Source organism: Momordica charantia (genome assembly GCF_013281855.1).
Source record: "Momordica charantia cultivar OHB3-1 chromosome 11 unlocalized genomic scaffold, Mcharantia_2.0 BLBB01000011.1, whole genome shotgun sequence".
NCBI lineage: Eukaryota > Viridiplantae > Streptophyta > Magnoliopsida > Cucurbitales > Cucurbitaceae > Momordica > Momordica charantia.
In genome coordinates this window covers 23,139,027-23,211,115 of record NW_028275159.1, presented here as the reverse complement: position 1 = coordinate 23,211,115, position 72,089 = coordinate 23,139,027, and the positions used below count along the sequence as shown (strand labels likewise).

The following is a 72,089-nucleotide window of genomic DNA, read 5'->3' as shown; positions in this document are numbered from 1 at the left end:
TACAAATGATTTGAACAACCTTACTGTCAGTAATGAGGTCTCTGATGGGCAGCAAATTCATACCGCTAATGGAGCAGGTTTGTCTATAACACACTCTGGTTATTCCTCCCTTCTTACCCCTACTAAACACATTTTTCACCTACAAAATCTATTGCATGTTCCCTCTGTAACAAAAAACCTACTCAGTGTTAGTCAATTTGCAAAAGACAATCGAGTTTATTTCGAATTTCATCCCAACTTTTGTTTTGTTAAGGACCAAGTCACTGGTAAAATCCTTCTTCAAGGTTCACTCCGTGATGGGCTCTACTCATTCAAGTTACAAGCTACTCCCAAGAATTCTACGGGTCACTCAAATTTCAATCATGTTCTTCATACTACCTCCATATATCCCCCAATCTCTATTCTCCCATAATGCACTTCCCCAATAGACATATGGCACAGAAGGTTAGGGCATCCATCCCCCCTTGTTGTAAATAAAGTTCTAAATGAATGTACTCCCATTCTTACTCAATACAATAAAAAGCCCTCTTTTTGTACTGCTTGTGCGATTGGAAAGAGTCATTCTCTTCCATTTACTCCATCTCAAACTCTATATAATGCTCCTCTTCAACTAATTGTTTCAGACTTATGGGGGCAGCCTATAAACCTTCTAGAAACAACCACAAGTATTATATTACCTTTATTGATGTCTATTCTAAATACACTTGGATCTATTTTTTAGAAACCAAGTCTCAAACTCTACCTGCATTCATTCAATTTAGAACCTTAATAGAAAAACGTCTCAATTCACATATTTTAAGTTTTCAATCTGATGGGGGTGGTGAATTCAAAGCTTTTACTCCCTATCTTAAATCTAATGGGATAGAACACCGCATATCTTGTCCTTATACATCCCAACAGAACGGCATTGCCGAAAGAAAACATCGTCACATTGTAGAACTTGGCCTTGCGCTACTCTCCCACTCATCTATGCCCCTAGAACTCTGGGATGATGCTTTTTCTTCCGCAGTCTTCCTAATTAATTGACTGTCTACCCCAAATCTTGAATGGGTAAGCCCTCTGGAGAGACTTTTCCATCACAAACCCAACTATTCTTTTTTAAAAACCTTCAGATGCCTATGTTTTCCTTGCCTCAGACCTTATAACAACCATAAACTTCAACCACGCTCCACTCCTTGCATATTTCTAGGTTATAGTAATATCCATAAAGGCTATAAATGTCTCTCCACTTCTGGTCGTCTATATATTTCACGGCATGTCACATTCAATGAAACTTATTTTCCTTTTCAACATTCAACTACCACTGCCTTAGCTAAACCATAGCACACAACTACTATTGCAAACTCTCTTTCTGTCATACCTAACTCACCAACTATACCTACTCCATCTCCATCTCCAATCTCTCACCCTAATTCATCCTCTCCTTCAGACCTATCTACTCCTACTTTACCTCAATCACATAATATTCCAACAACCAATCCCTCACTGCCTATTTTACTTCAATCACCTAACATTCCAACAAATAACCCCTCACCTCCTATATCTTCTATTCCTGATAATATTCCAGCTCCCATTTTCACCACTAGTAATCTACCTACAAATTCTGCTCCAAATATCAATTCTAATGTTGTCCATCCACCACCTATTCAAAATACTCACAGTATGGTAACTTGGGCAAAGAATAGTATCTTAAAACATAAAGCTTACCTAGTCGATTACAAAGAAATTGAACCTACATCAGCTAAAGAAGCTTTGAACACAGTCATTGGAAAAAGGCAATGGAAGAAGAGTATTCTGCTCTTATGAGAAATGGGACTTGGGAATTAGTCACTCCTCAAACGAATCAAAAGGTCGTGGGCTGTAAATGGGTATTCAAGATAAAAAGAAATACAGATGGTTCAATATCAAGATACAAAGCGCGCCTTGTAGCAAAAGGTTTTCATCAAACTGCAGATATAGACTATTTAGAAACTTTTAGTCCAGTTGTGAAACCTATTACTATTAGAGTTTTATTTACTCTTGCTCTAGCAAACGAATGGTCTCTACGTCAAATAGACATCAACAATGCCTTCCTCCATGGACTACTACACGAAACAGTACTTATGGATCAACCTATTGGGTTTATTTCACCAAATTCTAAACATCTTGTTTGCAAATTACGAAAGGCTCTCTATGGACTTAAACAGGCTCCACGAGCCTGGTTTGAAAGACTCAGTACCTATCTTAAGTTTCTCGGGTTTAGCGGATCCAAGGCCGACCCCTCTCTATTTTACAGATTTCGTAATAATCACAGATGCTATATACTTATCTATGTGGATGACATAGTTATCACATGAAGTTCTGAGTCTGATATACATGATCTGATTTCTACATTAAATAGCAAATTCTCTCTTAAAGATTTAGGGAAATTGAGCTATTTTTTAGGCATTGAGGTATCTTATCCCACTAAGGATAGCCTTTTCCCATCTCAATCTAAATATGTTACAGATCTCCTACAGAGAGCCAAGATGATTGAGGCTAATGTTATTTCTACGCCTATGGTCAGTGGGTCACTTCTCTCAGCAAGACAAGGAGACCCTTTTACAGATCCTTTCCAGTACAGAAGTATTGTGGGAGCCCTACAGTATGTGACACTTACACGACCAGAGCTTTCTTTTTCAGTCAACAAAGCATGCCAATTTATGCATGCTCCAACCACAACACACTGGCAACTAGTTAAGCGTATCCTTAGATGACTCTCGAAGGATATTCTGATGCCGACTAGGCATCAGATCCAGACGACAGAAAATCCACCTCTGGATTTTGTATCTACCTTGGTGGAAATCCTATTTCATGGGGCTCAAAGAAACAGACAATTATTTCTAGATCTAGTACAGAGGCAGAATACCGTGCTTTAGCCCTCGCTGCTTCTGAGCTAATATGGTTAAAAACCTTGTTCAGTGAACTGCATGTTTCCATTCCTCAGCCACCGATCCTCTGGTGTGATAATCTCAGTTCAGTTCATCTCAGCTCGAATCTCATCCTGCACTCCCGCACAAAACATGTTGAAATAGATATCTATTTCTTACGGGATTTGGTCATCTCCAAGAAAATTAAAGTTCAACACTTACCTTCTGTTGCCCAAATTGCAGATCTCCTCACAAAGCCGTTGTCGCCTCTTCGTTTTCACGATCTTTCTTGCAAGCTCAATGTTCGGATACCCCTCTCCATTGGGTTGAAGGGGGGTGTTAAGGTTAATCATTAAAAACCTAGAACAAATGTAACAAATAGTTTGTTGTAAGCCCAAATTCTATTAAAGGCCCAAAATGTCTATATAAGCCTTTAGCCCACTTTGTAATAAGTGGTGGATTGAAATAACAAACTATAGTCTTTTGAATTCAAGAATTCCACTCGTTTTGACTCTTGATTCCAAAGGCTACAAGTAAATTGGTGATGGTGGAACTTTAACAACTTATGAAGGGAAAAAATTATGCCAACCCTTTATGCCTTTGAGGGGCTCTATAATTCTGGTTATATTAATCGATTTTGGCATATGCATCTTGGGTATACGAGTGAGAATGAGATGATCAAGTTAAACAAATAGGAACTTTTTGGTGGACAGAAAATTAGTAAGGTAGAATTTTGTGACCACTATGTGTTTGGAAAGTAAAAAGGGGAAAGTAAAAACGATTCAAATTCATAAAAGGTATTTATAATACAAAGCAAACATTTAATTATATCTAAAATACATTCTAAAAAAGTGCTGCACACTATATGTTAAGCATTATTGATGACTTGTCTAGAAAAGTTTGCATATCTTTTTAAAGCAAAATAGTGATGTGTTTCTATATTTAAAGATTGGAGAACTGTAGTTTTTATTATTGAGAGAGAAATGAGAAAGTGGGGAAGTGTATGTTTCGTTCAATGATACTACATATTTATACACACTCTAAGTCTAAAAATAGATTCACCTAATTCCACATAAAAGGCAGCTACTCCATTAGCCATAAGAATAGCAACCTACCTAGTTGACTTGACTATAACAAAAAATAACCCTAAAAACTTCCTAGAAACTAGGACTTGGACTAGACAAATTCAAAAACTAAAAGAATCAAACTTGCAATTTGAGTTAACTTACATTCTCCTCCTAACTCAAATACTACAAACACACAACTTGCTCCTAAGAGCTTGGAAACGACCCACACTAAAGGACTTAGTGAAGATATCTACTATTTGCTCTTCTGAGCTGCAATGCACCAACTGAACTTCTCCTTCCTTCTGCATCTCTCTAAGAAGGAAAACCGGATTCAATGAAATAGCTAGAGTGGCTTGATTATCCACAAACACCTTCGCACTCTCTTCTTGCTTTAGATGTAAGTCACACATCAACTTCTTCAACCAAACAGCTTGGTTGACTGTTGTTGTTGCTACAATGAACTCAGCTTCTACAGTTGACTGAGCCACTATATCTTATTTTTTTTAACACTATGAGAAACACCCTGAGCCAAAAGTGAAATAATAGCTAGAGGTGTTCTTCATATCATCTAATGACTTAGCCCAATCACTATCTGAGTAACTCTGCAACTCAAAAATTTCAACTTTACTGTATTTGATACCAAAAGACAGTGTGCCTTAAGATATCTCAAAACCCTCTTTCCAGCAACCATATGATTCTTGTTTGCACAATGAAGAAATCTAGATAAGACACTTACGGTGTACATGATGTCAGGCCTAGTGGATGTGAGATACATGAGACATCTAACCAGACTTCTGTACACATTCTCGTCTGCAGGTTCCTCTCCATCATCCTTCTGCAACTTCTCCTTCTAAATCATCGGAGTGTTCACACTCTTGCACTCCTCCAAATTGAACCTCTTCAATATCTCTCTCATGTACTTCTTCTGACAGAGAAACACTTCATTCTGTCCTTGCTGAACCTCCATGCCAAGGAAGTAATGCATCAGACCTAGATCGGTCATCTCGAACACCTTCATCATTTCTTGCTTGAACAGCTCTATCTGAATATTATCACTTCCTGTCACCAGCAAGTCATCTACATAGAAAGATACAATCACAATAGTAATACCTAATTTCTTCACATAAAGTGTGGATTCACTCAGACTTTTCACAAAACCCAAGCTCAGCACGTGATCATCCATCTTGCTGTACCATGCCCTAGGAGTTTGCTTCAACCCATAGAGAGTCTTCTTCAATTAATAAAACTTTTTGCTCTTGCCTTAGTGTGATGAAGGCGTCTGGTTGCTCAACATAGATCTCTTCTTCTAACACTTCATTTAGGAATGCTGACTACACATCTAGTTGATACACCTTCCATCCATGCTGAGCTGACACAGCCAGTAGTATCCTGATTGTATCCATTCTTGCAACCGGTGCAAGAGTCTCAGAGAAATCAACTCCCCAAACTTGTGCACACCCTTTCACCACTAACCTAGCATTGAGCTTGTTCACAGAGCCATCTGGATTTAATTTAGTCTTGAAAACCCATTTGACTTCAATCACCTTTCAGTCAGTAGGCTTCTCCACTAGCTCTCATGTCTTGTTCTTCTCTATTATTCTCAACTATTCCTTCATTGCCTCCATCTACTTTTGATCTCTTTGAGCTTCTTCAAACCTTGCAGGCTCCAACACAGCTACGCTGCTTCTTTCATATACCTCAGTCGGTATTCTAGTCCCTCTCACTAGTGCATCATTAACTAGTTCATCCGGATCTAGAGAGACTTTACTTCATCTCTACTTCTTCTGTCCAAGCCCACTCCTCATCCTCCAAAAATTAAACGTCTCTACTAATCACCGTCTTCTTTGTGTGAGGTTGATAGATCTTGTAGGCTTTGGACACCATGCTATAGTGCTACAAAGATTCCTGGTTCCGCCTTCTCACTTAACTTGTCTCTCTTTACCTGTGGAACATGAAAAAAACCACAAACAACCGAACACCTTCAAATTTATCAGTTTTGATTTAGTATCAAACCAAGCTTCATAGAGTGTCTTCTTCTCCAAGACCCTTGTAGGCAGTCTATTCAATAGAAAGACTGCTGTGTTTGCTGCATCAACCCAAAACTCCTTTGGCAAAGTCTTCTTATGCAACAAGCACCTTGTCATCTCCATAATACACATGTTCTTCCTTTCACTATCTCCATTTTGTTGTGGAGAATATGAAGCAGTGAGCTGATGTTCTATCTCAGCTTCTTCATAGAAAGAATTAAACCTTTGTGATGGATATTCAGTCCCATTGTCGGTCCTCACCGCCTGAATCTTACAGCCACTTTGATTCTCAACCTATCTTTTAAACTTTAGAAACACTCCAGTTTCTTCAGATTTCTACTTCATGAAATATATCCAACACATCCGAGTATAATCATCAATAAAGATAATGAAATACCTTCTACCATTCAGTGGGAGAGTTGGTTGAGGTCCACACAAATTAGTGTGGATGGGCTGTAGCTTCTCGGTTGCTTTCCAAACTGACTTCTTGAATGGCAATCTTGTTTACTTCCTTGTTAGACAAGCTCTGCAATTTATTTTCAGCTCCTCCAAAACTCGTACTCTTATTACCATCTCATTTTTCTACAGATACTGCAACCTCTTCTGATGAAAATGCCCCAACATCTTGTGCCATAACTCAGTGTCATTCACTTGACACTTGAAAGCTATTTGCTCCTTCTCGAATGGATCTAATGAAAAGCTCTTGTGCTGCATCTTTATTTTGAACAACTCATTCCCACTGGAATCAGAAACGAGGCACTTCCCGTCTTCAAACAACACTTTAAATCCCTTATCTACCAGTTGACCAACACTTAACAGGTTTTGATCAATCTCAGGGACAAACAACGCTTCACTAATCAACTTGGTTCCAGCACAGCTCTCTATTGACACTGTGTCCTTCCCTTTCACTTCTAGATACTCACCATTTCTTATCTTCACTATTGACTTGAATGACTTGTCAAGGTCCTTGAACAACTCTTTGTCACTTCTCATATGATTGGTACACCACTATCAACCAACCAACTATCACATTGAGTGGCTGATGAGAAACAGGTAACCACAAAGAGTTGATCTTCTTCTTGTTGTACTGCAACATGTGCTCCTTCTTGTTGTTGAGTCTTGGCACCTTTACAAAACCGTTCGATGTGTCCTAATAAATTACACCTTCTACACTTCACATCTAGCTTTCTCCAGCATCTGAAGTGTGGATGGTTGTGCTTACCGCAGTGCTTGCATGCACTACCAACATCATTTGCATCAAATTTTGAGCTACTGCTGCCACTCGCCTTCTTTCATTTCCACTTCTTCTCTCTTCCACCTTCTCCCTGCTGCATCCTAGCTTTCAGAGCCCCCTCAATGCTTCCTTCTTACCTCATCTACCTCCTCTACTCATGTGCTTGCAAAGCACTAATAACTTCTATCACTTTGAGTTTGAAGAGGTCTTTAGTATTCTCTAAGGAAGCAATGGTTGCTTCATATCTCTCAGGTACTGAAACCAGAATCTTATGAATCAATCTATTTTCAGATAGATCAGTTCCTAATGCTCTTGCCTTGTTAGCAATCCCAATCAACTTGTCTGAGTACTCTTTGATGAACTTAGAATCCTTCATCTGCATTCTCTCGAATTCTCTCATCAAGTTCAACACCTTCATGCCTTTAATCCTCTCATCACCTCCATACTAACTTTTGAGGAACTCCCAGATCTCCTTTTCTGACTTCAAGGCCATAATTCTGTTGAATATGGCGGGAGACACAGCTGCATATAGGCAAGCTCAAGCTTTTGCCTTCCTAGTGACCCTCTCCTTGTGAGTCTCCATCTGATGCATTGTTGGATTATTAGAAAGTGGAGCAATTTCATAATCTTGCTCAATTGCTTCCCAATAATCACAACCCTCCATGTAGGCTTGTATTCTGATTGTCCATGCTTGGTAGTTTTCACCATCAAACACAGGTGGAGCCAGTGAGGAAAGATTGTTTGATCCTAACTCCATTGGACACAACTCTCACAGGTGTATCACTCAGTTTCTCTCGGGAATATTTCACTAATACTCACTCACAGATCCCTTAAGAATTTAATGCTCTGATACCACTGTAGTTCTTATTATTGAGAGAGATGTGAGAAAGTGGGGAAGTGTATGTTTCATTCAATAATGCTACATATTTATACACACTCTAAATCTAAAAATAGACTCAACTAATTCCACATAAAAGGCAACTACTCCGCTAGCCATAAGAATAACAACCTACCTAGTTGACTTGACTATAACAAAAAATAACCCTAGCAACTTCCTAGAAACTAGGACTTGGACTAGCCAAATTCAAAAACTAAAAGAATCAAACTTGCAATTTTAGTTAACTTACATTTGAGTTAACTTACAAAAACCATGATTGAAAAACAGATGAAAAGATAGGTAAAATGTCTTTATATAGATAATTGCTTGGCATTATGTTATAATAAGTTTAATTTTTTTTTTTAGTATTGGAGAGGATTGTTCGACACTTAATAGTTCGTCATACTCTACATCAAAACGGAGTATTAGAGAGAATATATCAAACTTTGATTGGTAAGGTGTATTGTATGTCATCAAATGAAGGCTTACCAATATCTTTTTGGGCCAATGTTGTTGCTTTAGCTTGACATTTTTTCAATCGCTCTCCTTATATATCTCTTTAGAAAAAGACACCATAAGAAGTATGCTCATGTGAATAACGTAAAAAATGAATCAATATCTTTGAAATGTATCTTTATTGGTTATAAGTTTGGTGTTAAGAGATACAGTTATGATGCCTTAAAACTAACAAGGTGACTGTTAGTAGAGAGGTTATATTTGATGAACCATCCATGTTGAATAAGCAATTTGATTAAGAATAGTCTTTAGATAAAATTCAATAGGATTCACTCTTATAGGTGGAGTTTGAGTTAAATTCATTTTCCAAGTCAATCAAGATGGTGTTTCTACTTTAGGTACTTCTTTGAGACTCCTTCTGGCAGGAACACTTCATCTTCACAAGCACTGCCTCAATATAATATTGCTAAAGACGAACCTAGAAGATAAATTAGACCTCTACAAAGATATGCAGAGGTTGATTTAGTTACTTATGTCTTAAATGTTGCTGAAGACATTGACTCCAGTGAAGAATCGTCTACGTTTGTAGAGGCGTAAATACTAACAACTCTGGTAGGTAGATAATTACAATGCAAGAAAATATAGAGTCCCCTCAAAAGAATGATACATGAGATCTTGTGAAACTTCTAGGTAAGAAATTTGTGTCTAGAATTAGAGAAAACAAGATATAAAGCAAGCTAATTAAATCTTTGGTGTTGAATTTGTTAAGAGCTACAGTCAAGTCTTTGGTGTTGATTTTCTTTCAGATGTGAAACATATCTCAATTTGTGCACTATTTGGTATTGTAGCTAAGGATCGCATTTCTACATGTAGAGCGTCAGGAAGATATGTATATGTATCATGTAACAACCCGTATTTTCTAATACGGTCATTCTGACAAAATGCGGAAACGTAACTTTCAAGAAACCTTAAGAACTAAAATTATTCAGCGGAAGCAATTTCTTTACAGAATTTTTCTAAACTAACTTAACTAAATAGGAGGATGACTTTCAAACTCATGTCAGTATGCTAAACTTCACCTTCTACCAGAACGATCATTCAATCCTTCATCTGAAAAATATTTAGGAAAACAAAGACGAGTACAAAAATACTCAATAAGCAATTTTCATATCGAATTTCAAAATTCATTTTCCTTTCAAAACATTCTTAAAAAAAAATACAAACAGATCAAAACTTTTAAAGTCCTTTAAAATATTTAATACAATTTTCAAAACTTTCAAAACAAACTAAATTTTCAGAAACAAAGTCTTCAAATAAGGTAAAATTTTCAGTCAATCAAAACAAACTTTCATTTTTCAAAACAAACTTTCATTCATTCAAAACGAACTTTCATTTGATCAAACTCAAAATCCTTCAAAACAAACTTTCTTCCAATCAAAACCTTCAAAATTCCTTCTAAAACATTTGGTACAACTTTCAAACTTTCGAACAACTAAATCATTCAAACATTCAAAACAATCTTACATTCATTCATACTTTCAAAATCAGAGTGGAATGTTGCATTATTTGGGTAGCCTATAAAACATATGTGGTTACCCGTCGATAACACCAAATCAATCAGAAGCTTCTATCAGAGTTGTCAAATTAATATCGACCAGAACAGAGTTGTTGAAATAATATCGACCAGAACAGAGTTACTTAAGTGTGAGGTCATATGAGTGAATAACACACACATGAATCTTCATTCCCAAGGAATGTCAAACCACAAAAGTGTCTTCCCACAAATAAGCCAGAACAGAAATTCATCAATTCCAAATTAGGCTACTACCCCAAATAAGCAAAACGTTCCTCAAAACAAAATCATGGCATATCCGGATAGCCCTATGAAATCAATCAAAATATCTTTCAAATAAAATGCAAAACAAATACTTACTTTCAATATTAAATTAATTCAAAACATTGAAATAATTTAAAACAAACTTTATCAATCATCCAAAAACATGATTTCAAATATTTCACAAATAAACAAAATATCAATTGCAAACCTTTAAATACATTTAAACAAAACTTTATCAAATCATTTAAGAATACTTCAAATACTTTGCAAATAAACATAATTTCATTTGACAAATTAGTTTTCAAATCTATAATAAAACTTCAATTTCATATGCAAGATATCAATTTCAAATCTTCCTATCAAATCCAAAATACATTTTAGTTTTTGAAATACGACAAATCACTTACAACACTTTTCGAAGGGATATGGTAAATTACTTACAATACTTTTTCGAAGGGATATAACAAATTACTTACCTCTTTCAGAAATCCTAAGAATCTAATTAACTTCTTCCTTGGTAGATGTCAACTTAGAGGCCTAGAAACAACCAATATTCAAAATGAATTCTTAAATCCTATCCAAAGATTTAAAATTCAACCAATTACTAACTCAAATCCTATTTACCCAATTTGCCCATTCAAAACACTTTTCTATGTAAAATAATTAGGAAAGTATGGATTTGGGGCTACAAAACCAGATCTGAAAACTAGGTTAAAAAGCCTCTAAATTCAACAATAACAAATTTTAAAACTAGAAGAATCGATATAAATCAATACGAACAAAATTTACAAAAAGTTTCTCAATAAAACCAGCTTAAAAACCTTCTAAACAATTGAAAATTTGGGAATTTTAAATCTGAAAAATTTTCTGTTTTATAAAATAAAACTTCCAAGAATTTTCCATAAAACAATTAACAATTTATTGATTTTTATAGAAAAATCAGATCTGAAAACTTTATAGAAAACCTTTAAAATTTGGTAAAAACATATATTATTCATGTAAAAATCATAACAACAGACTATAATTTATAGGATACAAATAGATAAACTTTTTATGCAAAAAAAAGTCTCAAAATAACCCAAAAACGGTCTCATAAACAAAAAGATTCAAACCAAAAATTCTGGAAAATTTTTAGGATAAAAAGTCCTTAAAATCTTTTATTCTAAAAAACAAAGACCTCAAAACTTTTCCCAATAAACTGAATTAAAGAACTACAAATCAAGAAAAATAAAACTAAAACAATGAGAAGAAAATCTTACCGATCTTTGAGAGAAAATACCAAACTCTTCTTCTTTTCTTTTCTTTTTTCTCTTTGAGAGAAAACTAGGTCTAACAGTTTAAGAAAATAAAACCTATGGTTTAAGGGCTTTTATAACAAATCCTAATGAATCCTTATTTAAAAAGGATAATAAAAAGATAAAGATTTAATAAAACTCTTTCTTTTTATTTTTTTTCAAATTCTAAGAACAAATTATCTTTCAAAAATAATTTCTAAACCAAAAAGGTTTATCTTTGAGAAAATAAAAGTAAACAACTAAAAAATAATAATAATTTAAATATATATATTTATATTTTTTTCGGTTGTTACATATCAGCACGAGGATTTTGTAATTTCAAGAAAGAAAACTGTCTGTTTGTTAAAAAGAAAAAAAAAACTTTTTATGGCTTGAAAGAGTCACCAAGACAGTGGTAGTATAAGAAATTTGACTCCTATATGACTATTCATGATTTCAAGAGAAGCATGATAGTTTTGATCTTGAAGCTGCAAAAGGATCGATGAAATTTTTTATTAACGTAAAAAGAGTGGTTGATCAGTTTGGTTCTCACCTGCAAAAGAGTCGACGTAATAAAATACCCAAGGAATTTGGGGAAGAGAAGTAGGAATTTTGAAACCAGTATAAAATATATAGTGTCATTCATTTTCCCTTAGTCTCTATAATTTTTGTATTTTTTTTATAAGAAAAATTGCATTTTTCATTAAGATAAATGAAAAAGAGAACGAAAAGACAAACATACAAAAACAAAAGCTCAACAAGGGGAGCCCCGACTAAAGAAGGGCTTCTAATCCAAAAGAATATAATCTAACTATTGGCTTTACGAGCTTCAATCATACCATATGTTTTGATGATAACAAACTTAATATAATGATGATTTTAATGTTTCAAAGTGTCCATGGAGCAAAGCTTAAAAAGACAAATCCAATGCAATTTGAGTCGTTTAAATCGGGGTTCAAACAAAGAAGTTATGATCGAAACAAGTCGAAAGGAAAATACCCAAGAGGATTGCGTGGACGAATCAGTCGTGAGAATGAATTTTTTTATATTATATTATATTATAATATAATGTAATCGTTACTTTTCAAATTAAATCTCAACCCTCCATTCTCAATCATTAAGATCTAAAGGTCCAATTTGATTTTAGTTTCAAAATATTTTTTAAATATTTTCCCCTCCTATTTAAATCTCTCTCCTCTCCCAAATGGAATACACCAATTTTTCAAATTCTGCATAATTCCTTATTTCTCTCTCCAAGCTCTCAATTTTACTCCCATTTTAATTCTTGTGAGAGATTTTTTGTTGTGAGAATTTAGTTATTTGTGAGCTCGAACTTGTAAATCTACTCTACTAGAGAGTTTTTAGTGTGTGAAAAATTCTTATTTTCACACTTAGTTGAGTTTCGTTCTTGAGCCCGGTAAAAAGAATAGAGTGTGAGTTTTGATCTTGTCTCAGGAAAAAGATTAGGTTTAGTTCTAGATCTCGTAAAAAGAGCGGTTTGGGCTTGATCCCGAAAAATGACCGGGTTTCTGATCTTAAACCTGTAAAAATGATCGTGTTTAGTGGATAATCTCGAGAGGTGTTTGGGGGTTCGGGAGTGGAGTAGGTCGGGGGTTGGCCGAACCACTATAAATCTCTTGCGTAACGTTGTCTCTATCCCTAAAATTTTTATTTCTTGCAATTTATCTTTCAAGTATATTTTCTTTTATTGCAAATAATTGGTGTGTTCATCTTGAATGTTTATTTTGAGTTGCTATAAATTGTGCATAAATTGTTTTTGCTTAAAAAAGTTTACTTTTATAGTTATTTGATTTGTGCTTAAAATTGAGAAGATTTAGTAAATTAATCTTCAACACTATTCACCCACCTCTAGTGTTGCCATACCGATCCAACACTGACTGATAATTACAAAACAACTTCGAGACAGATCCTCATAAAGAATCATTAAATATAATGAGATCCCAAACTGCCTTGTTATCTCTTTCCACCCCCTAAAAATTCTGTTATTCCTTTCCAACCAAATTCCCCACAAAATCTCAAAGAAATAAGCTTGCTACAAAAACCTCTCTTTCTTAGGAAAAGGAGAAGATAACATCACTTCCTCCACCATAGCCTCCAAATCTCTATAACAGATCCCAAAAACTTCGAAAATCTCAAAGAAAAGTTGTAGTGCCATAAGATGTGATCGAGATGAGTCTTGTTTGCAAAGAATACATCATTGTGGCCCCAAACAGGAAGAATAATACTTTTGAATATGATCCAGGGTATTTATTTTACCAAGCAAGACATGCCACACGAAAAACTTAATCTTCTTTGAAATTTTCACTTTCCAAAGCGAGGCGAACACAGGGACAGCTGTGGAAGGATTTGGGGAGCATAAAATTTTAAAGAATGAACTACAAGAGAAACCCCTAGAAGGATCAGGGGACCAAACATGGACATCCTACCTATCTCAAAGAAAGGGACATCAGAGAGGAGGTGGATCCAACTCACCTGCTTCCCGAGACTCCCTGTCAGTTAAAGATCAATTGAGACCTAAGGAAATAAACAGCTCTTCCTCCCCAAAATCCAACATCGAGGCCACCCAATGCAACCTCTTATCCGATCAAAGAAAAAGACGAGGAAATAAAAAAACAAAGAGACTTTTCTCCCACCCAAAGGTCCTCCCAGAGGTAGGAAGAAAAGCAATTAAATACAAAAGTTAACTGGCTTTTCTCCCGAAAACCCAATTAATTTTTTATTTAACTCACATTAGATTTTTTACAATTGCTTGTTATTCTTCTTCTTTTTTTTTTTCTTTTTTTTTAACTCAAAAGTTGATAATCAATTCTATTTATTCCCTCTAGTGTTGTCATACAATCCTACAAATGATATATTTCATATTAGGTATATCAGCTTAGGCTTAATATTATGTATATCAATTATCTAACTAGTTTACCTAATCTTATAATGAAGATATAGTTCATCTTAGTTATATCAATAATATACCTAAAATTAAGAGTATCACTGATATATACTTATATATCAACAAAAAAACCTGAAATATTACTTAAACCAAAACATTCAACCGTTGAAAAGATTTATGTTAGTGCTATGCCTAATGTGAAGTATATCGTTCATATATTTAGTGTGAAAGTATACTTCATACTAGGTATATCCGTTATATTAGTATTTTATATATTGATTGTATAACTAATATACTTAAAATAAAGTGTATCCCTAATATATATACTTGACATATTAATGAGAAACTAGAAATGTTACTTAAAAACCAAAATTTTAAATGTGAAGAATAGATAGTGGTGATATACCTAGTATAATTGTTTCTCTTGCTTGCTTGAGAATATTTTTGCTATTTACTTGTTTGAGTCTCTCAATCTGCGACATGGTAGATTAATTAACTCAGATCATATACTTTGAGTATAACAATTAACTTGGATCATATACTTTTCCTTTCTCTCGAGTCTAAACATAAGTGTGAGACTTGTATTGAAGCCAAGGGTGCATTTGGTTGATAATCTGAAATTTGAAAAACAAGGGATTCAATAAAAAATAGAGCTGTATTTCATGTCTTTTTAGTGTTTTTGAATATGTGATTGTAGTAGATTTGGAAATTGAATTTCAAATTTAAAAATTGTTCAAGTTGTTTTTAGTAATATATCTATCAAGTAGCGGTACTTACCAACTAAATATTTAGTTCAATCTAAAATATTAATTTATTAACATATATGTTATAAAATTTGTATAACTATTATTTTACAATATTATATAATTTATTATATATTATGTTTGACATATTTTAATTTCAACAAAAATGAAATGAATTTATAACATGCAATAGTATATTTATAAAAAAAATGGGTAAATTGCAAAAACCACCCCTAAACTATAATAGTTGTTGCAAATACACCCACAAACTTTTAATGGCAAAAATTAAACCCTCCAACCTTAGTTAGGTTAACCTTCCGTTAAGTTTCCTTTAAAAAAACAAACCAATGTTTTAAAACATAAAAAGAAAAATAAAATAAAGCCTTTAATTAAGTTACAGAATCATGCTTAACAAACAAAAATTTTTCTTGGAGAGGGGGAGAAAACGAAGAGTTTTCAAGAGTTCTAGAAGAAGGCAAAGACAAAATCAAATTTAAACAAAATCACACTTGGATTTCAGTTTCGATCATAATATATATGCTCGGCTCGATAGTGTTCAATGGTAAGTAATACAAAATCGAGTATTATCAAACGTAAAACAGAAAAAATAAATTTTTTATTGGTTAATAATTTCTCTCACCCATTTAGGATATAAAATCATCACATATAAATACAATTAATATGTATAACTAACTATCTAACTAACAAGAGTTAATAACAAATAACAAACTAGTGTTAACTAATCAGAGTTAACTCTAACACTCCCCCTCACAGTGGAGCGTAAATATCAAAAACACCCATCCAGGCACAGCAATAATGTCAGTAGAAACATCAGTAGGCAAAGCAACTTGTGTACTGTCATCATGAATAGTCGAAGGAAAGGATGAAACATAATCATCAACAACAGGTGGTGTACGTTCATCAGGAATAGCTGGTGGGACAGCAGCAGGTGGACGGACCAATGGAGAATGCAAAGGACCCAATGGACAATGACCAGTGGATTCATCAAAAAATGCAATGGGTAGGACAACCATAACAGGGTCAGCAGTAGAAACCAACGAATGAAACGGAAAGATATCTTCAAAGAAAACCACATCACGGGAAACAAACAACTGCTTGTAATGTCATATAATTGATAGCTCTTTATTCCAGCCGGATACCCCAAAAAAATACAAGGTCGTGCACAAGGATCAAACTTGGTGCGATGAAGAGGTAACGTAGAGGCATATGCAAGACAAACAAAAACTCTAAGGGAAGAGTAACCAAATGCATGCCCAAATAAGACTTCATAAGGGGATAGATTAGAAAGCATTAATATAGGTGTATGATTAATCAAATAAGCAGCAGTGAGTACACAATAGCCCAAAAAATACAAAGGAACTCTAGACTGAAAGAAGAGAGCTCTAGCAACATTGAGAAGATGCTGATGCTTACATTCAACAACAGAGTTTTGTTGAGGATTGCTGACACATGAAAATTGATGCAAAGTGCTAGTGGAAGCAAAAAAATCAGTAAAGCGAAGTTCAGGGGCATTATAAAATCTAAACACCTTAATAACCTTCGAAAATTGTGTCTCAATCATCTTAAAGAAACGAGGTATTATTAACAATGCACCAGATTTACGCCGCATAAGATATATCCATGTGAAACGAGAACAATCATCCACTAAAGTCAAAAAATAGGTAGAACCAGCTGAAATGGGGGTACTAAAAGGTCCCCAAACATCACAATGAATTAAATCAAATGTGGAATCTGAAACATGATTATTTGAAGAAAGTGAAAGACGTCGTTGTTTAGCCAACAGACAAATACGACAAATACTAGAACGGCAGCCATCAAAAAGACATAAAGGTTGTTTTAAAACATGAAGTCTAGCAGAAGAAGGGTGTTCCAAATGTTGGTGTCAAACATCAGCAGAAAGACGGCAAGCAAGTGCAGGAACATTAAAATTTAGCGGCAGAACGAGGGAATAAAGTCCGTTGATGCAATCAACCTTGCCAATCATCCTCAATAGTGATATGTCCCGAAGGAAGCAAAAATTACCATGAAATTCAAGTTCAAAATCATTATATTTTACTAAAGCACTCACAAAGAGTAAATGATATGTAAATTGTGGGACGTATAACACATCATGAAGAACAAGATCAGCTGATAAAGAAACCGTGCCAATAAACTCAAATGAAATCTAGGAGTGAGTTGGTAAAACAACATTGATATTAGAAGTAGGATAAATATCCAAGAAAAGGGAACGTTGATGGCAGACATGGCTATCAGCACTAGAATCGATAATCCAAGTTTGCGAACAAGAATTATCAATGGAAGATAATATCGAAAAAGAAGTACCTGCAAGGTGTGATGCCATAGGTGCATGAGTATCTGATTTCGCCACTTGAAGATGAGACTGAAGCATCTCCATTAACTGAGAATATTGAGTAGAACTCAGGCTGTTAAAAAATTTAGGAGAAGTATATGATGTTGTATGAACAATTGGTGCTGTAGCAGATTCAGCAGCCTTCTCCGAGACTGAGACTTGATTAACAGCACTAACGGGAGCGGTCGAATTAATGCTTCCATGGCTATAACGAGGAGTAGCTGAATTAGTTGTGCGATATCCAGGTGGATATCCATGAAGTTTATAGCACTTATCAATGACATGACCTCAGAGTCAACAATGTGTGCAAAAAGATCAATTATCCTTTCGACGATATTGAGCATGATGCTTCTTCGAATTTTCTGTAGCAGCAGCCATAGCCATAGGTTCAAGAGATGAACTTACAATTCTGATTACGAGTTGACACCTCTTGAATGAGTAAAGAAAAAACCTTATTGATAGGAGGAATTGGATCCATAAGTCAAATTTGAGCCCGAACAGTAGCATAAGACTCATGAAGTCCCATAAGAAAAATAATCACATATTTAGATTAAAGATATTCTATGAGAGATTTTAATCCATCACAAGAACAAGTTACCTGGGTCGATATTCAATGAGTTCTTGCCAGATTGTCTTTAATTTTGTGTAATATGCCTCAATTGACATAGATCCATGCACTGTAGTGACCAATTCTTTCCGAAGTTGAAATATGTGTGGGCCATTGCTTTGCTGAAATCGTTCTTTGAGCTCATCCCAAATTTCTTTTGTAGATCCGGTGTAATCAATGCTTGCAGCAATTTCTTTGGATACTAAATTGATAATCCAAGATGTAACAATATCATTATTACACTTCCAATCCGCTACCAGGTTTCCTTTTGGTTTTTGAATGGTTTCGTCGATAAAACCAGCCTTATTTTTCGTTTTGGTTTGTAATTACTTGCTCCAATCAACGGTTGAGAAACCAGTACCGTGGTTGGTGCTATGTAATGATGAATCAAGAAGGGATTGAGTTGAGATTCGCTGTGGTGTCTTGTGCTATAGCATTCTATGCAATTGGATCTTCTACAACTTTGTCTGCCATGGGAATTGGAGAAGATTGCTACAGATCTTGAAAAATAATGGCTGGAGATCGCAAATGGCGAAAGAAAAAAACGACGAAAAGAAAATAGGGTTTTACGTGATAGTTATTCGCTTTTATACCATATTAAGAATGAATAAACATCACTCAACCCAAAAGCTTAAAGCTTAAGCTGCTGGGTTGGGTAAATTTAATTTCCATATTGGATATCTAATACTCCCCCTCACTTGTGGGCTTGAAAAACAACATCAAGACCCAACAAGTGGAAATCATAATAAATGGGGAGGAAACAACAATACAGGAGTTTGAACACAGGACCTCCGCTCTGATAAGCGTAAAACACTCACCCATCTGTGATATAAAATCATCACATATAAATACAATTAATATGTGTAACTAACTATCTAACTAACAAGAGTTAATAAAAAATAACAAACTAGTGTTAACTAATCAGAGTTAACTCTAATAAGTATCATCTTGTTAAATTTTCTCCTTTTCATAAGTTTGGCGGTATAGTTTTGAACGCGGCCGAGTTTTGATCTTTTCCTTCTCAATTTTATTATTAAGTCACTTGATATTATAGCAAAAATAGAGATGAAAGGTTGTTGAAATTTTTGTGTTGTTCACTTATGGAGGTTGATATGTGGAAGTAGATGAAACCACTACTTTTTCTGGTATAGAAGAAAAACCTCACGTAACAATAATTAATGAATGTGTTATTTTTTATATGTTAGGTCCTCCATAACCGATGAAGTTCTTAAAAGAAGACCAAGGCATACGAACAAAGGTATTTACTCCCCCTCAACTTTAGTGGAAAAAAGTTCTTTTTTTTATGATTTTGGTTATTTAGATGATTTTTTTAGCATGCTGGTTATATTAACAATATGTAATATATGCAGATGGGAGAATATCTATTTACATCATGGAGGTTGATTTATTTACAATGACAGAACATCATATATAGGAGGGTCGATACATAAATTTGAAATCGTAGTTCTAATATGATGTCCATCCTTGAAATTAAAGAAAGGCTGAGAGAGGTAAATGCATTAGATGGGAATAAAATATACTTTTTAATTTCATATATGGATTTTGATGGAGGATTAAGACTTTTGTGGTCTGATAAGAATATTTTGGACATGTTAAATTGTGTGCTATTAAGAAAATACTACATACATATGTAGAGCACCGTAGCAATATTTTTGATGAAGGAGAAAGCTTTGTGGATGTTGAAGTGATTGCAAAAACACCTATTGCCATAAAAGAGGCATATAATAGTATAGAATTAGACGATATTTTTTGTAGTAGCGATAGAAGAATGCACATAGAAGAGCTACTAAACCTTGATTATGATGGAGAAGATGATGACGAATTGTTTAATGAAAAGTTTGCTGGTGTGTGGTTAAACTTGGGGGATGGTGGTGTAGGTTTATATTTAGAGGATGAAGAACGTGTAATTCTATGGTTCATTTAGTCACCTAAACTCAGTCATTCAATCTAATGATGATGTTGTCGAGGGATCACAAAAGTATGTTAAGTTTCATCCTTCTATGTTGAAGGATAACATAGAATTTACATTAGAGATGAAATTTGGAACATTATCTGAATTGGGAGATGCAATAAGAGAATACTCTGTCCATTCTTGACATGAATTGATTTACCAGTAAAATGAACCTTGAAGGGTTATAGTGAGATGTTAAGATGGGTGCAGTTGGAGGTTGCATGCCTCTAACAGACAAGATAAATGTACGTACCAAATTAAGTCATTATATAGTACACACTGTTGTGCTAGAAAGACAACCAATAAGCATGCAATGGCTAGTTGGCTTGCTGAGCACTACTTTGACAGATTTAGGGTTCAACTAAACATGGATTGGAAAGCAATTGTAGATCTTGTGAGGAAGGACTTTAATATTAACATCACAAGGCATCCAGCATATAGAGCAAAGAAGATTGCAATGCGTAAGCTTGAAGGCACAATTGAGATGCAATGTGCCAATCTATGGGATTACTGTGAGGAATTGATGAGATATAATCCAGATAGTTCTTGTTTACTAAGTGTGGATAGACCTCAAATTCAGCATGTAAAAATGGGTTCTTACAAGGCTGTAAACCAACTGTTGAGTAAAGTTCGTTTTTACTGCTGAATGCTCATGAATATTTGATCAACATGCATGGGTTGCTAGTATTTTATTGTTTGGAAAAATGTAAAAATACATGTCTAACTTTACTTTGTTTTAGATATATATTCCTATATAGAGCGTAAACATTTATGGATAAAATTAACCTAGAGACGTCTAGAAAACTGCTTTTACTGTTTCTTGGAGCAACGGAAGTTGTAGGAAAGAAAATCTAGATGTTCCGCAAAAAAAACTAAGTGTATCTGATTATAGTAGATTTCAATGGTGGAGCATAGCCGCAAAGCAAAAGATTCTGTTTATTTCCCTAAATCTTTTATTGTGGATTGTTCTGGATTTATTTTTATCATTTCATGTTTCTCATCATTCTTTCCATACGATTCTGTTTATATTAAGAGTAGTTCAATTTAGAAGCAAAAGTATATTTGTTTGGGCTAATTCAATCTCCACAAAGACAATTTTTATTACTTGCTACAACCTCACTTCCGCATTTGGTGGGACAAGATGAGGTCCATCTAAAAATCGATGAGAGAATTAGAAGATAACTCGAAGATAAGAAATCGGTGGATTTTATACCCAAGCTAATAGGTTGTGTTTGTGGTTACTGGGTCCCACTCCCAAGAAGATATTTTTGAGGCGAAGGAAAATATTTGTTTTGCACGCACTGCAAATTGAGTAGAGAGAATGGGGTTGGCCTCCGCGGGAGCAGCGCAGATGATTTCCCTCCATATCGGGACGCCTTTTCCTTCTCCTCTTCATCTAGTACGTCTCTTTTCACTCTCTTCTTCTGTACCTCAAATCTAATTTCCCAATCCGTTCCCCGTATAAAATTCCACTCGGTTCATTTTCAGAGAAAATGCAACATGGGCGTTTGGAAATGGAAGGTCAAGAGAGAGAAAAAAGGTGGTCAAGTTTGTAGTAGCCATAGGCTAGAGGGCGAGATAGATGAGGGTTGTGAACTTGTGAGCGGAATGGAGCTTTCAATTGGTGAACAACCCGATCGTACAGTCCCAGCTCATCTGTTTAAGGCAGTCAAGAACAATAATGGAACTGCCATTCTCCTCTTGTCTGATCTCTTTGCATTCCAAGATTCTTCCATTACAGACTTTGCCTATCGTGTCGCTTGCAACGGCTTCAAGTATGCTTCTGCTATTCCACTTTCTCATTCAACAACTTTCTTTTCAAAAAACAATTTTTCTTGTCAACATCTTTGGCAATTTGTTCTTCAATGTTTTATACTTTTATCTTTAACCTCTGGTAATAATTGGAGATTTCTTCCTTATTTGGATGTTTTGTTTCTTTTCACTCCCTCCACCTTTGAACATTTTTCTACCTTTTTAACTATCCATGAAAATTTTACTTATCATCAGCTAAGCTTTCAAATGTGCTTTAAAGAAAATAAATAACAATATAAAGAAACTATTAATAAACTATCTATTAGAACCAAATTTATTTTCAAACAGGGATTAAAAAAATTTTAATCCTAAAAGTTCTTCAAAGCATGCCTGTGATGTTTGCTGAAGTTGAACTGCAGTGTGTTACTTCCAGATGTATTTCATGGAGATCCATGGAAGAAGAAACAGCCAGTGGAACAAACTGCAAAGCAAGACATGCAGAGGGTTGCAGAAGACATAGGAACAGCAACAAAATGGTTGGTGGAGGAGTTTTCAGCCGCAGGCATCTCAACAAAGCTCGGGATCATGGGATTTGGTTATGGAGGTGGGCAAGTGATAGACGTTCTAGCTCGAGACCAGGGTGCCTGTTTTGCCATTGGTGCCTCCTTCTATGGTACTAACATAGATCCATCTCTTGGTTCCCAAGTCAAGGTTCCTGTATTACTCATCTCAGGGGACAATGACCCGCTTTGTCCAGTAAGTGTCATGAAGGATTTGGAGAAAGGGATTGGTAAAGGTTCCAAGTTGGTGATATTTGGGGGAAGAGGCCATGGCTTTTTTCACAAACCTGGATCTCCAGAAGAAGATGAAGATGCCGAGCGGGCTTTTCTTATGCTAAGAAATTGGCTGCATGATGGCTTGGTTGTAACTAACATTTAGCCAAGTGCAGTACAAATTTCGTAACCCAATTCTAATGCCACGCTTTTATGCATTTCAGCAATATGACAGATACACAATCAGTTGGTGGAATCCCCATGTGATATTATTTTTCAGGCTAAAAAAGGATCCGTCCAAATTTCTATGTTTCATATCAGACAAGGTATAACTGAAATGGTTAAGAAAGGCAGGCCTAAAGTTCATCAACCAGTGTCTATAATGTAGCAAGATTTCCTCTATTTGAAGCCATCAAACTGCCAAGCGTATGATATAAAAGCTGGTATCAAAGCATAAACTAAATAAATGATGTGAGGATTGCAAGAAGAGTACTTATTGATTTTCTTTTTCCTCTTCTGCTAACTAAACTCGGTATTAGCGACTGGAAAAGGTTACAGATGCCCACAAAAATATGCAGTGTGCATGGAGATGAATTATAATGTCTATAAGGAAAAATGTTTGTATTACACAAGGGAAACCAAACATGGGAAACGGAAGCTTGAACAATCTCAAGTAAATTACGGTTTTACATCCATTCAACCTCAAGACAGCTTGCTTCTCACACCATTTGTGCCTAATCTTGACCCTCCTGGACAAAACCCAAATGTCAACTAGATATCAATTTAACAAATATAATGTGGATAAATCAACATCTGTTTCAAAAACTTCATATTTTTTTTCTCAAGTCGACAACTAATCTATCTAAAAACAGCAAATGGTTTCTACTTCATTACAAAGATATAATGGAAAAATTAACACGAGATTGATTTCCACATGCCAAGAAATTAAAATACACGTTAAAATTTAAAAAACAAAGGTCTCAGCTAAAAGGCTGCACATTCCTAGCTATCACAACATTAGCAAGTATTATGAGTATAAACAGCATCAAAGCAACCATAATACGAGTGAACTCTGAGTTGAATATAAAGATCCACCAGCATGTTATTGTTCCCTCGAGCTTAAACTATTGTCTTGTTTTCAAATTTATCTTCTCCAGTAACATAGCAGACCTAATGAAATTATTACTAATATTATTTTGATAAGAAAACATTAATCTTATTATTTTGATAACAAACAAAACTTTTCATCACCATATTCCCCGGATTATACTCTGTGCAACTACAAATAATCCTCAATTAAGGATATACTTGGACCACCTCTGAAAGTTGGGACCTTCAATTTTGCAGACCATTTAAGGATCAAAAAGAAAAAAAAAAAAAGAAGAATGAGCCACATTAAACAATTTGCTCTCCACGGTCATCCAGCAGAAACAACACATAGGTGGCTTGGCGAAAATTTTGACGGGGAATTTAGCCTTGTGACACTTTGGGCTTTGGACCCAACCAAACAGCTCATGATTCGTTTCCACTTCCAGCTCTATTAAGTTAATTAACAGGCAAGACCTCCTCTCACACCTCTATGACAAGATATGGCGCAGCAAATACCCTAAGGAGGGCAAACTCTTTTATTGGGAACTTAGCCTGAAAGCATTATTACACATAATGTGATCCAAAAAAGGTTCATCCTTGATCTCTCCCCCAATTGGTGGGTTATGTGCATGTAGAATTCAGGGTCCCAAGGCCACCTTTTTGTTGTTTATTTGATAACAGATTCTGGGCGGGCTCTATTATTAATAACTTTCAATTGCAATGTAGCCCTTCCAAACATCATAAAGGCCCTCCTTTCCTCGGATTTAGCTGGTCATCCCTTCAAGAAAGATTAGTGATATCTTTGGCTTCAAGTTACTACAGCTTTCTTTTGGTTCTTTTTTTTTTTTTTTAATTTTGATAATTGGAAGTTAAGAGCTTTCTCACTTATATCCACGGGCACCCAGGCCCGCCACATGGCCAGCGTTCTTTTGGTTGTTATGGCTACATCCATAACAAATTCCTCTCCTTTGGGAGTTTCACAAATTCAGTTCTAGTTCAAACATTTTCATGGTGCAAATGATACCATTCAGCTGGGAAAGGGAGTTGACAACTCTTTTATGGAAATACTCTATTCCAAAGAAAGCTAAAATCTTACCTTAGCAAACAGGACTGTTAATACATCAGAGGCTCCAGAAAAGATATCCAAACTGGGCTCTTTCTCCATCTCTGTGTGTTATGTGTAATCAAAATGAAGAGTCTATGGATCATATTTTCATTCATTGCCAGTTTGCGCAGAACGGGTGGTCTTTTCTGTTCCAAATCTTCGGTATCTCATTTTGTTTCCCAAAAATATTGATGGTTGGCTTCATGAAGTCCTACGAGGGTGGCACCTTGAGAGGAAAGCAAAGATTTTGTGAAATTGTGCAGCTAGAGCTCTTCTGCGGAATATTTGGGTGGAAAGAAACAACAGAATCTTCGAGGATAAGTCGTCTACTTTTGAAACTTTTTGTAATACGTTTCAATTACACTCTTCTTTGTGGTGCTATAGGCATAGAAAATTCTTTTGTAATTATGGTCTCTCATCGTTACTTCAAGATTGGAGAGCTATCCTTCACTAGCTTTTGGGTGGGGGATATCTCTTCCCCGACCCTTAGCTGTTTTTTTGTAACTATGCTTCTTATATGAAAGTGCTTTGATGTTTCTTATCAAAAAAAAAAAAATTACAATTCAAAATGATCCTTTGGCCTTTTTTCCCAAGAAGAAACAGATGATCTTTTAGGTAATTGGAAGGTGCTTTTCTATTAGCTTGGGGTTGTTCTCCTCCCTACTTTTGTTTTGTTATGTTTGTTTCCTATCAAAAAAGTAATAACAAAATAATAATAAATAATTTTTTTCACAAGATACAAACTTCTCAATGATTAATGAAACAAAAAATAAGAAATTGGTTTAAAAAAAATAAAATAAACGGAACTTTTAATTGATGGTGTTAAAAATACATATAGGCAACCAAAGGAGATTACAATTGTTGTTAATGATAAAAAAATAATAATTTGAAAACAGAGCAGAAAGGATACACCATGTGGAAGTGTTAAAAGTGAGTCATGTCTCAAGTCTCCTCCCCATCCTTCCTCCTCTGGTAAAAAAAAATTCTAGAATTCCTCACTCCAAATTAACCAAAGGACTGAGAGGAACCCAATCTTGAGATTGAAATAAGAATAAAATTGTGCAATTTTTTTTTTCCTTTGAACAAGATACAAACTTTTCATTTATGTATTAAAAGATATAAGAAAAAGTTCAAAGATACAAACACTCAGAAGTGAAAGTGAAAAGAAATAAAGAAAATAAAATACAAATGAACGCAAAAGGAAAGCATCCCAAGATATCAAAATAGAATCAGAGGAATAATCTTTAAATTGAGGTTGCATCGAGTACCAAAGAGATGCCTTGTACTTAGCCAGATCAAAACATTCAAACCAATCCCTTTTCTTGTTTTTGAAGAGCCGTTGGTTTCTAAAATTCAGAGAGCAATGCTTTAACTGCATTGGTCCAAAGAAGGCGAGCTTTTGGGGGAAGAAGAAATGGTCCATAAACAAGCTGCTTCAAGTTCCCTGACGCTGAGTTTGGAAAACCCCAGCATAAATTGAAGAGGTAAAATACTCTTTCCCCACTTGGCCGCAAAGGGACAAAGAAAGAGTAAATGAGCTTGGTATTCGTTGTTTGTTGAACTAAGAACACAGATTGAGGCTGGAGGAGCGAGGAAGGCAACTTTTTCTGAAGTATATCCATAGTATTCAGGTTGCCAAAGAGGGTTATCCACGAGAGGACACTGACCTTCGGACAACCTGATTTCCATATTGCAGAATGAAGCTGTTTTTGTAGCTTGTGTTCAGGCTCCAGAAAACTTGAGAAGGATTTGACTGAGAATAAGCCTGAGGATTCAAGGCTCCATTTTAGCTCGTCTTCTACTGATGAGGGAAACTTTGATGATGAATTCGAGTAGAGCTGAAAACTCTACAATTTCAACGTCTTTTAAGTTTCTTCATAAGTCAAACTTCCAATATTTTGTGGTTAAGTCCCAGCAATCCAAGACTAAACCATGGGGGAATTTGCTGACCAAATATAGATGAGGGAATTTTTCATTGAAGGGTAGATCGCCCTTCCATTTATCATGCCACAAAGAAATGCGTTTTCCATTTCCCAATATGAAGACACACTGCTGCCAAGCAACCTTCCAATGGTTGGAGATGTTTGTCCAAGGGCAACGAGGCAACTATTGGCTTTAGGGAGGGTATTTAGTTGAAAGTGTCCAAACCATAGATGCTGTCTATTACGCCAAAGGGCTTGAGGTTCATGGCAAAACCTCCACCATTTTCAGTGTGAGAAGCGACCAGATTCCAACTGGCTAGATACTTAAGCTTTCCTTTCTCATGACCTTCCTAAAATTCAGCAATATTAAAAAGGAAAATAGATTAATTATAGGCTCTTGAGAGGGTTATCTCTCTAGCATGAAACTAATGTCAAAATTTTGCTTCCCTTCCAAATCCCTAATACCTATTTATAATCATGAACTCTAACAAACTCGAGTAATTACAAACATGCCACTGGTAATATCCTAATAATATTCTCAATTTTTCCTTACTAACGTCTAACTAGGTTCTTTGGAATCCTATAGCCCATATAGTGCGACCTTTCAAAACTGATGAAAAGATGTAGTCCTTTATTTTGTTATGAAGACATCAAGAAAAATCAAATCTATTGAATTAGTTCCAAAACCATAGATGCTGTCATTATGGTACGCCAAAGGACTTGAGGTTCATGGTAAAACCTCCACCCCATTTTGCAAGAAGAGCTTTATTTTTAGAAAATAAACAACCCAAGCCAAGACCACCATTTTCAACGTGAGAAGCAACCAGATTCCAATTGGCTAGATGTTTCAGCTTTCCTTTCTCGTGAACTTCCTAAAATTGTGCAATATTAAAAAGGAAAATAGGGTTATAGCCTTTTGAGAGGTTTATCTCTTGCACGAAACTAATGCCAAAATTTTGTTTCCCTCCCAAACCCCTAATGCCTATTTCTAACCATCAACTCTAACAAACTCTAGTAATTACAAACATGCCACTGGTAATATCCTAATAATATTCTCAATTTTTCCTTACTAACATCTAACTAGGCTCTTTGGAATCCTAACACCCATATAGTGCGACCTTTCAAAATTGATGAAAAGATGTAGTTTTTATTTTGTTATGAAGACACCAAGAAAAATCAAATCTGTTGAATTAGTTCTGAAACCATAGATGATGTCTATTACTGTATGCCAAAGGGCTCGAGGTTCATGGCAAAACCTCCACCCCCATTTTGCAAGAAAGAGCTTCAGTTTTAGAAAATAGACCACCATTTTCAATGTGAGAAGCGACCAGATTCCAATTGGCTAGATGCTTCAGCTTCCCTTTCTCATGAGTCGTGACCTTCCTAAAATTGAGCAATATTAAAAAGGAAAATAGATTGGTATTAGCCTCTTGAGAGGATTATCCCTCTCGCATGAAACTAATGCCAAAATTTTGCTTCCCTTCCAAACCCTTAATGCCTATTTATAACCATCAACTCTAAGAAACTGTAGTAATTACAAATATGTCACTGGTAATATCATAATAATATTCTCAATTTTTCCTTGTTAACGTCTAACTAGGCTCTTTGGAATCCTATCACCCATATAGTGCAGCATTTCAAAACTGATGAAAATATGTAGTCCTTTATTTTGTTATGAAGCACCAGGAAAAATCAAATTTGTTGAATTAGTTCCGAAACTTCTCGTTGAACTCACAAAAATAAAAGGAGGTGCTACAAGTTTTCCTATCCTTCTTCAAAAAGGCTGCATAAACAAGGGTAGAGATAAATATGGGATGTCCTTTCTTGAGAACTTAAGTTATCTCATACCTCCAAGAGACAAGTTCTTCAAACAAAAAAGTTAACTGCTCTAGGAATTTTGCGCCTCCAATTTTTCATTCAATAATTCGAAAGAATGGACTGTGAATTTCAAATTTTAGTTACTCGGTAATGATGTGGATGAAAAAATTTGTTGAAAATGGAAATACTCGCAAAGGGTCCCCTTCCCAAATTAGCAAATTTCCTTGGGAAGATGGAGGGAAATCCTCCAAATGTAAAATTAGCTGCATCCACTCTTCAAATTCTCCTTGGGTGCTCTTCTAAAAAATTGATGCACCAACTTGGAATATTAGCAGAAGTAGCCCTTTTTCCAAGGCAAATTTGATTTTTGCCCCTCATTTGAAAACCTAAGTTTTGTAATCTTTTGCTTACATCACTTTTGTGTGAAATTATATATTTGTCCTTGGTTACTTTTTAATTGAATTTCTCTCTTTTCCTTGTTTCTCTCATACTTCCCTCTCCACCAAAACTTTTTTTTCTCTTTCTCTTCTTCTCTCTCTTCCCTCTCTGTCCCCTTCTCTCTCCTCCAATTTTTTCTCTCTTCCTCCATTATTCTTCCTCTCCCCTTCAATTTTTTAGTTTCTACTCTTATATCTCTTCTCTCTCCCTCACAAATATATTACAATTTAAAAAACTTGAACGATTTGAGTTCTCCTCTCTCCCCATAAGAGATTTTCAAATTCTTCACAAGAAAATTGTTTTGCACAGAAACAAAGCAGAAAGTTTAAGTAAAATTGGAGTGAAAATAGTTTTAAAATTTTATGAAGGAAAAGTTTCAGAAAAAAGAAAAAGAACCCATATTAGAGATTCTATATATTTATGAAGAATATTGTTTTGCACAAAAAGAAAGTGCAAATTTCAAGCAAAAGGGAGTGAAAATGGTTTAAAAAGTTTTATGAAGGAAAATTTTCGAAAAAAAGAACCTGTTCGCTCGCGCTCTCGGAGATCTCGCTCCCACTGGAGGACAATAGTGGATGGCAGTTTAAAAAGAAAAAGAAAGAAGAAGAAGAAGGGACACCGGCTGAAGAAGATAAGGAGAGAAAGACTGAAAGAAAGAAAATTTAGGGTTGTTTTGGTGAATAAAGAAGAGAGAGAGTGAGTTTTGAGTTTTTTTGTGGTGAGTAACGAAGAGAGTGAAAGTGGGTTTTGAGTTTTTTTTTATGGTATGTTTCTTCTTCAACTTCTAATCTTCCTCTTCTGGTCAGTAACCAAGGGGTCAAAGGTGGTGTTTCTGAGTTTTTTTTTATGGAATGTTTCTTCTTCTTTAACTTCTAATCTTCCTCTTCTGGTCAGTATTCAAGGGGTCAAAGGTGGTGTTTCTGAGTTTTTATTTATGGTATGTTTCTTCTTCTTTAACTTCTGATCTTCCGCTTCTGGTCAGTAACCAAGGGGTCAAAGGTGGTGTTTCTTTGCTGTCCAAATCCAGCGGGGGGAGTGGGGTGGGTGTTAATATCTCGGAAAATCCGTCTCTCTCTTCTTGTAGGGTTGGGGGTCTCCAATCTTGTGCATCTTTAATTCCCCCCTTTTCCAATAGCCTTCTTAGTCGCTGCTGAACCTCAGGTTTGTACAGGTGGAGCGGCTTCTATTTTAAATCCGTTGGCCATTGATGTTAGTGGAGTGGGGGAAAGCCAGGCCAATTTAGTTGCTAACCTTTTAAAGCTGCGAGTTTCTGATAATGACTCCTCCAACTTCAATTTTCAAACTCACATCCTTAGTGAATGGTTTTGGTGGTGCTCGCTTCTTTCTAGTTTGGGCCTCCAAGTTGTCCCGGTGGAGGAGTCGGGCCTTTCTTTAGCTATTAAACCCCCCAAGCAAAGGAAGGTGGCTGGAAAGTCTGGAGGGGTCTCGATCACAAAAGGAAAAAGGGAATTGATTAACTTGAGATGTTCAATAAATTATGACAAAAAGGTGGCTTCTTCTGAAGCCAGGGGCAAAAAAGATATCCAATGAAGCTTTTGACGTGGAAATTGGAATGTGAGGGGTTTGGGGGTAAGGAGAAAAGAAGATGGGTCAAAGAGCTTCTTAGATTAGAGCATCCTGATCTACAGATTTTATCGGAAACGAAAAAGGAAAGCTACAGTAGAGAGTTTGTAAAAAGTCTTTGGAATTATCGTCATGTTGAGTGGGTTGGGTTAGGTTCGTCGGGGGCTTCGAGAGGGATTCTGCTGTTGTGAAATAGTAAAGTGCTTAAGTCGATGGAGGAGTTGCGGGGTAACTTTCTCCCTGTCGGTCGCCTTCAGTTTCCCTTTTGAGGGGACGGGTTAGGTTACGGGGGTGTATGGTCCGTCGTCTCCGAATGGCCGGGAGGAGTTTTGGGAGGAACTTGGCAGTCTCTTTGGGCTATGTGGAGATTGTTGGTGTGGCAGGCGATTTTAATGTAGTCAGATTCCCCCAGAAAAGTCTTCAACCGAAAGAGTTTTGAGATCGATGAAGGAGTTCAATAGTTTCATCGAAGATTGCAGTTTTTTTGGATCCCCCTTGGTCAATGGCAGATTTACTTGGTCTAGGCAAGGGGTTGGCTGCAGGTTGGATAGGTTCCTTTTGTCCAAAGGTTGGTTAGATGGCTTTTTAAATGTTAAACAGTCTTTGGGGCCCTTAGATTCAGGAGCGGTTAAATGAGGTCCTTGCCCTTTTAGATTTGAAAACATGTGGCTTTCGCACCCCTCTTTTAAATCTTCCTTCCAATCTTGGTGGAACATGGATGTTTAAGGAAGATGGGTAGGTTTTCGATTCATGAAGTTAAAGGCTGATAAAGCTTCTCTCAAAGAGTGGAACGTTGCTACTTTTGGTGATATCAGGTTGGTGAAGGCAGAGCTTATGGAGAGGCTTAAATCCCTGGATAGTCTCGAAGGGGAGGATTCTCTCACTCTGGATCAGTTGGAGGAAAGTTGCAGGTTGAAAACTCAGTTTTTGGAAGTGATTCGCAAGGAAGATCGGAGTTGGAGACAGAAATCCAAGTTTAAATGGGCTAAGGAAGGGGACTGCAATTCTTAATTTTTCCATAGGATGGCTAATGGTAGAAGGAATAAGAACGTCATCTCTGCTCTGCTTAATGACTCCGGGGAGGTGTTGCGTGAGGACCAAGAGATGGAAAGGGAAGTGATTTCGTTTTTCAAGGACCTCTACATGCCGTCGCCGTGCCTTAGGCCTTTCTTGGAAGATCTGGATTGGAGTCCTATTCCTAGCTTAGAGTCTGCTAGGCTCGAAGTTTCTTTCTCGTTAGAGGAAATTCGTCGGGTGGTGTTTGGGTTTGAAAGAGACAAATCTCCAAGACCGGATATCCAGTCTTACCATGGCCTTCTATCAAGATAATTGGAATTGTATTAAGGAGGATTTGTTGAGAGTTTTTAAGGAATTTCATGAGAGAGGTGTGATTGATGCTTCTATGAACGAAACTTATGTGTGTCTCATCCCGGAAAGGGAGAATGCTACTAGGGTCAAGGAGTTTAGACCTATTAGCTTGACTACAAGTCTCTACACAATTATTGCTAAAACTCTCAAGGATAGACTTAGAAAGGTCATGCCTTCTACTATTTCAGAGATGCAAGGGGCTTTCGTGGCTGGTAGGCAAATTTTGGATCAAGTGCTGATAGCGAACGAGGCTATAGAGGATTATAGGAAGAGCAAAAGGGAAGGGGGGTGGTGTTTAAGATTGATTTTGAAAAGGCTTATGATCATGTGAACTAGGATTTCTTAGACAAGATTCTGGGGAAGAAAGGCTTTGGGTTTAAATGGAGAGCCTGGATGTGGAATTGTATTAGGTTGGTTAATTATTCCATTTTGGTGAACGGAAGACCTAGGGGAAAAATCATCTCCTCTAGAGGCCTCCGGTAAGGTGACCTTTTATCTCCTTTCCTTTTTATATTGGTAGTGGACTTTCTTAGTAGATTAATTTCTGTGGGAGTGGATAAAGGGGCATTGGAAGCCTTTGAAGTGGGAAAGGAGAAGGTCCGTCTTTCGCATCTCCAGGTCGCAAATGACACTATTTTCTTTTGTTCCGGCAATGATAGTGCTTTTAAGAACTTTAACGGCCTCCTAGGTTTCTTCGAAGCTGCTTCGGGCCTGAAAATTAATAGAGGAAAAAGTATGTTGTTAGGGGTCAACTGTGATGCTGATAAGCTTAGAGAGTGGGCAAATTTGGTTGGGTGTGATGTGGGTCAGTTCCCTTCCTCCTATCTAGGTCTTCCTTTAGGTCATAACCCAAAAAGTGGGTCGTTTTGGACGCCGGTGCGCGAGAAGTTTCAGAAGCGCCTTTCCTCTTGGAAAAAGGCTTTCTTTTCTAAACGAGGAAGACTCACCTTAATTCAATCAGTATTGAGGGGAATCCCAAATAATTATCTTTCTCTCTTCAAGATCCTGATGGCAGTTAGTGAGGCCTTGGAAAAAATCATGAGGGATTTTCTGCATTAAGTTCCCTTAGTTATACCATCTTTCCGAAATGAAACACCATTTGGTGGCCGAGGTTTTGAATTCCCAGGGTGAGGGTCCTTCTATTTCTTTGGGCCTTTCTCGTGCCCTAACGAATCGGGATACCTTAGAGGTATCCGCTTTGCTTTCTTTCGTGTCTCAATTTTCTGTGTTCCCTGGTAGAGAGGAGGTGAGGATTTGGACCCCCAGCCCGTCCAAGGGTTTTTCTTGTAGTTCTTATTATCAAATTTTGAGCTCTCTATCTTCTTCTTCTCCCCCTTCGACCCCTTGGTTCACCTATTTGTGGAAGATTAAAGTTCCGAAGAATATCAAGTTCTTCGGGTGGCAAGTCCTTCTTAGGAAAGTTAATACCTTAGATCGTATCCAGAGGATGTCAAGTTTTTGCTTGGGTCCACAGTGGTGTGTTCTTTGTAAGAGTGCCTCAGAGAACCTTGATCATTTGCTATGGACTTGTCAGTTTGCTCAGGATCTTTGGCATCGTTTCTTTTTGTACTTTGGGATTTCATGGGTCCGTGCCAGGAATTGTAGGGCTATGATGGAGAAGGTGCTTTTATCCCCCCCCCCCCCCTCAGGATAAGGGTTGTTTTTTGTGGCAGGCTTGCTTTCTAGCTATGTTATGAGATATTTGGCTGGAGAGGAATCATAGACTGTTTAGGGGGGTGGAAAAGTTTGTGGATTATGTTTGGGACATTGTTAGATTTAACACTTCGTTATGGAGCTCGGTTTCTCATCTCTTTTGTAATTACTCGCTTGGCCTTATTCTTTTGGATTGGAGCCCTTTTCTTTAGGGGGCTTCCTCTTGTCGGGCTGTTTTTTTATGCCATTTTTAGGCCTTTTGGTGTATATTTTGTATCCTTTTCATTTTTCTCAATAAAAGTATTGTTCCGTATCAAAAAAATGACTTAAATATATATTTCAAAAGTTTTATAAAGAAAAAATTTTTGAAATCCATATCAACTCCTTCACCAAATTTCTCCAAGCAATATGTTGCCTCTTTTCCCAAAGTATAGTGTTTCTTTTTAGGAGAAACACAGATTTTAATGATGGATCCCTTTTTGTTGGGCTTAGTTTTTGTATGCCCTCGTATATTCTTTCATTTATTCTCAATGAAATCTTGGTTTAATATAATGAAAGCTTGGTTTAATATATATGTATATATATATATGCAAGGAAATCGATCATAGAAGCTGGGAGCACCATGGACCATTTTAAAGTTCCTAAGCATGTAGTTCCAAAAATTTTGAGCAAAAGGGCATAGGACAAATAAGTATGTTCGTCACCCCAAATTTTGTCAGCACATGGATCTCACCAGCTTGGGGAGAGTCTTGTGTGGTTGACCATATCTTGAGTGCTAATGTCTCTATGAGATAGTCCCAATAAGAAGAGTTTGATCTTCTTAGGATGGTACCCACCAAATAAAGTTGTGAAGATGGATGGTATCCGCTTAAAAGGATGCTCTGTAAAAGGAATAAACATGCTCTATAAAAGGAATAAACAGTGAACCAATTGGAAGGATCCAAATTCCAAATCTACTTGTCCTTTTGGTTGTTGAAATGTACCAGAGAAAGGTGGGAGATAGGCCCATTTGATAATCTCATTATCTTTGAGATTCCCCTTAAAACCAAGATCCCATGAATTTACAGAAGGCTTACAAAGTTACACAATCTTGGAGGCTGGTCAATTGGTTAATCTGTAAAGACTAGGAAAACATAAGCGAAAAAGCCGGTTTCCAAGCCATGAGTCTATCCAACTCATGTGTTTCCATGGGTTGGATGGCTGCAAGGCGAGGCGACATGAAGGAGGTGCGCTTTAAGCACGCACCTCCCTCGAAGAGCAGAGCCCTTGCGCTTTGTTGGCTCTTCTGTTAAAAATAAAAAATAGACGAATAGAAAATAATAAAAACCTAATGACCCTAAACGCGGAAACTCTTGAGTTTAAAGTCTTTTTTTTAAATCCCAAATACTGCCGCTTGAAAATCGGCCAAAGCCCAACTTTTCTAGATTTTCCTTTATTTTTGGAAAATATCTCAAGATTTCCACAAACCTTTAGATTTCCCTTCCATTTACGTGAATTTTCATATTTTGTGATTCCTCCTCTTCCTTCACATGCAAGGAAATATTTTCTTCGACAAAACCTCCACACAATTTGTAGCTCTCCCTTCTTTTCGATTTCTCCAACTCCAACAATCTTCTCCAAACAAGCTCTCCCTCTCAATTTCTTCTCCAACACCAACAATCTTCACCAACAACCTCCACGATTTCTGCAGCTCTCCCTCTCTTTCTTCTCCAACTCCAAACAAGCATCTCTCTGTTCTTAGGATTGTTTTCATGTTTTTGTGGAGCATTTACTCTTTATGGTAAAAGACTTTGAATCTTATTTGGATTTTATATGTTATATATGTGTGTATATATTTTTATTTATTTTTATATAGTGCACCTCGCGAAAAAGAAGCCCGCGCATTTTTTTTTTGCACCTCGCACTTAGGCTCCAGAGGCCTATTGCGCTTTAGTGTGCCTCGAGCTTTTAAAAACGCTGATTTGGTGGTGGATGCCCATTTTACAAGAAGAGTTTGACTTCAATGCTTGATGTGAGGCCCCCCTTTTGGATAGGTAATTGAGTTTTCTACCATTGTACAAGATGAGAGCCTCCTTCCATGTGAGGGCCTCACCATAAGAAGTTCCTCATGTATTTCTCCACCCTTTGTAACCACCTTAGAGGACATATTGTAAAGTGTCAAATAGTAGGTAGCCTAGTTGATACAGCGGCTTGGATGGGAGGGGTGGACCCGCCTCATTTTAGCGTAAGCCATGAACGATTCTGAAAACACTGGACCAAAGAGAAGGTTGTTTGGGTGTCCATTTGTAAGAGGTTTTATGATTTTATGATTATATTTAAAAAAATAATTAATGACTATGCATAAACACATGAAAGAAAACACAGAAATTGTTTTATGTGGTTTTCTCTTTTCCTGAGAACTTAATTAAATTTATCCTGCCAAACAAATTTTATACGTCACAAAACTTTTTATTTTTTAAAACAAAAAAACCTGTTTTCAAATATAACTTCCAAGCAGACCCTAAATTTTTTCGCTTCCTTGACAGCATTTGAATCTCTAAATTTGTTCCTTCTTGGAATAGGGATGATGAAAACCCATTTACCATAAGGTGGTCTACCATTTTTCCCCAAAACTATTTTTCATTCCAGCTTAAGAGAGAAGTGTCTTGGTCTTTTCTTTTGAGATGAAAATATTTAGGTGTGAAGGAACTATGGGATAAGGAAAATCCTGACTGGGATGACTACTCTCTCGATGTCCTCTTACTTCCACAATCTTCAAAAAGTGTATTTCTTGCCTCCTTTTCTGGGTTACTAAAATGCTAACCCTAAATCCACTTCCAAAGAGGCCCATTTTTTATCTTCTTGTAATTTTGTTCAGAAGCTTTTTGAACCCTTAAAATAGCAGACATGTATTCTTCCTAAAATATAACTCATTTGCCTTTTTTCCTGCCTATGGCTTTGGCCTTTTTTTCTTTGAATGGGCTTCAAAGCTTATTTCAAACAACGCCTCCTTGTTTCATCCAGATCTAGAAAATATGATTTAAAATAAAAGCTGCAGTGCTTTTCCTCACACTGAAGCTTCTGGTTTGACATTACAAAGCCGTGATACTCAAGTTTCGATGATACAAAATGAAAGAGTGGGATAACCTTAAAGCATCATTTAAAAAATTAACAATAAAAAAAAAACTAAAATCATCTAACAAAATGCTAATTTCCACATCACACAACCCCCAAGAAGTATGATCTAATGTCTTGATTCTAAACATTTATAATAGACTAATAGTACTACAAGCCTAATACTTCTAACCTATAAAACACAATAAGTTAATCCATTGTCCTTAACATCGTTTAAATAAAAATACTAAAAAATTAAAAAAAAAACACACACACACACATAGGAGCCAATTTCTCAAGGAACATTAGATCAAAATCTAAAGTTTATTGAATGAATATCATATTAAACAGATCAATTAAAGGTGATGAATATCTTAACCTGATGACCTAAAATTCACAGAATACAGAGAAATCAAAATTTGATAGAATTTATTAAAAGAAACCTGTGAGGGGTGAGACTCTGTGAGTTTTGGAGATGCTAATTTTGCTGTGGAACCTTCAAATAAAGAATTACAATCTGTGTATGCTGATCCAATACCCAATCCAGCACCAAAAGCTATAGATGCCCAACGAGTCACAGGACTCCCTAGTAGTTAATCAAGATATAGTGCTCATTAATAAATTAATTAACATCATTCAACTGGAGTTCTAGAAAAATGATAAAACAATGGTATTATAATAAATTCAGGTGCCTCAATATCACCAACCAAAGAGGCGTGAAGTGGATCCAAATTCACGAGTTTGCTTTACACAAATGTAGGATATCCTGATATTCAAAATGCAATACACCCTATCTAATATAAACCGAAAGTACACTCCAATATTTGTGCTAGCATCCGCGCGATCTATACCCGATACTTAGAAATTGTTACACAAATAGCGCAGAGAAAAAGCTCAACCGCAGACATCTGTGACGACCTCAATTAGGTAAGTTTACCGTCTCATCAGAGAATAAAAATTGGCAGATTTCGTAACATAAGTGTTTCATTTGCAGATAAACAGGCATTCCGAATCGATAGTCGGCAAATTTCTAACATATGGGTGGTCACCACCCAGGAAAGCTTTAAAAGATAAAAGAAGATAGAAGTAAAAAGAAAAGAGAAAATGTTGAGGAGGAATTACTGAAGAAAAGGAGGCCGCCAAATGCACCAGCCAAGGAAGAGTAGACGAATCGACGCAGCGTCAAATCAAGGCAAGCGTCCCACTTGGCATTCAAATCACGCCCGTTGTTCTCAGCCATCTCCAGAAAGGAACCGTCTCACGCTATGAAGGGATAAACTTCTTCTTCTTCTGCTACCTCAAACCTCCGTCGTCTGATTTTGGTTTCCTGCAACTCTTCTGGCGCTGTGGGTGGGAATTGCCGTATTACGAGGGTTTCCGTCGGTTCTCTGTCCGGCTTCGCTTCGCGCTCCGGCCCCTTTGATATTTGGGCCCATTCCCATTGATATTAGATTCAATTGAAATTGCAAAATCAAAATGGACTTCTCACTCCTTTCGTGGGCTATAGCATTCATTCTTGGGTTTTCGTTTTTCATCAGGGACACAGATTATAGATAAAACTGAGAACTATTGATTATTTCAGATAGGAATTAGTACTTTCTTTTTTTTTTTTTTCCTTTTTTAGACAGATTAGTACTTTCTTTATACACGATGGATTCATATTACAAAATTTATATTTTTGTCTTAAAATACCTCTCTTAAAAATAGAACCCATATGTATTTTATCATTATATCCTTTCTTCCGTTTCTTCCTACATTTTACCAATATATATATAATTGTTGTTAAGACATGGAAATTCAAAATGAAAAAATGGTTGATTTGCGGATTTACATTTTAAATCTCTAATAGGCACCTTTTCATTCTCCTAAAAAACTTCCAAATATTTAGTTATCTAATCCTCTTCTTCATTTGTCTTTTTTTTCCTCTCGTGTTTCAGGTACGTCGTCTCCTTGTCTTCTTAGTGTTCTTCGTTTTCTGTCGTTACCATCTCCGACAGCCTATTTCCGATTCGCTCGCTTTTCACCATTATTTTTGGTAGCCCGTTTTATGCTATTTATGTTTTAAATATTTTATGTTTGTTTTTTATTTCTAATTTTCGATATTTGATTTTGGGTATTTAAAAAGCATTCAATGGTAACGTCTATATATTTAATTATGTATATTTACTATGTTTGTTAATTTTAAAGGGATATAGTCGTATATACTTTATAGTTCATATATAAGTTATAGTTTATAGACATAGTTCATAGTCGAATTGGAAATTGTTTTCTTTTGAATTTGAATGGATATCATTCATCATTTGCCGGACTCATTGGTATACGTGGGAGGAAGACTTGTTTTCCTGCATGTTGGCCAGATGTGATTTCTGCATAAATGACGTTCTTCTGAAATTTCCGACAAACCATTCTAGTTCCATTACATAGACCATTAGATGGATCTAAGTTTCTTAAAAGTATGATCGGACAATTTATTTTTAGTATCAATTTGTGAGGAGGAATACCATTGGGCAATAATGAATTGAGAAATTCTTCTTGATAGTAACTATGTGTGTCATCAATTGTCTCGTCAAAACTCATGAACTCTTCTATGTTTCCAAGAAATAGGCGAATCATTTTATTGTTGATCTCATCAACATACTCATTTGTGGTCGAAAGAATCGCTCTATTTGTTATATATTCAGCTGACATTGCATTTTGTGGGAGATCAGGATAAACAATATTTAGTAATTTTAATACTGAATCTTCATGACCTTCATCTATAATGGCAATATCTTTTGGTAGGCGAACATAGTCTTCAACTATTGATGGTTCAGTTCCATTCCCAATCTTTAATAAATACTCTGCAAATTGGTAGTCATTCTGAGCTCGCATATTTTTTTTCAACTGTAATTTTTCCATTTGCTTCCAAAGGTATGACTTTACCAAGCTTTCATGAACGGTTTGTTGTCGTGTCGCCCGTGGGACAACGGGAAGTACTTGTCGGAAATCCCCTCCAAAGACAATAACCTTTCCACCAAATGGTTTTGAATTTTCCATTATATCTTGAAATGTTCTATCAACAGCTTCTATTGTTACCTTTTTTGCCCTAGGTGCTTCATCCCAAATAATGAGTTTTGCTTGTCTAACCAACTCTGCCCTATTACTCTGCTTAGAAATATTGCACATAGATGATTCATTTGCCTGTAGTGGTATATTAAATCTAGAATGAGCGGTTCGTCCTCCTGGCATTATCGAAGCAGCAACACCTGATGTTGCTGTTGCAATTGCTATCATGTTTCTTGATCTTACATTTGCTAGCAATGAACGATATAAAAAAGTTTTCCCCGTTCCTCCTGGTCCATCGACGAAAAATACGCCACTTTTATTATTATTGATTCTATCCATTATTATATCAAATGCAATTTTTTGTTCTTCATTTAACTTTGATGATGCTTCAATATCTTCATCTGGGACCTCGACTGATTGCTCATCCAATACATCTTTCATATACTTTCTATTACCATCATATGACTTATCTTTGATTTCTGGTAAATCATACATGGTAATTTCTTTGCCCATGGACTCCAAGAATAATTTTATATCTCGTAAAGTACGCTGCATTTGATAATCCAAATTTTCTGGGTCTTCTTTTTTATAATCTTCTGATAATACTTGAAAATAATCCTCCCATAATTTCCTCACATCCACAGGTTCACAGTATACTAATAATGTTGCAAAAAGCCTTCGAAAAGAATACGACATCTCAAATGATACTGCTTCATTCAAACAGTCTAGCACACTTTGGTCGAACTCTAAAAGTCTTTTTTCTTGTGCAGCCCCTTTAAAGGTCGACATTCTTTTTCCATTTACAATCAATAAGTACTCAAATGATGTCGGCCCCCTAACATGGTTTAGTAGTAAACGCAAGTAATATCTTTCTCCTTCTCTTGGGTTTGCTCCTACAATGCGCGATATAACCACTCCTTTTTTTCCTTTCCTTCCACATTCGTAGTTGCTTATCCCATACATAATGTTCAGGAAATTCTTTATATAAAAAATTACGGGCAGTCTCATATTTGTGACACATGTTAAAGAACTATGTTAACATAGTCTTGGAGACATGATCCCAATGAATTAGTTTCTTCAAATTCTGATTTTCCCAATAAGAAACACACTGCATATTTGGAAGGTGAAGTTGTAAGTTTATCACTGGAGGAGATATTTCATTCAATCTAAAATCATAAATTCTCCATAAGGCCTCTTGCGCAGATACTCATCTTGCATCTTGGTAATCTCTTATTTCATCAATACTTTTATGATCACTATCATGCGATATATAAACTGCCACCCTATCATGTCCTTTGTAAATATATTTGTACAAATATTTAACAGCTTTCAACCCTGAACATATTTCTACATTAATGTGACAGTTGTATCTCAAAAGTAGGTACGGATTATAAGGGACCACCCATTGATTATCAAAAGTCTTCTTCCTTAGCGTTACCTTCAAATTTTTGAAATTTAATATTAATCGAAATATATTATTTGAATATTAATTTTACTAACTTAATTACTACCCTAAGCAATATATTATCAATAATTAAACTTAAAATTATAAATAAATGCTATAATTATAAATACCTGGTTTCCATTGTCTCTCCTCCTATATATTGGGTATGCATCCTTTCCTTGAAGTGTCTTTCCAGAAAACTGTCTTGGGTAATGAAATTTACATTTTCCATTGATCATGCAAGGACATTTTTTATTATTTTCCCCGCAAGGTCCATGGAGCATGTGCTTCACAACAATATTGTGGAGAGCAGGATTTGCTTGGCTATCTGGAATTTCTGCCTGGACATAGTTGTCATATTGGTCAGCATTGGTGATCTTGTAACCATTTTTCAATATTACCAACATATGCATGTGTGGAAGACATCGCTTTTGAAATTCAATTACATATACAAAAGCTGCCACTTTTCCAAAAATTTCTTTGTGTAGAATTTGGTCTTTTAAGTCCATTAATTTTCCTCTGAAAACCCTTGTAGTCAGATCTGGTCTATCTTGAGAATGTTGTCCTTCCATTAGTTGTTCTTTTATTTCCTTCCAATCAGCATTGCAGGTCATAGTTATGAAAAGATCTGGCTTTCCAAAATGTTGTACTAAAGTCATAGCATCTAAATATCGACGTCGCATATCTCTTGGACCTCCAATAAATGTCGAAGGAAGAACGATACGTTTTCCAACTTTATCTCCCCTTATTTCCCCTGCATTTACAGTATCAACAATCCCTTGATATAACTCAAATCGAATGTGTGATTGTTGTGTCTTATGGAAATCAAGTCTTGTTGTTTCAAGCTTTATGTACATATCAACAACATATTGTTGGAAAAGTCGGCCAGCTCGAAGCAACATTGATGGAGTAGTTCGACGTATTTCTAGCTTGTAACAATAATATTCCCTACAGGAAACCTTAGGGGACCGACCCTTTGAAATTCCTACAAAGATTAAAAAGTATATATATATTATAGTATGAATAATTGAATGCTCATAAATTTTAATTAACATATGTCATTAAATTTAAATTTCAAAGTGAACATACCTTGATTTAGGGTTTGATATTTTCAATGCTATTAATTTGAGGAGTGTTGGATGTTCCTTCTATGGAATTTTTGTAGACACCATTGTCATGATTTGGCCTAGCATTTCTTTTAATGTTTTGATTCCAACCAGCCTCTCCATGTGGAAAAAGTAAAGGATATTGAAGTGAATCATAACAGCTGAAATAATGTTGTATTCTATGTCTTTTTCCTTAATGTGCATGTACTACAATATCTCTCTTAAATGGAATATTGTTATTATTTCCTTCAATCCAAATAGCAGCAACTTGATCCATTCCATGTAAGTTATAGACACGTTGATCGACTTGTACATCGGTAGCAATATGAATATGAGCATCTTCAATTGATGGGAGATCTTGTAGGCTTCGGAAAACTTGGGCATATGGATTTTCTCTTAAAATTTTCACAATTTTTTCAGTAATCTTTTCACTCAGCCCAATATCTCCTAGTCTATCCATTCGATTTTGGATTTCGTTCATGGTATCATAAAAATATAGCTGAAAGAATATGGGCTTCTCCTCAGGTAATAGACTTGGGAGGTCATGATATATCTGTCCTTGTACTCTAAACGTGTATACTCCTTTATGCGAAGAAGCTAGATCTTTATCTAAATTTACCCCAAATGATGTGAAAGAAAAAATACTATTATAAGCACAGATGTTCTTTCTAAATAAAATTCCTTCCTCAGATTGTGAGATAAATAAATATTTTAGCTCATCAGGCATTGCAGTTTCGGTAAGATGTACCTAAGCAGTAAAGAAGTATTTACGAATAAAAATTTAATTATCTAATAAATACAACATACAATACCTTTTAAAAAGATTTTAGCGTAATAGAAATTTATACCTGACCATTAAAGCAACAAAATGTTGGAGTTTCATGATCAAATTTGATTGCTCCACAAAATTTACATGGGGGTATCTTTTTAAGCTTGTGTATTGGAGAATGAAATGGTTCATACAAAATTTGTCCTGTTTAATATTAGAATACGAACATTAGTATATGTAAAACTAATGGTAATAAAAGAGATATTGAAATATGATAGTCATAAGATGGAATGATATAATTTTACCTTGTATTTCATCTGTTATATTTTGTGTGGCTATACTGAAATCATGTTTACTCTGAATACGACGTGTACTTCCTTCTTGAAGTTTTCTTTTTTTCCTTGATTGCACAGACAATTCAATCACTTTTCTTCTTTCTTCTTGAGAGAGTGTAGAGTATGTTTTCCTTTTTCTATCACCATCCATGTTTTCCTACTAAAATGATAACAAAGGCAAGTAAAATTAAAATAAAGGCCAAATTATAATTTAGTTTTCCACTTAGTGAGTTTAATATTTTTGGTTCCCTAATAATAATTGACTTACTTTTGTATTTTTATATCATTTTGTTTTAAGGTTCAAACAATTTAATTTGTTGCGATTACCTTAATCCCTCCTTCCTTTATTTTATGAAAGTCAATTCTTGTAAAGTTCCATCTTTTTTAAACAATTATGAAAATAAAGATGTAAATCTATAGGCATTAATGCTCATCGGAATAGTTACAATTTTAATTTAACCAAAAATTTAATTTCAATTTAGTTTGTTATATTTATGTGTTATTTTGTTTTCAGTTCAAACCAATGAAATAATAACATGACGGTTTTAATATTTAGGGCATAGGGGCGAGATGAAGAGTTACACTAAATAAAGAGAAAATAAAGTGCAATGAGTAGGGTGCACAACCAGGTTGACACAACTAAACCAATTTTTGTGGTTGGTTTGCAGTTTGTTTCAATTTATTATAATTTTGTATGTAAAATATTTACTTTGATTTTAGTTTGAAGTTGAAAAATAGAACTTCATGAAATTAACTATATATAAATATAAAGTTAAATTCTCTAGTGTATTAGTTTTTTCTTTTTTTTTTTGAGAAATTCTCTAGTGTATTATGATATATAAAAATACAGGATTCAAATTGCAAATTTGATATTATACTTTCAACCTATAAACTATGTTTAGATTATTTCAAGAAGTTAAATTGATGTATGAATAAATTTTGTCAATAATATAAATAAAGAGAACATAAAATTTTAAATTGAAAAAAAAAATTAAGCAGGACATGAGAGGAGAAGACAGAAGGAAGAGGGTGAAGGAAATGAATAAGTAAAGAAATAAAAAGGGGAAAAAATCTGTTGGAAAAAAATAAATTCTCTTTTCATTTATTACAGTTTTTTAAAATCTCCTTACCTGAAATATTCTAAAATTGAATTGAATATTCAAATTATTTGACTTTTTTTCTAGACTTCTTTTTCGATTATGAGTCATTTAATTATTTTGTCGATTTATTTGTTTTGAAATGACAATAAATGAAATGCTATATTACGCAATTAGTTAATGTGATGACTAAAACTCTGGTATGATTTAGTTTTAAGTACATAATTTAAGCAAAAACAATTCTTAAGTTTTAAATTACCGAGATTGTAGTAAAAAAAAAATACCGAGATTAAATATATTAAAATTTGAATAAACTTTTATATTGGTTATAAAAAAATAAATAATCAATATAACTAAATAATTAATATTATTCAATTACGATTTAGATTAAAATGCATAAATTATTATAGTTTAGACCATATATTTTTTTAATTAAATTAATATTTTTTGGTTCTGTTTAGTAATTTACTCAATTTTTTATAGTTTAATCGATCTTAGTTTAATATTGCAAAAACATATGTCAAAAATTTTAAATAATATATAGATTATAATGGAAAAGATATTAATTACAATATATTTTTAAAAAATTAGTTACTCATTTTTTTGTTGTCAGATTGTAAGGAAAAAAAGAAAAATATTGATAAAGATTTGTTCAATCCTAAGATTGTTTTTATAAAAGAATATATACTTATTTAATGTTATTTTTTGTCTACGAAGGAAAAAATGACATTTTAAAATAAAGTAAATTTGTAATTTTAAAATACTAAGTATCCTTATAAATTAAAATTTAAAAAATAATCCTCTCCTTGTGGGTTTGATGATTCTTGCACATTTTATAATTTAATTTGCTACCGTTTGCAATTAAAATAAACAAAAATATTTTCTTCTATTAGATAGCTAAATTTTTTTTTTTGGTATTTTATGTTTAAATTTGATGGAGATCAATACTAAAAGAGAGAAAATAAAGTGCAATGAGTAGTGGTGCACAGCAAAATGGACACAACTAAACCGATTTTTGTGGTTTGGTTGGTTTGCAGTTTGGTTCAATTTGTTATAATTTTGTAAGTAGAATATTTACTTATTGAAAAAATAGAACTTCATAAAAATTAACTATATATAAAGTTTAAATTCTCTAGTATACTACGTTATAGAAAAATACAGCATTCAGGATTCAAATGGTAAATTTGATATTATACTTGAACATATAAACCATGTTTATATTATTTCAATAAATTAAATTAATCGATGAATAAATTTTGTCAATCATATAAATAAAGAGAAAATAAAATATTAAATTAAAAAAATAATAATTAAGCAGGGACGTGAGAGGAGAATAGAGAAGGAAGGGGAAAGGAAAGGAAAGCAAGAAGTAAATAAATGAAAGAGAAAGAATCGATTTAAAAAAAAATTAGATGAACTATTTTTCATTATTACAGTTATTTAACATTTCTTTATTAAGTTCTCTAAGGTTGGTTTGCAATTTGTTTCAATTTATTATAATTTTGTAAGTAAAATATTTACTTTGATTTTAGTTTGAAGTTGAAAAATAGAACTTCATGAAATTAACTATATATAAATATAAAGTTAAATTCTTACTGTATTATTAATTTTTTTTTTTTGGGAAATTCTCTAGTGTATTATGATATATAAAAATACAGGATTCAAATTGCAAATTTGATATTATACTTTCAACATATAAACTATGATTAGATTATTTCAAGATGTTAAATTGATGTATGAATAAATTTTGTCAATCACATAAATAAAGAGAACATAAAATTTTAAATTGAAAAAAAAAATTAAACAAGGACATGAGAGGAGAAGACAGATGGAAGAGGGGGAATGAAATGAATAAGTAAAGAAATAAAAAGGGGAAAAATCCGTTGGAAAAAAATAAATTGACTCTTTTTTATTATTACAGTTTTTTAAAATTTCCTTACCTGAAATATTCTAAAATTAAATCGAATGTTAAAATCATTCGACTTATTTGAAATATTCTAAAATTGAATTGAATATTGAAATCATTTCACTTTTTTTTTTCTAGATTTGGTTAGGTTTTTTTTTATTATGAGTTATTTAATTATTTTGTCTATTTACTTGTTTGAAATGAATGCAAATAAATGAGATGTTATATTAGGCAATTAGTTAACGTGATGACTAAAATTATGGCATGATTTAATTTGAAGTACATAATTTGCAAAAACAATTCTTAAATTTTAAATCACCGACATTAAATATATCAAAATTTGAATATACTTTTATATTGGTTAGAAAAAATAAATTATCAATATAGCTAAATAATTTTAATATTATTCAATTAGCCATTAAATTTAAATGCATAAACTATTATAGTTTAGACCATATTTTTAAAACTTAAATTAATATATTTTTGTTATGTTTAGTTATTTACTCAATTTTTATAGTTTAATCGATTTTATTTTAATATTTTAAAAATATATGGCAAAGATTTTAAATAATATATAGATTATAATGGAATAGATATTAAAGATATTGAATTGAAAGTACAATTTTTTTTTTAAATTACTGCATGAATTAACTTTTTATTTAATTCTTCTCTTCTCGTGTGGTAAAGAAAAAAGAAAAGGAAAAAAAAAATTATATTTTAATATTTATTGATAAAGATTTGTTGTTGTTTTTATAAAAGAATATATATCTTAGTTGATGTTATTTTTTTGTCTACCAGCCACGAGAAAAAATAACATTTTTAAAATTCAATTAAGATTACTTTTATAAAAAAAATAGTAATAAACATTTTGTATATTATATATTAAATTAGAATTTGAGAGGTGGTGGGTAGAGTTAATTAAGGTAAACGAAATCATCATTCAAACTTTCTATATTAATTCTTGTTTTTTTCTATTTACAAATCTTCTAAAACCAGCTGTATGCACCCACGGATTTTCAAAAAACCTTGTGCCCACACGGAAAATTTGAAAATTAGGATTTTCTATTTTACAAAAATCTTTATATTTCTTCATTATCCTAGGGTTAGCCTCCTCTTTCCTCATCTACTTTTTCAATCGTTTTTAGAATTTGTCCCTTCATCTTCTCTTCCTCTCTTCTTTCTCTACCATTATTTTCACAAACAATTTGTTCTTTCATCTTCTTCATCTATCTCTATGTTGGCTCCATGGCTGCTACAATCTGTCTTCCTTAAAGAACCGTTAAAAGTACAGTGAATTAATAGTTATGTTCTTTTAATGTTATTTCCGTTTCAACTTCAACCTCTACTTATTATGTCTTCTCATATTTTACCTGTTTTAATACTTCATTGAGATTACATCACCTTTTTAATATCTATTATTATGGTTAATGACATTTTGAATGTTTTATTTTAATAATACATAATTGAAATGAATAGAATAATACATAATTGTTATTTTGTTGGAGTACTTACCGATGTCTTTCAATGACTATATTTGTCTTTCAATGACTGTATTTGACGAAGAATAATCAACCTTTGCCTATTTTTCATAAATAGAGATTATATTTTAAACAACAAAAAAATAAAGTAAATTTGCAATTTTAAAATACTAAGCATCCTTATAAATTAAAAAAAAAAAGTAATCCTCTCTTTGTGGGCTTGAAGATTCTTACACATTTTATAATTTAATTTGCTACTGTTTGCAATTAAAATAAACAAAAATATTTTCTTCAATAGCTTAATTTTATTATTATTATTATTTTTTGGTATTTTATGTTTAAGTTTGATTTGTAACTATATACGGCCTAAAAATTGATTCATAATTTTAAATATATTAGACATCTAAACATGAACTTGTTAGATATAATAATAATATATCACTTTTGGTTTTTTTTTCTACCACCTAATAAACATAGGTGATAAAGAACCATGGAAAATTATATCTGAAATTCAAATCCGAATTTTTTTAGCATAGATTAACTAATTTCAAAAAAAAAAAAAAGCTTTCAAAAGAAAATAAAAGAGATGAAGATTATCGTACCTTATGATTGGAAGAATGTGTTTTTTATAGAACTTTAATAGGATTGAATCATTTGGGAGAGTAGAACTGGGGAGTTCATGTCCTTTTTTAGAATGGAAGCATTTGGAAAGGTAGAATTGAAAGTTTATGTCTTTTTATAATGGTGGACAATAAATTTGGGTAATAATTGAATTTAATTAAACCGTTATTTTTTTTATCATGGTTAATATGTAAGTTACAAAATGAATTTTTATGTTGAAAGTTACAAATTAATGGCAAAAAACTGTAATTGTTACAACTTTATATTTATATTTGAAATTTACAATTATATGGTTAATTGTGATATATTATTCCTCAATGTTATTTAAAAAAATACTTATAAAAAATATTATTTTTACATAAATTAATTTTAGTCTTATGTATTTTTTATTGGGTTTATAAGAAAATTGTTTAATTTTATTAAATCCAACCATGTCTTTTTGGAATTTATCTCTTGATATGTAAAGTATTCCTATCCAACGTTATATAATTGCCGACATATTATTTTGTTCTAATATTTTAAAAATATTATGTTACATACTTAATTATTGCGTTTTTTCGATTCGATGATGACCATCTTACACCTACGCTACTAAAACTCAATATTAAAGCTTAGCTTAATTACTTTGATTTGATTGATTTTTAAAATTCTACTTGTTTTTTAAAATTTATATATTTAATAGTGGTTAAAAGATAAAATTAAGATGGTCAAAAACAAAAATTAAGTATAAGTTCATTTTACAATAAAAATATAATTTCATTTCATTTCTTTCTTTTAACTTTTTTTATAGAACCAAAATAAGGCATAGAACAAGGTGGGACGTGCAAGTGGAAGCTATTGGCTGAAACTAAAACTATTACACACAATTGGATTATGATTTATGAGTAGTGTGTGAAGGATTTTTGTGAGAAATGAAGCGAATTTAGGGAACTTAAATATGCGGTTTACAAAATGAAGAAAGGTGGAGCTCACGATCTAAGAGAGCGAATTTAGTCACTCGATTTTATGGCTTTTTTCATAAATATTCATTTAATATATTCTTCCGGAATTGAAAATTTTTTAATTTGGTCAATACAATAAATAATAACAAAATTTTATTTTAATAATCTATTTCATTTTTTTGCTTTGTTTGCTTTATTTTTGTTTAATGCAAAATAATGTTATAACAGGAGTTCTAGAAACAATTGAAAGCATGGTAAGATATTCCATTGCATTTGAATTGAAAAAACATAAAACTTCAAACTATGAAAGAAATCAACAACGACATTGTAATATCATGACATGGATTCAAAATAAAATGTAAAATAACTTTCTCAAACAATCAACATCTAATTTTTTCCCGTTACTTTTGCACGCTTATTCTTCTCTTGGGTTTCAATTGTCTTTTTCTCGTCTTTATCTTGTTCATGTTTTTTGCCAGCCATTGAACCAACTGTGCAAATTTCTTGAACAATGATTTGTTTGCGTGCACGATCACTTTCTCCAGCTTTGTCCATCTTAACCAAAAAGTAGTATTTTTTATCTTCCGCAACTACCAAATTTCGATAATACTTACTTTTTTCTTTTTTTGGCATCCTGCAAAATAGAGATTAAAATTAGTTATTGCTTTTTTACTAAAAGAAATAATAAATTTCAACTTAAACAAATACCTTCAAATCATTGAAATATTCTGTTGCATTGCATCCAACTATGTAATCAGTAGCATCAAAAATAGTTATGTAGCCCTCTTCTTCACCATCAGATACAAGCATTCGCAATACGATTTTTCTTGTAAAAGTCGAATTCTCATTTTCACATTGCGTACAATGAGCTGTTGGGTTGTAGTTTACGGGATATAATCTCTCATTGCATGAATTGCATTTTTCAAACCATGGAGAATCTTTATTATGGATCTTTACTATTCTTCCAATAAAAGAACAATATTGATCTCATACTTTTCCTTTGATAACATCATCCATGCTTACTTCTTTTGCTTCCATCAATTTCTTTGACGGATATAAAAGATCCCTCAATTTCTTGTCTTCCGTAAGAGTATGCATCCTAAAGTTTATTGTCTTAAAATATTAAAATAAATATAATAATATATTTTAATACACATGAATAATTAGAATTATAACTCTACTAAAAAAGAACACAATTATAATTTTTAAAATACTTGCCTGCACTTCAATGTCTCAGTTTCATTCAACAATGGATTTATGGCAACTACACTAATATTTGAAGATGATATGCTAACCTCACCTGTAATTTTAAGTTGTAGTGTTTAGTTTATAGATTTGTGTTCACAACATTGAATTGCTTTACAAACAAATAAGTACCTTCAAATTGGTTAGGTCTGACATTTGTGATTAGAATCACGGTTTGTGTCTTGCCATTTTCTTCTAGATATTGCCCTTCATTTTCCGCTAAATCGTCCCACAGTGTCAATTTTATTGTATTCAGCCTATATATGTAATAAGAATAAGAAAAGATTAGGTAAATAGTATGTATCTAAATCATTTGAAATTTGTAATATACAATAGAAACTTACTTATTGTCCATAAGTAGAACTTCCCTTTTCTTTGAATAATTTCCATCACGAGTCTTTCTGAAAATTATAGGTTTTATTTGTACAACTCCACCTATCACATCTGAAAAAAAAAACATTATTTCAACTAATTAAATAATAAAATAATTATGACAATGTCTTTACAAAAATTTAGGTAGGTACCTATGCTCTGATAATCGAGAACCGATTCAAAATTGCAAAAATCTTGTTTCGTGAGAAAGAATGTTTCTCCTTCAATTTCTTTCACCTTGCTGTTTTGAGATAATGATATCTCAATTTTGGAATGAACATTCATGTATCTCACATCAATTGGTTTGATGTTTCCATCATTGATCGCATATGTTTTTCCCTTTTCCAACATGTCTCCAAACTTTTCAATCAAGTCGTTAAACAGATTGACTTGAATACAAACTCCCTGCATTGTGGAACATTATTATAGATAAGTGGGAGAGATCAAAAATTGGACGACAAAGACTAATTTGCTCAATAAAAAAATTACCTTTGTGTCGAGCACTATGAATTTCATGATTCTCAATGGTTCCCCTTTTCTGTTTGTCACATTTTGTATGTAAAATTTTCGAACAATGGTAACCGTAATTGTCCAACCCTTTTGAAAAGGCCTAAGGTCGTCAATCACCATATTCATCTTTGCAATCTAAGAATATTGATTTACCAAATTTGAGAATTTGAATTACCAAAAAGAGAGCTCCTCAATTACCAAATTCGGATATGGAAATTGTTAATTTAACCATATTTATACATTTTTTTCCATGTTTAATTAGTAACATAAAAGGAATTAAAAGGTCAATCTAATAAATTGCAATTATTTATAACTGAAAACGTATGAAATCATGGCTAGTGGCCACCGAATTTAATAAAGTAATAGGGAAGAAAAGTCCAAATCCAAATAAATGTCTTAATTTAACGTTTCCATTATAAATACGGAGTGAGGGTAAATCGGTAAAAATAATGAGGTGGCACGTAATAGTAACCATTAATGGCAATAATGTAATTAATCAAAAATATATAGGGGTATCATTGTCCAAAAATGTTTTTCAGAGATGCTATCTTTTTAATATATTATAGATTTATATTGTTGGGGGACGGCACAAACAGTCGTACATTGATCGGGTGCTAGACCAGCCTCACGCCCGACCCCACTAACAGTTCGAACGAGTGGAAGCACAAATTTAGTAGAAATTGCTAACCGCAAGTGTACGGGTCAAGTTTTAATATAGTTGGTAAGTAAATATCAATATCGTCCTCAGGATTGAGTTTCTAAATGTCTCAAGTACAATAGATATTTTTACCCCATTTTATTTAGAAAATCAAATTGTAATACGATTAAACCAAATTAACATAAATGATTAAAGAATGTAAATTCAATGGGAAGAACGATCTTAGGGAATAAATTTCACTGATTGAATCAATCAACCAATCATTTAATTAATCAAGATTGGACAGACTGTCAATTCTACAAGTCAAGAATTCTCAAATCTCAACTGCCTCCCCCGAGCCAAGCCAAATTAAATCACCTTATTAAATTATGAAATCAATATCTTTATCTAGTTTTCTAACAGGTAAAACTTTAATGAACAAGTCTCTTAACAACCTCTAAAGGAATTCTAAATCTCCCGATCTTAAAACCTCTCTAATTATGAATCTCAGTTCTCAACTCTCAACCACCTCTCTCGAGCGTAAGATTGTAAGTCTAAGATCAATTAATCTGTTGCCAGTAGATTAAAGGCATGAAGCAAAGAGAAACATAAATAGAATAAACAAATGCCTTCGATCAAGAAAATCAAACATTCAATCCATAAACGTCAATGGCTACATCAATCCCTAAGACAATGAAATTTAGCTACTCATGTTCATGATTAAACTAGCAAAATAAAAGAAAAGAGATAGCAAGTGAATCTGTCGCATTGATTGATTGTCCCCGACTCAATATCCACGATCGATCTTCAAAACCCGACTTCTTCATCGAGATACTCTGCAAATTTCACTCTGTGCTCCCTCTCCAATTGATCTGCGAAGGCTCTATTTTATAGAAAAATTCAGGATAGCGTTGAGACGCTAGGGCATCGTCTCAATGATGTACCCTAGAATGCTAGCAAAAACGAATCATGGCGTCGTAGCGTCAAGATGCTACGTATAACATTGAGATGTTACAACGCGAAGCGTCAATTGTCTCGCTTTTCATCGTAGCATTGAGACGCCTTGATGTAACGTTGAGACACTACTCTTACGAGTCATTTGGTTGAGCTTCATTATTTGAGCATTGAGATGCTCTGGTCGCGTCTCAACCCTACACCCTCGGGTCTTCTGGCTCTAAATCGTGTTGTAGGGTCTTCTCAACTTGCTCGGACTATGACCTTTCACTCTATTTGATCAATTCAATGTCCTGATTCTTCTTGATATCTTATTTCTACAAAATAACATTTATGCACGTGAATTTATCATAAAGAAACGGAAACTAGCAATTAATTCCACTATAATGATGATAAAATATAGCCATATCGAGGCTATCAACAAACCCACTCCCCTATCGATCCCAACCACGTGGCACGCGTGCCCTACTGCAACCCAATGGCCTAACCACTCATGACCACGTGGTAATATGTACATGGTCCAAGGTTGCTGCGGACCATTGGCCCACCCACTCGCGTGCCATACCCTGAGTAGCATGCACTCTACCACCACGGCTCGTTTGTCCACCCACCTGCGTGCCACACCTAGCATGGTGTGCACGCCTCTAATCCCACACTGTCCTTCTCCCAAGGATGCCCCTCGCGTAACAACCACACATAGCGTGAGAGTGTATTGACGTACCTCACCGGCATAAGCTCACCTTTTAGTGTATGTTGGAACCATTTGAACCATCTGATTCGTTTGATCTACCATTTTACGTTTCAACAAATATTATGTTAACACTCAGGTACGTTGTATGTGCTTTTGAAATGATTAAAATAATGCTCGCTAGTAAGCTTTTAAAATTATTCAATCCAAAATTAAAATAAATTTAGACCTAAAATTGTAAAAAAGTAATTAGTTCATGTAATACAATGTATTCTTATTGTTAAAATTAAAATTTTCAATTAAAAATAAATTGTAAGATGGGGAAAGTTCGAGTCATTTTTCACTCTACCAGTTGAGTCTCATATGATCTTGTTTGGGTATTTTGGATTCAAAATAAATGAGAGCGCAAGTGTATACCCGTCACAAGTAGTAAAAACGGAACGAGTATTCCGAGTATCGATCCTCAGGGACAAATAAAGTCTTTTTATAGGAAATGTTAATGATCGGTGACTTTGTAATTGAATTTGGGGTGACAATCAATAAGGATAATGTTGGTTTTGATATTTAAAAACTCGATGCAATAATCCCAGCCCAATTACTTCAAATTAGCTAAAAATACACAAACTTTTTCCAACTAGACGTCAGGCGCCTCTCATAAATTGTCTTCGATTTTACTTCGCCATCTTCTTATGTCTAAGTGATTTTGAAGGTTTAAATCCATTCCTAATATGTCTATTAGAAAAAAGAACTTAATTTAGTAAAAACCAACTGTAACCTTAGGTCGAGGTCCTATGTCTAAGCTACCCTAGCGAAATCTTTATGTCTAAAGTATTCGTCTCTAAAGTTAAATCAGTAAAGTTGTGAAAACGTATCAACCTTCTCAGTTTTGATGTTTGGTTAAAACATTAATTGCCCAAATCAAGTTTCAACTTATGGAAACAACTTTAAGTGATAAAAGAGGAGAAAAACGCCTTTTGCCTCGTTGGATTTTAAAAACTTTAACTAACTATCCATAACCGGGCTTGGGAAAAATAATTTAGCTCATGATGATAAAGAAAAAACAGAATTTAATGTTGATGGAAGTAGACGACATAATTAAAAGATGAGTAGAATTAAAACAAGCTGGAAATTGTGGAGTTGCAACCCGAATGACCCTAACCCGTTCTCTTTCAAGATTGGGGAACAATACTCAGTCAATTCCACAAGGTTGTGTGATTACAACTTCGTAATGAGAATGAGAGAGATAAGAGTAACAAAGAACTTGCTGGAATTTTAATTAAACAAGACTAAAACTTACAATTGAAGAATAATAAGCTGGAAATAAAGGGAAAACTTGAAATAAGTAAGGTTAAAACAATAACAACTCAAAAACTTAAGTTTGGGTAGAGCCGGATCTAAATGTTGGCTAGGTAAGCGTCCTGTAGTAAAGGAAAACAAAAACAAGCTGAGAAGTAAATGTCTAAAGCTGAAATGATCACTCCGGGATGATGAATGAAGAGAATGAATTGCTGAATTTATAGGGACTTCAAGGTGGTTAGGAGGTTGAGAGCTTTGTGGAGAGCCATCCATTTCAAACACCTTTTGGTTGGGTAGTTGTTGAATTGGCAACCTTTAATGTATGGAAGACACGTGGCAGAGCTTTGGAAGGCTTCAAATCACACCAAAACGTGCATTTTGGGATTGGGGAAGGCGTCATGCGCCTAACTCGATATTTTTCTGCACAAAAGTGTAATTTCCGTTAGAAATCAATTCTAAATGATGTAAAAACGTCCTATGTGCATCCATAACCCAAAATAACTTAAAATGAAAGGTTTTGGATACTATACCAAGCTTAAATCACGGTTTCCTAGTTTAAAACGTTAGAAAACAGCACCCATTTAGCTTCTTTTTACCCTTATAAACAAGGGAAATCAGTTCTCAATAGCCCAATGATAAGCCACAAACCTTAATAGCTTCACTTATTTACCATCTTCTTCTCTGCTCTTCCTTTATTTCCTACTTTCCTTTATGAATCCATTATTGTCGTAACATGTTGCTTCAAAGTCGTGGCCTTAGCTTCAAAGCTGATTCACTTTGCCGTGACCAAGTAAACCTCAAACCTCAAACCTCATATTCTAAAAGGTGTATTAGATCTTGCAGGAAGGATTCACTTTGCCATGACCAAGTAAACCTCAAACCTCATACTCTAAAATGTGTATTAGATCTTGCATGAAGTATTCACCTTCTACCACGACAACCACAACACTACTCAACTGCCATTGCAAGTAAATTTTGTTTTGAAGGACGCCCTCCACCCTTGCATGAAGGATTTACATGAAAGATGTTGTATCGCTCGTTGTTTAAGTGGAGTAATAATGAGAATCTCCCTTTCCAAATTGCAGCAAAATTCGACTTTTTCATTAACACTATTTCTTCCAGTGGTATGTCTAAGTGACATGTCTGTGTGTGTCGAAATATGTTTATTAAATAATAATGTAATGACATATCACAAAAAATGTTAACATGTTTTTTATGGAAGAACTTAATTGGAAGTTTTTAATACATTAAGTGGTTTGAGAGCATGTTGGTCAAAGGAAAGGGGAGGTCTTTCCGTCCTCCCAGGCTGGGCTCTCGCGTGTACGAGGTCCGATCAAATCAACCAGAGACATGGTTACAAATCCCTCATTATTTTCGTGCATGAAACTCAGGAATACGTTTATTTGCTAATATGATCCATTTAGAAAAGGGAAGGCCCGCTGTCTAGACTCATTTTAGGGAGTTTAAACACTCTATCAGTTAGTGTTTCCTTAAAACACTTGTGATAGTGAATTTCTTCTTCCAACGTTTTAGGGGAGCCCATTGTCGAGATTGTAATCATTCAATTAAGCCCGTACTCACATTTCACAAATAACTAGACAATGGGAAGCCTTTGATTCATTGTTCATAAAGAAGAATGTTTCTGTGAGATTCTAGGTATTCCAACCCTTGTTTGCCGTTACTGTAAGGTACTCGACTCCTAGAAAAGTTAGGCAGATGTATCCAATACAAATGATCTGTGCCTAGAATGCGTTGCTTCTCCGTTATAATCGTCTAAAGGTAAGCTAGCTCATTCCCTTCAATGCCCGCCCATTCTTCCTAACATGTCTTGGTCTTGGAAGAAGAACAAGAAAAACATAGAGTGTTGGTCCTGCAAGAAGAAAGGTCACTTGAGTTTTGAGAGAGTTAAGACACTCAGCTACATTCACACGCTGCGAGATTATTAACTGTACCATTTTTGGAGAATGTCAATAAATTCCAAAATTTGTGGGACTTAACCCAACACCTTACAACACTAGTTGACACTTTGATTTAGGGCGATAGGGCCCACCATAGTTAACAGTAGTTTTGTCAACGAACGTGTCTTTGGCTAGTATGTTTTTGGCAAGGCTGAAGATCGATTGGTTGGTGTCGGTTTCGGGCACGAGCCTACATAAAAAGTCAACCTATCAATTTTAGTCTCTTGGAGAATGTTAATTTTGGAAAGTTCTATAAATTCGATAAAATCAACTAGACTAATGGTAGTTGAGTGAGAGGTAATAGCTTGTTCTAGCTTCCGGTAAGATTAAAAAAGGTCTCCTCGTGAGGAGAGAGTGATACGATTTAACTCTAAGATAGACGAATAAGCTGCAAGCGCTTGTAGGTGGCCCAAAATAGGTGATAGACACTAGACATAGAACTTGAGGGAGGTTGAATGGGAGGGGAGGCAGGTGTTATGTGAAGTGTAGCAAAGAGTAGAGTTTTTTTAGTGTATCTTAATTATTAGTATTTTCCTTCTATTTATAGAGGGAAAAGTATAAAGTCAATAAAACATCTTCTCCTAAATATAGAGAAAATCCTGAGGGCATCATAATATCCTTTTATTTTGCACATTTTCTCAATCCTTTTATTTTAGAAGATTGTTGCAGAATTTGTAATCGTGATAGACCAAATTTCTACATGAACATTTGACGTAATCTGTAGGGACAACATAAACAATGCTCAAATAAAAGAATGAGTGCTCAAGCGAAAGAAATAATGTTCAAGCAACAGAAGAAGTATCCAACGAACAGAAGCAATATTAAGCGATATGCTTATCGCATGGATAAGAGTATAAACAAGGGGGGGGGGGGGTAATCATTTTTGAAAACCTTAGGCTTCATCTTTTCTTCTTCCTTCATTAAGCAGCCGCCAATCCCGTGTCTCAATCGCCCGTCCTCCTCCCTTGCTTGTGGCAACCAGTGATAACACGACCTTCCCTAAACAACGAATCCGACAGCGGCGAAATCATCAACAACAACGCGGTGTAGACTACAATGTCGCATCTCTTTGGCAACGTGACGGAAGGCTACTCCACGACGACGATCTGCAGCAACCCATGTGCAACAACCCTAGCGGCAGTGAACTCCTCTGGAGACCCACAGCAGTCCTTGCGAAAGACCCATAGTTTATAGCGTTCTCTGGCAACCCACTCGTGTACAGAATCGAGTGACGCCGACAAACTTAAATCCTAAACTACATACGAACTCCAATGAACTAGATATGCAACTCGTGACCAGACCCGATGACCCAGAGCAAATCGACGATGGCGAATTTGGAAAAGACGCATGGTTAGTCGTGACATCAAGACTCTCACGCTAGTGATGACGAGTGACAGTGAGAGTGTTTCTTCGACGAACCAGATTTGTGACCCACGTCCCTCACCCAAATCTACAGCGACGGACAAGATTTGCAACGATTTTTTTCTTCCAACCCGTCCTCCTCCCCCGCCTTTAGACATCAGATTGGTAATCTTGTAAAATTAAGAGGTCTCGACTATCGAATATGAGACCGGATCTTGACTAATCAAACCCCAACAAATTGGGGATAGAAGAGAACAACAAACTATAGCTTTGAGGTGATGCATAAAACAGTTAAAATTAAAATTTATACATGTCACATATTTCTCGTAAATTTCATTTAAGCATGTTATCTGATTTTTTTCTGCTAAGTAATATTTTATGATACTTTCGTTTCATTAGAATAAATTGTTTTTCATACTGAATACTTGAGTAAATTTTCGTTTGATACTCTAAAAAAATTCCTAAAGTGGGGGCCAAGTAAGTAATTAACAACAGTTCAATAAGACTAATAAAGAAACTCGACAGGGTAAAAAACTGAAAGTAGGTGAACAAGCTGAGGCAGTTAATAAACCAAGTGTATGAAAACCGAAAGTAGGCAAATGAGCCAAATCAATTGAAAACCCAAAGGGTATTAAAATTAAAGGCAACTGAGCGAGCCCAACCGGTTGAAATCCAAAGATAGTAAAACTAAAAGCACATAAATATGTCCAGCTAGTTAATAAGCTTAAGAGACTTGATTAAAAGCTAGCAAGGCTAATAAAAAAACTCGAAAATGGTATAAAACTCGAAGTAGGCAAATGAGCTACGTCAATTAGTGAATCAAGGTTATGAATGCTGAAATTAGGTAAATAAAACCTAACTGGTGACAAAACCCAAAGGTATTAAAATAAAAAGCAAGAGAACGAGTCCAGCCAGTTGAAATCCAGGGAAAACTGAAAGCGAGTGAATAAACCTAGCCAATTAAGCTTAATAGATTTGATTAAAAGCCTAGGCAATCCATGAGCAACACAACTTTTTTAAAGTAAAGCAAGACTAAAACCTGACAAACCAAACCCAAATATCAAGCGGGCACTTGAGAACTTTGAAAGACGAGACCAAAGAAAAAGAATTGACGTAAGAACCAAGGACCAAAGCTAACTGGTGGATCGGCTGGTTAGCTCAGTCTAGGCATCACAACCGACATGGTCAATTCATGACCTTGCAGTCGATTTGGTCGGCTCATCGCCCACCAATTTCTCTACTCAATTTAGTTGGGCTCCAAAACCTAGTCAGTTAAGTCCAAGAGATTTGATTAAAAGCAACAAAATCAAGAGGCCAAGAATGAGCTCAAATTCGACAAAAATCCACAAAACCAAGAAATGAGCCAGAAGCTTAAATCAATACTGAAGTTGAGAACAAGTTTGAAATCGAGAACTAGCTTGAGGTTGAGAGACAAGCCTGAGTCTAAAAAGGAGCCTAAGACCGAGAATGAAGAATAAGAATTAAGTTGAGAACAATTTTATCAAGTTCTTTGGAAGCAACACAAACAGTCGCTTAGTCATGTTTAGAGTTCTACAAATCAAGCCAAGCAAGTAAATCTAATAAGGACTTGATCTGCAAAAATTCCACAGGTTAAGCAGTCCATAGATTAGGCAACCACCCAGGAGAATTAGTTAGAACAAGCATTCAAATCTATCATCACTCAGAAGAAATATTTGATTCTTGTACTCTTCAACAGATGAACAGGTCAAAGAATTGACGTATTCATTTGGTCTTCCTCCAAAGAGAAAAATATATAGTTTGAAGGTAATTCTAAAGGTGATAGGATGTGAACAGACAAATTCGACATAGACAGTGAAAACAACATAACATCGATTTACGTCAAATACTTTCAAAACAGAAGTCCGACATTTCGACTAATTCATTATCGTCAACTTTGAGAGTGATGTAGACACCGTATTTGGTCCGGCTCTCTTTTGTTAAAAAAAAGTTTCATTATTTATTTTATTAAGTTTTATTTAATTGTTAACATAAGTATACTTTATTATAAATTTTAATGTAAAGTTTTAATTAAATTACTTGTTTAAAATGAATTTTGTTTTAAAAAAAGGATTTGTTATTATTATTATTATTATTATTATTATTATTATTATTTATTTATTTACTTACTTGTTGTTATAAAAAAACCGATTAAGTATTTGTAGGATTTTATTATTTATTTATTTATTTTAAATAGTCAAGTGAGAGGGGTAAGTTTCATTATTCTCCCTTTTTTTTTCTCAAAATGAATTTAACTTCCTAATTTGACTCACATGTTTTCCTATATAAGGAGGGTTTCTTTGGTTCTAGAGGGGGGAGAAAGCATAGAAGAACAAACTGGGTGAAAAGTGAGGATTTTGATTTTGATTTTTCCTTTTGTCTCTCTACTACTAAAAAAAACATTTTTCCCCACTCACTTTCCTTCATTTTTTCCTCCAGATCCACACTTCCTAAACATACCCATCTCATAAAATCACTCTGTTCCCTCCCTTTCATTCTTCTTATTCGGTTTCAGCCTTGAAGAGCCAAAAAAAACCCCAAACCTCCATCTATTCCAATCTCTTGGTGGCGTTGGGTTTCTTTCTAGCCATGAACCACCAAATAACTCAGTAACTGACACAGCAGGACTTCCAACGACAACATAGCTAAACCAGTAAGAACACAAACTCCAGCGACCCATCCTAGTGCGGTGAAGACCAGCACTTCTGCGACCTCCATTCCGGTGATTAAGACAACTTAAGTGAGTAAAGGTGATGTTTTTTTTTAAGAGAAACATTTTTGTTAATAAACAAAAATGATTTTGGAAAAAAAAATTGTTTGTTTTTTTTTTCCTTTTTTTACCGGTAAACGAAACCAAATTTTTCATAAAAGGTTTTGAAAGAAAAGAAACGTTGTGAAAGGAACATACACAATTTTTTTGATATTTAAAAATTGTTTTAAAATAAAAAGTTTTGTTTTTATGAATATAAGATGAGTTTTATTTAAAGGAGGATTTTGTTTTATGTTAATACCTTACAAATGTTTTTAAAAATTTTGTTTTAGGTTTTGACAAAAAAAAAAGCTTTTAAAATGCAAAGTTTTTTTTTTCAAATAATTCTCTTTTAAAAATGAATAAAAGATTTTCTTTCAAAATTTATTTGATTTTCTTTGATTTAGTAAAAACTAAGTTGGAAAAAGTTTTCTTTTAAATAAAGTTTTTAGGAAAATAAATAAAAGATTTAAAAGAAATCATATTTTATTTTTAAATGAATCTCAAATTACGAAGTAGGTAAAAGTTTGATTTTAAAATAAGGATCGGTTAAATAAGGTTTTGAAAAAAGTGAGTAAGAGATTTTTTAAATAAGTCTTTTTTTAAATAGGATTTTTTTAAATAAGTTTGTTTTATACAAATTCAAATCTAAAATAAAATAAAAGTTTTTTTTTTAATTTTCATTTATAGTTTTTCTTTTTCTTTTTTTCAAAACAGAGTTTAAAAATAAAAGGTTTCTATTTCCAAAAAAATCTTAAATTACATTTAAGTGTTAGCATGGTGGTAGTAGGCTTAATTGATAAAATTTTTCTAATGGTCTTCGTGCCACTCATATCTATTAATTCATATCTTTTGTGAATTAATATAACGTGGAACATTTAAATAAAAAACACAAAAATATTTTGTTTTACCAAATAAAATAATAGGATAATTTTTTACAAAATATGGTACCATTTTCGAACGGGCGTTGTAGAGTGCTAACACCTTTCCTATGCTCAATGCTCAGTTGACTCCCGAACCAAAAATTCTGTTTTTGTAGACCAAGTTTTTTTTTAAATAGGTGACCAATCACACCTAGTAGATGATTGGTGGGGACTCCAAACCTTAATCTAGACCCTTTAGGGGATGATGTCGGCCACTCCGTTGCAATGACGTTGTGACAAGTGGGAGCCAATGTTATAGGTAGGAAAAATCCCTATTTTCTATAACTTGTATCTAAAGAATTCAAAAGGAGAAGATATTCATGGCCATAAAATCTGCAGGTTTTTTCAATCCCTTTTATTAAGATTGATGCAAATTTGGTAATCTTGATAAGCCAAATTTCTACATCAATCGTGGGAAAATAGAGAAATTGAGAAAAAAAAGGGATAAAAATAATGGGAGAATGGGAGAAGAGAGAAATGGAGAAGCAAACAAGTTCTTTTTCTTTTGAGATAAAAAGAAGCCAACAAGTTAGTTTACATTACAGGTAAAGAACCGGGTAATTGACAGTGCAGCTGTAGTAGTACACATACGTTCACACAGGAGGTTGTTCACTTCCTTCACTTGCCCAAGTGAGGATAGGAAGTGGAAAACTTTCCAAGACAATAAGAATTAGAAAGATTTGTTTGGAGGTTAACAGTGTGATTGAGTTAGTTCTGCGAGATGTTTAAGTATGTACCCAACAACGTAATAAATCTTGTATCTACAGGCAAGCTAGACACAATGATAGTTATACAAGTGATTTTGATAGAAACATGTAGAAACTTACTAGAGGATATGAGTTTGTAGCAATTGACCACATAAAATCTATAGATGTAGAAACTTACTAGAAGCTTTATGCTTCGTTTGACGTCTGAAATTGGTGAGAAATGATTTCAAATTCCAAGATTTTAAATAATAGAAATGATTTCAAATTCCTAATTGTGTTTGGAACCAAATGGAATTCAAATGATTAAAACTAAAATTTATTGTTTGGATGTTCACGAGAAATAAAAAGAAAGTATGACATTTTACTATTATGCCCTTATAATTTAGTATGATATTATATTAATAATAATATAATATTTTAATAATTAAATAGTAATGTCAACCACATATAAAAATGAAATCATTTAATCAAATCAAGATACTAAATTAGACCTTACCAATAATAAAAAAAACATACTTGTAAATAAATATTTTTAAAAGAAAAAAAAAACTTAAAATCAAATTATTTGAAATCTTTTGTGTTTACTTTTTTCTTCTAATGCAACCTCTTATTTGCTTTAAAAAAAACTTCAGGAAGAAAAACACAAGAAGGGAACTTTAAAATAAAAGTACAAAAATGAATTTAAGAAAAAAAACTATAGAGAATTTTTAAATGTATCAAAAATTGTGTTCAAGGATAATTCAAAAATTGTTTGTTTCGTTTGTAGAAGAGAAACAAGAAAGAAAGAAATAAAAAGTAACTTACTTTAATGACTATTTGCTTATGAAACCATGTTTGAACATTATGTGAATGTAGGGTAAATTTGGAATTAGATACTTTTCAATTTCAAATCCTGACGAATCCAAGCTATTTAGAATGAAAAATTTTGAGATTTAAAACGTGATTTCAAATTTATTGTGATTTCAAATTTATTTTTTTTTACTTTCCAAACAAACACAGGAAATGATTTCAAAATCATTTCTAATTTGCAAATCACTGCAAATCCTAGTTCCAAACAGAGGGTTAGTGTTGTCAAAGGATCAGTGACACGATGGATGTAAATTAGAGTTGTCGATGGTTTCTTAAGATGTAGGATAGAACTAGCAGCATTGACAACCAAAACAAATTGAGAATTATTTAATACATTAGGGACCCTTTGATATATTTGAATAAAATTAAAATACAATATCTTTAATTTTTACATTTATTTAGTTCAGAGAAATCAAAATAATAAATGAAAAACGATAACAAATACAAATGGACTAAAAAAGAAGTCAAAGCGAGCATAATTTAATGGTAGTTGGCATATATGTTTAATCAAGAAGTTGTAAGTTCGATCCCCACCCTATATGTTGTACTCTAAAAAATGTTTTTTAAAAAAAAGACAACTTTTATATATATATATATATATGTATGTATAGTATAAAATTATAGGTATGGATTAATACTTCTAAGATATTATTTTAGGATATAAAAAAATATTATTTTAAAATATTAATAATTACCAAACCAATTTCGTTTTCTAATCCAAAAATCAGAAAATCTATAATTATTATCAGATAATTATTTATTTTTCTTATCATATATAAGAGAGAGAGAGCAAAGAGCAGCCAAGAATGTGGTAGTAAATTAGTAATGGCTAAGATTAATTTCTATTATGTTTTTATTTTGATAGTGATACATATAATATATGTCTGGAGAAATACTATTGGAACAACCACCGAACTGCAGAATTTGAAATTCGAAAAACGGGAGAACATTTTGATGTCATAATCGTGAGGTCCACTTAAGTTTTGGGTTATTTTTTAAATTGAAATTTCAAGGAATTGATACGTTAAAGTTAACATTTTCTTTCTCCAATGATGGAAGAATAAGAATCGTGGGCTAAATGATTGCAAACCAAACATGGACACATGGATCCACTGTTCCTTCCATTCGTTCATTATCTAATCAAAACTAAAGAAACCCAATGTTAGCAACAATTATGGTTGTTGATGTTTGGTTTTGGCTGAGGTGGCATATCGCTAGAGTGTCTAGGCCAACCTGTGGTACTTACAAGATAAAACCTAATACTAGTGCGGTATTTGATTAGTCAAATGGATTCTAAAACTTAAGTTAGGATTCAAGTCCGTGACAAACTGGGGTTTAATGCAAGACATTACATACCTTTTCTAAGGGTTTGACTTTGTTCTCGCAAGGAAAAACATCGGGGAGCGGGACTCTATCAAAGCAACATCTATACCTATTAGTGAGCATAGATTTTACAGACAAACTTTTTGACGGAGTTCGTTAGAGTCGAACTGAACTCTACTTCGTGTGACACAAGCCTATCCTCCTCAACTCGGTAGATACATATCCCAACGAAAGAGGGCTACATGTCGCTCTCAATTTTACCCTAGAACAATAGTAATATCCAAGTGACATTATAAATGGCATCTACAATAAAAATTTACAGATTTTTTTTTAATTTGAAAAAAAATTGTATAAATCTAGTCTTAGCCACTACAGTTTAAGTTTCCTTTCCATTTTGCTATGAATCAATCCAACTATGATTTATTTTTAAATAAAATAAGATTTTCGTGTTCTATTGTTACTAATATATATCAAAAAGGAAAAACAAAAGATAAGAATGCTATTTACCATAATTTAGACTAGTTTCCTAAACATTTTGATTCTTGAACATTTTTATTTATTTATTCTTTTAAAAATATTTTCTAAAACTAGGTTAGTTAAGTTTTTTTTTTTTTGTTTTTTTTTGCCTTCTGGTAGTTGCTCGTTCATGAAACATTTAGTATTTTTGTCCCCCATTGGAGCCAATTTTCTCGAGATCGTTGCTTCCAATAGATTTCCTCAGTTTGAAGTAAGCTATCAACTTAGTTAAGTTTAAATCCCTTATTTCAATGGCATCATTTAAATGGTTAGAATTTGTGTTATACATAACATGAAGTCTATAACTGAAATATTTAGTGTGTCTAATATACCTAATATATTTATTCACACTAAATATATTTGTGATATATCTTAAATGAACTATATCTTTGATATACTTGGTATATCATTAAGAAACTTCCAAGGTTACTTAAATCAAAATTTTAAATTCAAAGAAACTTTATCAGTGATATGTTTAATACGAAGTATATTATTCATACATTTAGTGTCACTGATATACCTTTTATTAAGTATATTGGAAATAATTAGGATAAAATTGGAATAACAAAAATACTGAAATTTTGATTTTAAAAATTTTATGATATTTTACGAAATAAAAAAGAGTTTGTTGCTGTATTTGCCAATATGGCAAATGATTTACTAATTGTAATATATATATATATAATATAGATCTTAATTTAACTTGAGAAATTAGGAAAAAAATTAAAAGAATTTTAAAAAATGGAAAAAACGAAATAGGGGAAAGAATTTCTCCCTATTTACCACTTTTAAAGTATACAAAATATAAAAAAGAATAAGATAGTTAAAAATTATAATATAAATTAATTTTGTAAAAATTTCAAGAGGTTGATTTCGAAATTAAATAAAAGTAAATAATTAAAATAATACAAAATAAAAAAACTAATTATAAATCAATAAGGAAAACTAATTAAATTTAAAAACGAAGAGTGGCAAAATGGGAAGATAAAATTTCTCCACTATAGCCACCTTTATATATAATGTCGTATATAATATAGATTCTTTTATTTTTTGTTTATAGAATAACTAAATCTATTCTTTATTTGACAATATGAACATAACTCAGTGGTAATTGACATTTACTTTTTTCGTTAAGGATAGAAATTCGATTTCCCATTTTTCCAAATTGTTGTACTAAAAGAATGTATTATTTATTATAAAATTATGAACTAATAAGTTAGTAGTTTGAAGTCTCCAACTTTTCTATATTTATAATTTTTATTCAATTTCTCCTGATTCACTCAAACTAATGTAAAAAAACTAAAAAAAAACCTTAATAAATTAACGAGTCAAGCTTTTCACAAATCAAATTTAATTAAGGCATAAAATTGACCATTAAATAACTCTGAAAAGACTTGTAATTTTTTTTGAAAAAAATAATTTTAATGTCATTTTTGTCTGAATTCTACCAATTCCATAAAAAAATTAATTGAACATAAGAATATTTTTTTTCAACGATTTATTGAACAAAAATTGATGTGAGCAACATTTTTTCAAATTTAACAAAAAAATTGACGTGAGCAACATCTTTTCAAATTTAACATGAATATTGCAAAATTTATCCAAGTTTAAAATACAATTGGATGAAATTGAAAGTTGAAGTTAACATTTGATACATCTTGTCAAATACAAGTAGAAATTGATATTTCTCTAATTTATTTTTTGAGCTCTAACGCTCCGTTTAGGGATGTGAATCAAAATTCACTTTAATGTTTACTAGTAATAAAATCAATTGGTGAGACCACCTCAAACTTTATAATCACTACCTCTCAAAAGATATTAGCTCATTCATTTCCTACAACCTCGTAATCTCATTCTTATTCTTTATTTTACTTGACAGGCCCTACACTTTTATAATAATTACTTTACAATTTTTACCATTTTTTCTTTCATCTATTTATGAGACTCGTAACTTTTTAATGAATTATTTTACATTTTTAATATATATTTTTATTTATACTACTAACAATCTTCTCATGAGAATGTATACAAATTTTCTAAGGTGAACGTAATTTTATTGTAAAATATTACTAATTTCTATTTAATTTCACTTTGTTATTATTAATTAATGTCAATAAATTTTTAAAAATAGAATTCAGTAACATAGAAAAATAAATTTTAATAATATTTTATATTAAAGGATGGTTCTTCCTAGTAAAAAAAGTTGATGTAATTTTATTTGAATTATTTATTATTTGTTAATATTAAATAAATTGTTATAATAAAAAATATTTACTATCAATAAAATAATAATAAAAATTTTTAAATTTACTATTATTTTAATTAAAAAAAGATCAGTAATACTAGTATAAATAAGAAAGGGGTATGATTCTGATTTCAGAAGATTTATAGTACGTTCCTATTCCAATTAATTTCATTATAATTCTTCCCACATTGATTCTGTGGGTAAACGGGGCGAAAGTATCATAAATTTTGATAATACTCTAGGGTTAAAAATGTTTTCAATTAATAAAAAATAGGTTTTAAAGAAATTATAATAAAAAATACTTTGAAAAAATCTGAAAATAAATATGCACACTCTAGAAAAAACCCACAGACTCACTCCAATACTTCCAAAGACGTAAAAAGGAAAACGCTACTCTCAAATTTTTTTGAAGAGTTAATCCATCAAATCGTTCATTAGAGTTAATATTGTACTGTGATAATACTTGCCAAAGCCCACAACATTTGAGAGAGAGAATGATTTGAGCTCCTCTCTCTACAATTATTGTTGTTCATCCAGCTGAGTCTTTTCCATTTTTTAAAAGAAAAGTCATTTTCCACAAATTCAAATCTCCATTATGAAAAACCAGGACAGCCTGGATTTCTTTCAAACTTGTCAGTCAAGTCATTAGCCAGAAAGCAAATCATGACAAGAAAAAACAACTGTATTTACAAAGAAGATGATCACAAAGAAAGAAACTAAGCAACAAATCTTTGATTTAACTGGGCAAAAATAAACCAATACACAAGTTGAAGAAAGAGAGTAATAATAATAAATAATACAACAAATTTACACAAATTTTACAGAGTACTATCAACAAACAAGGCTCTCTCTTTCTTGTTCCTCAGAGTCCAAACAATTTCAGACAGCTCTTTGCCAATTTAGCAGCAGCAACCTTAAAAATATCACAACCCTCAAGGAAACAAGGACAGAGAAAAGGCATACAAAAGAAATCCAACTCCCACCCACCAATCTTGTTTTTGTAAGACTATCCAAATTTGAGAAAGGAAATTTAAAATTTCAACAAATGGAACAAGAAAGAAGATAAAGTAGAAGAAAACATTGTATCATCCATAAATAAAGAACCCTGCTTATTATGCCTGCAGTTGTGTTCATCATCAAATTGAAACGGGAGATTTTTGCAGCTTCAACAGTCAATCAGAGATGGGTTTGGTCTTGGATCTGTACAACAAGATCTTCTTCTTCTTGGAGCTTTGGTTGTCAATGGTGAGCACAATCTTACCAGCTTCACCAACACTGTAGCTGTTGGAGATCACAGGTTCATCAGCTGGCCCAAGCTTCCTTGTCTTTTGTACAATCACAGTGTAGCCACCTTCAGCACTGGGCAAGAACTCTGCCCCATAGCTCACATCCCACCCCACAACTCTGAGTTCCCAAACCAGAAGGCTTGGCTGCAACAAAAAAGCAATTGCATCATTCAGCATCAAATAAGAAAACTCAGTGAAAATATTTATGAGTTTTCCTTCTCCTACCTCAGAAATGGGAAATTCAACAGTATGCTTGGTTGCTGGCTTTATGGCAACTTCAGTAACAGGGTCTTCAGTGGAGAACTCTTGTTCTCCTTCCCTGCTTAATCCACCGTACTGAACTGGCACTTGTTCAGGAGCGACATATCTGAGAGATGAACACAAAGAAGCCAAAGTACAAGCAAAAGTTAATGAGATTGAGACATTCGTTGCAATGGAAATGAGGGTTGTAAGTTCATTAATGGCAGCAAAATAGAGAAAAAAAAAGGGACACAAGTTGTAACGAGACACCCACTTGAAGAGGGTCTCAGCAGTCTTGGATGGTCCAGCAAACACAAACTTGCTCTTCGTTCTCTGGGTGAAAAAGGGGCTAATCATCCTGTTCACGGCCAAGTACCACCATGGCACATTGATGAACACCTTCGGAGCAATCAAAGTCATTATGATAAGATCACACTAGTTTTTATAAATTGTGTTTGAGGGGAAAATGGATTGAAGAAGAGGATGGTACCTGTTTGGCAGCGAATTCAGGATAATTGTCTTGGAATAGTTGGAGAGCTCGCTTGGTGGCGTTTCTGAGCTCCCACTTGGTTAATCCAGGGGAGTTTCTGAGGTCGTTGACTTGAACAATGGTGGAGATGCCGTTGGGGCTGAAATCGAGCTTTCTGATGCTCTTCTCCAGAAATTGAACTCTCCATCGGAGGAATTTCAAGCTCTTGTCGTCATCGGAGAAGGTGATCTGATACAAGTCCTTGTTCTCGAACTCACCAAACACATTGTAGCAAACTGGGTGGCCTTCTCTGTCGACGCCATGGGAGAACACCACTTTGTCCCACTGGTTTCCCAAGTCCTCGTCCAGAAGAGCCTCGATCCCGAACTGTTTTCGCCAACGAACGGTGTTCTTGATCATCGTAAAAGCATCTTTCACCTTGAAGTCTCTGGCTCGGAGGAATTTCAAGAGGATCACATCGCTCCTTTCGTCGCCGAGCACCGGAATTCCCCAGATGAACACCTCCTCCGGTGCCGGCGGCGGCACAGGCTCCGCCGCTTCCGCTTCCGCTTCCGTCTCTTCCTTGGCCGGGGCTGCTTCCACCGGCTGTGGGGCCGACACGGCAACTACAGTTTCCTCGATCGCTTCCACCGTCTTGGCGCCGTCCTCGTCGATAACCGCCTCTTTCTCCACCACCGTCGCCGGCTCTGCCGCCTTCTCTTCTTTCTCTTCGGCTTTGGGGGCCAGAGAAGTCTCCGGTGCCGGATTGGGTGTGACTGTGTCTTCAACCTTCACCGTCACAGTCTCTACTTCAGCTTTGGGGGGCTCCTCGATTACAACTTCCTTGGGAGGTTCCTCGGCTACAGCTTCCTTCGGAGCTTCGGATTTCTCTTCAATTTTAGGCTCTTCAGCAGGTTTCTCCGGGTCTTCCTTCTTGTCCTCCGCCGGCTTCTCTTCTTCTTTAGCCGGCGGGGGAGGCGGCGGAGGAGCAGTGAACTCATGCTTATTGAGAGCCTCCTGAATCAGGAGCTTAAAATCGGCAAGCGCCTTCCTCTGCGACTCGGGAAGGTCACCTACAACGTTAGTCTCCTCCTTGAAAGAAACCGATTGAGAAATCTTGTCAAACTCCTCGGCCGCCTTGGGCTTCTCAGCCTCGGTAACTTCCTCGACCGAATCAGGCTTCGCTGGAGGAGCCTCAGGCTCCGGTTGCGGCGGAGCAGGAGCAGTTGGAGGTAGTTCTTTCTCAGCAGCAGCAGCAGCAGGAGGAGGCACGACAACGGTAGTCTCCTCCGCCACAGGTTGAGTTGAAGACGGAGCTTCCGCGGCAGCTGGCTTCTGGGTTTCCTCCGCCATGGCCGGAATGATCGCAAAGAATAACAGAAGAGAGAGAGTAGAGCGAGAGAGAGAGAGAGAGGAGTATTGTGATTAGAGAAGAGAGAGAGGGGAGGGGAGGGTTTAAAAGGAGAGGCGGAGGGAGGAGGATTACAAGAACTGAAGAACGAAGAAAAAGGGTATTGTTTGTCGTTGGAATGATAAGGAAGAACAGACTGTCAGAGCCGTTTGCCAGCTGTCATACCACTTTGTTTGTGGGCCCTACCATTTCTCTCAATCTCATCCATCCCGGCCGGCCCGGCCCACTCTGCCTTCCTTTTGACAACGTTATTCTCCATCTCGATTTCTCAAACGCCGGCAAACCCTTACTCATTAACTTTATTAATTAACTTTCGGTTTTTATTTTTTTTATTTTAATACAACAAACTTAGGTACGAAGGTTGGAACATCACAAGAGTAGATATAAATTACGGTCGGACAATATTAATTATTAATTAATTTTCATTATTCCTACTCTTTACAATTATCAAATAATTTTTTTCTGGATCGAACTACAAAATTTTCGGATTATTCTCCAATAATTTTTTTCTATTAATAGCACTATCAATAATTATAGCGTTCCTAAATCCTAAATAATAATCATCATTTCTATTCCATTTACTTGTAGGCGTAGAAATGGAATATCTCAACTAAACAACATTCTGTATCACAAAGTTGTTTTACCTATGACCCCCATATTTAAAAGAAAAGCAGTAATCATTTAATTTGTCCTTTTCCAATTAAATAAACAAATATTTATATACTAAAAAACCTAT

At 34.1% G+C, this 72,089-nt stretch overlaps 4 protein-coding genes across 4 annotated transcripts; 1 reads left to right on the top strand and 3 right to left on the bottom strand.

Annotated features, from left to right (window-relative positions):
* Window positions 1-21,497: 21,497 nt before the first annotated feature.
* On the top strand, window positions 21,498-23,098 carry LOC111022362 (alpha/beta-Hydrolases superfamily protein). Its single transcript, XM_022299525.2, has 3 exons — window positions 21,498-21,657; window positions 21,747-22,033; window positions 22,430-23,098. Exons 1-3 carry the CDS (start codon window positions 21,580-21,582, stop codon window positions 22,947-22,949), a joined length of 885 nt encoding a protein of 294 aa, XP_022155217.1. The 5' UTR covers window positions 21,498-21,579; the 3' UTR covers window positions 22,950-23,098.
* A 157-nt stretch (window positions 23,099-23,255) lies between these two features.
* On the bottom strand, window positions 23,256-38,283 carry LOC111022363 (MICOS complex subunit MIC10). The gene is made up of 3 exons (XM_022299527.2): window positions 37,976-38,283; window positions 37,297-37,439; window positions 23,256-23,532 (listed from the first exon to the last, which is right to left on the bottom strand). The coding sequence occupies exons 1-3, from the start codon at window positions 38,091-38,093 to the stop codon at window positions 23,518-23,520; spliced, it is 276 nt and encodes a 91-aa protein (XP_022155219.1). The 5' UTR covers window positions 38,094-38,283; the 3' UTR covers window positions 23,256-23,517.
* Window positions 38,284-39,142: 859 nt separating this feature from the next.
* Window positions 39,143-40,687, bottom strand: LOC111022374 (ATP-dependent DNA helicase PIF1-like). The gene has a single exon (XM_022299541.2). It carries the CDS (start codon window positions 40,685-40,687, stop codon window positions 39,143-39,145), a length of 1,545 nt encoding a protein of 514 aa, XP_022155233.2.
* Window positions 40,688-68,659: 27,972 nt separating this feature from the next.
* On the bottom strand, window positions 68,660-71,425 carry LOC111022372 (patellin-3). Its single transcript, XM_022299538.2, has 4 exons — window positions 69,964-71,425; window positions 69,748-69,872; window positions 69,459-69,600; window positions 68,660-69,377 (listed from the first exon to the last, which is right to left on the bottom strand). The coding sequence occupies exons 1-4, from the start codon at window positions 71,293-71,295 to the stop codon at window positions 69,120-69,122; spliced, it is 1,857 nt and encodes a 618-aa protein (XP_022155230.2). The 5' UTR covers window positions 71,296-71,425; the 3' UTR covers window positions 68,660-69,119.
* Window positions 71,426-72,089: the final 664 nt, after the last annotated feature.

Bases quoted from the DNA above. Each gene is read 5' to 3' on its own strand.
- LOC111022374 (XM_022299541.2), bottom strand. From the start codon at position 40,687: ATGTCGACCTTTAAAGGGGCTGCACAAGAAAAAAGACTTTTAGAGTTC.
- LOC111022372 (XM_022299538.2), bottom strand. From the start codon at position 71,295: ATGGCGGAGGAAACCCAGAAGCCAGCTGCCGCGGAAGCTCCGTCTTCA. The intron at 69,873-69,963 runs GTACCATCCTCT...ATTGCTCCGAAG, and splicing joins CTGAATTCGCTGCCAAACAG to GTGTTCATCAATGTGCCATG. The intron at 69,378-69,458 runs GTAGGAGAAGGA...TTTTTGTTGCAG, and splicing joins TTGAATTTCCCATTTCTGAG to CCAAGCCTTCTGGTTTGGGA.
- LOC111022363 (XM_022299527.2), bottom strand. From the start codon at position 38,093: ATGGCTGAGAACAACGGGCGTGATTTGAATGCCAAGTGGGACGCTTGC. The intron at 37,440-37,975 runs GTAATTCCTCCT...ATTAACTACTAG, and splicing joins TGGCGGCCTCCTTTTCTTCA to GGAGTCCTGTGACTCGTTGG.
- LOC111022362 (XM_022299525.2), top strand. From the start codon at position 21,580: ATGGGGTTGGCCTCCGCGGGAGCAGCGCAGATGATTTCCCTCCATATC. The intron at 21,658-21,746 runs GTACGTCTCTTT...GTTCATTTTCAG, and splicing joins TTCCTTCTCCTCTTCATCTA to AGAAAATGCAACATGGGCGT. The intron at 22,034-22,429 runs GTATGCTTCTGC...GTTGAACTGCAG, and splicing joins GTCGCTTGCAACGGCTTCAA to TGTGTTACTTCCAGATGTAT.